Source organism: Pseudophryne corroboree, chromosome 1, assembly GCF_028390025.1.
Source record: "Pseudophryne corroboree isolate aPseCor3 chromosome 1, aPseCor3.hap2, whole genome shotgun sequence".
NCBI lineage: Eukaryota > Metazoa > Chordata > Amphibia > Anura > Myobatrachidae > Pseudophryne > Pseudophryne corroboree.
This window is the reverse complement of record NC_086444.1, coordinates 473,019,581-473,091,669: the sequence shown is the minus strand read 5'-3', so window position 1 is coordinate 473,091,669 and position 72,089 is coordinate 473,019,581. Positions and strand designations below refer to the sequence as shown.

The window sequence follows — 72,089 nt, the reverse complement described above, 5'->3', positions numbered from 1 at the left end:
GCGCTGTTATATGTTTATAATTGTAATCTCCACTCACTGCGTCGACAAAGTGCCCCCCTCCTCCTTTTTCCAACCTGTGAAGCTCAGCAGGGGAGAGAACAGGGAGCCAGCGTTTTCTCATGCAGCCTCTGTGGAGAAAATGGCGCTGGTTAGTGCTGAGGATCAAGCCCCGCCCACTCGACGGCGGGCTTCGGTCCCATCATCATATACTAATAAAATGGCGGGGGTCCGCGGATTTACTGTTCCACAGCCTAATCCATCGTATTTATGGCCAAATTGAGGTTTATTGCTGCCCAGGGCGCCCCCCCCCCTGCGCCCTGCACCCTTCAGTGCCTGCTTGTGTGTGTGTGTGACTGGGAGCAATGGCGCGCAGCTTACCACTGTGCGCTTATCTCATGAAGATCCGATGTCTTCTGCCGCCTGAAGTCTTTTCCTCAATACTCACCCGGCTTCTATCTTCTGCATCTGTGAGGAGGACGGCGGCACGGCTTCGGGACGAACCCCAGGTGAGACCTGTGTTCCGACTCCCTCTGGAGCTAATGGTGTCCAGTAGCCTAGAAGCAGTGCCCAACTTTACAAGCCAGCTCTGCTTCTCTCTCCTCGGTCCCACGATGCAGGGAGCCTGTTGCCAACAGGACTCCCTGAAAATAAAAAACCTAACAAAATTATTTTTCCACAGAAAACTCTGGAGAGCTCTCTGCAGTGCACCCATTCTCCTCTGGGCACAAGATCTAACTGAGGTCTGGAGGAGGGGCATAGAGGGAGGAGCCAGTGCACACCCATAGTCAAAGTTCTTTTTAGGTGCCCTATCTCCTGCGGAGCCCGTCTATACCCCATGGTCCTTACGGAGTCCCCAGCATCCTCTAGGACGTAAGAAAAAATGGTATCCAACCAGTCAAAAGGACTGCATCCCACAAAAAATGCGTCACCAACCGTTGTGATGGAACATAGCACAAGAAGGTAGACTTAGCAGTGGTATCTGCCGAGATCAACTTAACCAAGCCATCCCCAAACCAGATTATCCCTTCATAGGGAAGATACTCCAGGATTTCTCGGAGTCAGTGCATACCTCTTGTAGTCGCACGGCAGCAAGCTGCAATGTTCTAGATAAGACCCAAGGAATATCTCCTTTCTCCCCAGGGTAATTATATCGGATAACAAAGTAACCGACCATTTCTGAATACAAGCACTCCCCCATACGTATGTAATGCAAATATCATCAAAGCATATAATTAAAATATCACTTAGCTTCCTGTATACGATCCTTTGTGACAGGGCCCCGTGCAGACCAGAGGTTGACTTTCACTTTATTCTATCCACGGCGGGAAAAGAATAAAACACTCGGACTCCTCGTGAGGATTCGAGACCATCTTGTCACGGCTGACCTAGAGCTTCATTAACAGAGCGACCAGCACAAAAGAAGGAATAACTTTACTTCAGCATTCATAATAAATTGTAATACAAATATACACATTTAAATACACATATATCTATATATACACATTATATGTATATATATATATATATATATATATATATATATAATCTGTCAGGAACAGCAGGGTCCCTAGTGACATTAATGTGTTCTGAATGTGTATGGACATTTACTGAATGCCAAAGTTGTGGATCTACACAGGAAACATTATGGCCGACATAAAACATAGTATTCGTGTCGACAACAGGGAGTAGTAACTGGGCAAAATAAAATTTTTGTGACCCCGAGGGGTCTGAGGGAAATATATACCTAATTTCACTAGGACGTCCCCACAAATACTACCATGTCTGTGCTCAAGCTACAGCTCAATACAAACGTACCATACATATAATAAGATTTTAAACCTACCGGTAAATGTTTTTCTCCTAGTCCGTAGAGGATGCTGGGGACTCCGTAAGGACCATGGGGTATAGACTGGCTCCGCAGGAGACATGGGCACTATAAAGAATTTAAGAATGGGTGTGCACTGGCTCCTCCCTCTATGCCCCTCCTCCAGACCTCAGTTAGAGAAACTGTGCCCAGAGGAGATGGACAATACGAGGAAAGGATTTTGTTAATCTAAGGGCAAGATTTATACCATCCCACACCGTATAACCTGGAATATACGCAACCAGTAACAGTATGAACAAAACAGTATCAGCTAAAGACTGATCTCAACTGTAACATAACCCTTATGTAAGCAACAACTATGTGCAAGCCTTGCAGATTTTGTCCGCACTGGGACGGGCGCCCAGCATCCTCTACGGACTAGGAGAAAAAGATTTACCGGTAGGTTTAAAATCTTATTTTCTCTTACGTCCTAGAGGATGCTGGGGACTCCGTAAGGACCATGGGGTTTATACCAAAGCATCAGACCGGGCAGGAGAGTGCGGACGACTCTGCAGCACCGACTGAGCAAACGCAAGGTCCTCATCAGCCAGGGTATCAAACTTATAGAACTTTGCAAAAATAGGATTTTGGTACTTACCAGGTAAATCCTTTTCTTTGAATCCATAGGGAGCATTGGAGTACTCTTGGGATATGGACGGCTTCCGCAGGAAACAGGGCACTGAATATTTAAATTTAGAACTCTCCACCCCTCCATATCCCCGAGTACCTCAGTGTTTTTTACTGAGCCGAACAGGAACTATAGAGAGGTTGACAATGGAGAATTACATATAACATAACGGACAACAACAAAGTTGACATATAACGTTACTGACAACTAAACAGTTGACACCATAACCGATAGAACCTTATAATTTGAACAAGTCGGTGAAAATGTGTTACCATAAGATCCCCTGAGCTTAATACAAACCAGGTAAAACTGCTCTGGGTGGGCGTCCAGTGCCCCCTATGGATTCAAAGAAAAGGATTTACCTGGTAAGTACCAATATCCTATTTTCTTTTTCATCCACTAGGGGTCACTGGAGTACTCTTGGGACGTACCAAAGCTTCCCCCGTGGGCGGGAGAGCTGTTTGACACCTGTAACACTAGGCGGCCAAAGCTAGATGCTGACGACGCAAACGTATCAAACTTGTAAAAGCGCACAAACGTGTGCACTGAAGACCATGTAGCCGCACGGCAAAGCTGCATCGTAGAAGCTCCCCGACCAGCTGGCCATGAAGTTCCCACAGAACCTGTGGGATGAGCTATTACTGATGTAGGCGACTGTAACCTAGCCTTAAGGTAAGCCTGACTTATAGTCAGTTTTATCCATCTGGATAAGGTCTGCTGAGAAGCTGGCCAACCCCACTTGGCAGCATCATAGAGAACAAACAACGTATCCGTATTACAAACTGTAGACGTTCGGGACACATAAACGCGTAATGCGCGTACCACATTCAGAGTTCCAGAATGTGCTGTCAACACAGGAACTACTATTGGTTGATTGATGTGAAAAGATGACACTACCTTTGGTAAGAAAGCGGGATTCGTCCGAAGTTCCGCTCTGTCATCAGGAAACACCAAATACGGTGGCTTGCATGACAAGGCACCCAAATCTGAAACACGCCTTGCCGAAGTTAAGGCTAGAAGAAAAAATTGTCTTCCAAGTGAGAAACTTTATATCCACTTGCTGTAAGGGTTCAAAATATGAAGACTGTAATAAATGTAAAACCAGATTCAAGTCCCATGGCGCTGTAGGTGGAATGACTGGAGGCTGTACTCTGAGGACACCTTGTAGAAAAGCGTGTACCGACGGCAATAGAGCCAGTCGTCTTTGAAAATAAATTGACAACGCAGATACCTGCACCTTTAGTATAGATAAACGCAGTCCTCCATCTAACCCCGTCTGCAAAAATAACAAAAGACGGGATAACTTGAAAGATGATGTCGGAAAACTTCCGAGCTTCACACCAACCTATATAGGCACACCAAATTCTGTAATAATGAGCTGCCGTAACCGGCTTCCTAGCTCGTAACATGGTTGGTATAACCGATACTGTAATGCCCTCTCTTCTTAAGAGGGCGGTCTCAACAGTCACCCCGTCAGACGCAGCCGCGCTAAATCGGGGTAAAAGAACGGACCCTGTTGTAACAGGTCTGGACGTAGTAGGAGCGGCCAAGCATCGTCTGCGAGTAGTCCGGGGAGATCCGAGAACCAAGCTCTCCGAGACCAATGAGGCATCACTAGTATGACTGTGACAGACTCTCTTTTGATCCGTTTTAGCAACTGAGAGAGCAGCGGAAAACGGTGGAAACAGATACACGAGGCTGTACGGCCACGCGATTGTGAGAGCATCCACCGCCACTGCCCTTGGATCTCTCGTTCTGGACACATACTGGGGCGTTTGTAAATGTGGCGAGATGCCATCAGGTCCACCTGAGGGCAACCCCACCTGTGGACCAACATGTGAAACACCTCTGGATTCAATGCCCAGTCTCCTGGATGAAAATCCCGACGGTTGAGATCATCCGCCTCGCAGTTGTCCACTCCCGGAATGAACCCAGTCGACAATATCACCTGGTGGTATTCTGGGCAATTGAGGATTCGAGCTACTTCCCGCATTGCCATGAGGCTTCTCGTTCCTCCCAGGTTGTTGATGTATGCGACTGCCGTCGCGTTGTCTGACTGCACTTGGACAGTCTGAGAGCGAAGCATGTAGTGCATTGTAAATTGCCCAGAGTTCCAGGACATTTACAGACAGCAATCTGTCGTGATCCGCCTAGAGACTCTGTCGCTGACCATTTTAAACTACAACTCCCCAACTTCTGAGACTCTCGCCCAGAGTAGAGACACCGTCGCCCCTGGCGACAACCTCACCCTGTGGGGAATCTGCCTATGCGAGGGCGACCACTGCTGTTGAAATATTCAACTAAGTGTGGGAACTCCACACAAGCCTTGTTAGTGCGGTGAGCACAGAAAAAACACTGAGGTACTCGGGGATATGGAGGGGTGGAGAGTTCTAAATTTAAATATTCAGTGCCCTGTTTCCTGCGGAAGCCGTCCATATCCCAAGAGTACTTCAGTGACCCCTAGTGGATGAAAAAGAAAGTGTTTGAACCCGACCAGGTAGCTGCTCGGCAAAGCTGTAAAGCCGAGACGCCTCGGGCAGCCGCCCAAGAAGAGACCACCTTCCTAGTGGAATGGGCCTTTGCCGACTTTGGTAACGGCAATCCTGCCGTACAATGAGCCTGCTGAATTGTGTTACAGATCCAGCGAGCAATAGTCTGCTTCGAAGCAGGAGCGCCAATTTTGTTGGCTGCATACAGGACAAACAGTGCTTCTGTTTTCCTAACCCGGGCCGTCCTGGCTACATAGATTTTTAAGGCCCAGATTACATCCAGGGACGTGGAATTCTCCAAGTCATCCGTAGCCACAGGCACCACAATAGGTTGGTTCATATGAAATGAAGAAACCACCTTAGGTAAAAATTGAGGACGAGTCCTCAACTCTGCCCTATCCACATGGAAAATCAAATAGGAGCTCTTGTGAGACAAGGCCGCCAATTCAGACACCCGCCTTGCAGATGCCAAGGCCAACAACATGACCACCTTCCAAGTGAGAAATTTTAATTCAACCGTTTGAAGAGGTTCAAACCAGTGAAACTTCAGGAACCGTAATACCACGTTAAGGTCCCATGGTGCCACTGGGGGCACAAAAGGAGGCTGGATGTGCAGCACTCCCTTTACAAAAGTCTTGACTTCCGGGAGAGAAGCCAGTTCCTTCTGAAAGAAGAGACAGGGCCGAAATCTGTACCTTAATGGAGCCTAATTTTAGGCCCATATCCACGCCTGTCTGTAGAAAGTGGAGAAAACGGCCCAGATGGAAATCTTCCGTAGGAGCCTTCACACCAAGACACATACTTCCTCCAGATACGGTGATAATGTTTCACCGTCACCTCCTTCCTAGCCTTTAGCAGAGTAGGGATGACTTCCTCCGGAATACCTTTCCCAGCTAGGATTCGGCGTTCAACCGCCATGCCATCAAACGTAACCGCGGTAAGTCTTGGAACACGCAGGGCCCCTGTTGCAACAGGTCCTCCCTGAGAGGAAGAGGCCACGGATCTTCTGTGAGCATCTCCTGAAGATCTGAATACCAGGCCCTTCGAGGCCAATCTGGAACAATGAGTATGGTTTTCACGCTTTGTTGTCTTATGATTCTCAATATTTTTGAGATGAGAGGAAGAGGGGGGAATACATAGACCGACTGAAACACCCATGGTGTCATCAGGGCGTCCACCGCTACTGCCTGAGGGTCCCTTGACCTGGCACAATACCTCCGAAGCTTCTTGTTGAGACGGGACGCCATCATGTCTATGTGAGGAATTCCCCAAAGACTTGTTATCTCTGTAAAAAACTTCTTGATGAAGTCCCCACTCTCCTGGATGGAGATCATGTCTGCTGAGGAAGTCTGCTTCCCAGTTGTCCATTCCCGGAATGAAGACCGCTGACAGAGCGCTTACGTGATTTTCCGTCCAGCAAAGAATCCTGGTGGCTTCCGCCATTGCCACTCTGCTCCTTGTCCCACCTTGGCAGTTTACATGAGCCACGGCTGTGACGTTGTCTGATTGAATCAGAACCGGTAGGTCGCGAAGAAGATTCTCCGCTTGTCTTAGGCCGTTGTATATGGCCCTCAACTCCAGTATGTTGATGTGTAGACAAGCCTCCTGGCTTGACCATAGCCCCTGAAAATTTCTTCCTTGTGTGACTGCTCTCCATCCTCGGAGGCTCGCGTCCGTGGTCACCAGAACCCAGACTTGAATGCCGAACCTGCGACCCTCTAGAAGGTGAGCACTTTGCAGCCACCACAGGAGAGACACCCTGGCCCGGGGGGACAGGCTTATCTTCTGATGTATTTGTAGATGGGACCCGGACCACTTGTCCAGGAGGTCCCACTGAAAAGTCCTCGCATGAAACCTGCCGAAGGGGATGGCCTCGTAGGCTGCCACCATTTTCCCCAGAACACGAGTGCATTGATGAACAGACACTCTTTTTGGTTTTAGCAGGTCTCTGACCATGTTCTGGAGGTCCCGGGCTTTTTCCATCGGGAGAAAAACCCTCTGCTGATCCGTGTCTAGAATCATGCCCAGGAATGATAGTGGAGTCGTTGGAATCAATTGTGACTTTGGCAGATTGAGAATCCAACCGTGTTGTTGTAGCACTCTCAGGGAGAGCGACATGCTCCTCTGCAAATGATCTCTCGATCTCGCTTTTATCAGGAGATCGTCCAAGTACGGGATAATTGTGACTCCGTGCCTGCGCAGGAGTACCATCATCTCCGCCATCACCTTGGTGAAAATCCTTGGGGCCGTGGAAAGCCCAAATGGCAACATCTGAAACTGGTAATGACAGTCCTGTACAGCGAATCTCAGGTACGCCTGATGAGGAGGATATATGGGGACATGAAGGTATGCATCCTTTATGTCTAGTGACACCATAAAATCCCCCCCTTCCAGACTGGAGATCACAGCCCGGAGCGATTCCATCTTGAATTTGAACTTTTTCAAGTACAGGTTTAGGGATTTTAGATTTAAAATGGGTCTGACCGAACCATCCGGCTTCGGGACCACAAACAGGGTTGAATAGTACCCTTTTCCCTGTTGGACTAGGGTAACCCTGACAACCACTTGCTGTTGACACAGCTTTTGAATTGCAGCTAACACTACTTCCCTCTCTGGAGAGAAACTGGCAAGGCCAACTTGAAAAATCGGCGAGGGGGCACCTCTTCGAATTCCAGTTTGTAACCCTGGGATACAATATCAATCGCCCAAGGATCCACGTCTGACAGAAGCCAGACCTGGCTGAAGAGTTGAAGACGTGCCCCCACCGGCGCGGACTACCTCATTGGAGCCCCAGCATCATGCGGTGGATTTAGTAGAAGCCGGGGAGGACTTCTGCTCCTGGGAACTAGCCGGAGCAGGTGCTCTCTTCCCTCTACCCTTACCTCTGGCGAGGAAAGATGAGCCCCGACCTCTTCTGGACTTATGCGACCGAAAGGACTGCATCTGATATTGTGGAGTTTTCTTTTGCTGTGGGGGAACAAAAGGCAAAAAGGTAATTTACCCGCGGTAGCTGTGGCAACCAGGTCCGTGAGACCTTCCCCAAATAAAACTTCACCTTTGTATGGCAAAACCTCCATATGATTCTTTGAGTCGGCATCACCCGTCCATTGGTGGGTCCACAGGGCTCGCCCAGCAGAAATCGCCATGGCATTGGCTCTCGAACCGCAGCCCAACGTCTCTTTGAGCGTCCCGCATATATAAGACTGCATCTTTAATGTGCCCTAAGGTTAATAATAAGAATTTACTCACCGGTAATTCTATTTCTCGTAGTCCGTAGTGGATGCTGGGTACTCCGTAAGGACCATGGGGTATAGACGGGCTCCGCAGGAGACTGGGCACTCTTAAAAGAAAGATTAGGTACTATATCTGGTGTGCACTGGCTCCTCCCTCTATGCCCCTCCTCCAGACCTCAGTTAGGGAAACTGTGCCCGGAAGAGCTGACATTACTAGGAAAGGATTTGGAATCCAGGGTAAGACTCATACCAGCCACACCAATCACACCGTACAACTCGTGATAACTATACCCAGTTAACAGTATGAACAACAACTGAGCCTCTCTCAACAGATGGCTCATACAATAACCCTTTAGTTAAGCAATAACTATATACATGTATTGCAGAGAGTCCGCACTTGGGACGGGCTCCCAGCATCCACTACGGACTACGAGAAATAGAATTACCGGTGAGTAAATTCTTATTTTCTCTGACGTCCTAGTGGATGCTGGGTACTCCGTAAGGACCATGGGGATTATACCAAAGCTCCCAAACGGGCGGGAGAGTGCGGATGACTCTGCAGCACCGAATGAGCAAACTCAAGGTCCTCCTCAGCCAGGGTATCAAATTTGTAGAATTTTGCAAAAGTGTTTGAACCCGACCAAGTAGCAGCTCGGCAAAGTTGTAAAGCCGAGACCCCTAGGGCAGCCGCCCAAGAAGAGCCCACCTTCCTCGTGGAATGGGCTTTTACTAATTTAGGATGCGGCAGTCCAGCCGCAGAATGTGCAAGCTGAATCGTGCTACAGATCCAGCGAGCAATAGTCTGCTTTGAAGCAGGAGCACCCAGCTTGTTGGGTGCATGCAGGATAAATAGCGAGTCAGTTTTTCTGACTCTAGCCGTCCTGGAAACAAAGTTTCAGGGCCCGGACTACGTCCAGCAACTTGGAATCCTCCAAGTCCCTAGTAGCCGCAGGCACCACAATAGGTTGGTTCAAATGAATCGATGATACCACCTTAGGGAGAAATTGGGGACGAGTCCTCCATTCTGCCCTTTCCATATGGAAGATCAGATATGGGCTTTTACATGACAAAGCCGCCAATTCTGACACACGCCTAGTCCAAGCTAAGGCCAAAAGCATGACCACTTTCCACGTGAGATATTTTAGCTCCACGGTCTTAAGTGGCTCAAACCAGTGGGATTTTAGGAATCCAACACACATTAAGATCCCAAGGTGCCACTGGAGGCACAAAAGGGGCTGAATATGCAGCACCCCTGTAACAACGTCCGAACTTCAGGCAGTGAAGCCAGTTCTTTTTGAGAGAAAAAGGGATAGGGCCGAAATCTTGGCCTTTATGGATCCTTATTTTAGGCCCATAGTCACTCCTGACTGTAGGAAGTGCAGGAATCGACCCCCCTGGAATTCCTCAGTAGGGTCTTCCCGGCCACACACCAAGCAACCTATTTTCGCCATATACAGTGAAAAAGTCTTGCTGTCACGTCTTTCCTAGCCTTTATCAGCGTAGGAATAACTGCATCCGGAATGCCCTTTTCCGCTAGGATCCGGCGTTCAACCGTCATGCCGTCCAACGCAGCCGCGGTAAGTCTTGGATCAGACAGGGTCCCTGTTGCAACATGTCCTGACTGAGAGGCAGAGGCCATGGGTCCTCTGAGAGCATTTCTTGCAGTTCCAGATACCGAGTCCTTCTTGGCCAATCCGGAGCAAAGAATATTGTTCACACTCCTCCGTTTATTACAATTCTCAGCCCTTGGGTCTGAGAGGAAGAGGAGGGAATATATAGACCGACTGGAACACCCACGGTGTTACTAGTGCGACCACAGCTATCGCCTGAGAGTCCCTTGACCCAGCGTAAAACCTTTTTTATCTTTTTATTGAGGTGGGACGCCTCGCCACCCTGCTCCTTGTGCCGCCCTGGCGGTTTACATGAGCCCCTGCGGTCTGACTGGATCAGAACCGGTTGGTCGCGAAGCAGGAACTCCGCTTGACTTAGGGCGTTGTATATGGCCCTTAGTTCCAGGATATTGATGTGAAGGCAAGTCTGTTGGCTTGACCACAAACCTTGGAATTTACTTCCCTGTGTAACTGCCCCCCACTCTCGGAGGCTTGCATCCGTGGTCACCAGGACCCAGTCCTGAATGCCGAATCTGCGACCCTCAAGAAGGTGAGCACTCCGCAGCCACCACAGGAGAGACACCCTGGCCCTGGGGTATAGGGTGATTAACCGATGCATCTGAAGATGTGATCCGGACCACTTGTCCAGTAAGTTCCATTGTCCTTGCATGGAACCAGCCGAAGGGGATGGCCTCGTATGATGCCATCATCCTTCCCAGGACTCGAGTGCAGTGATGCACTGACACCTGTTTTGGTTTTCAATGGATTCCTGACCAGTGTCATGAGCTCCTGAGCTCTCTCTATCGGGAGATAAACCCTCTTCTGGTCTGTGTCTAGGATCATGCCTAGGCGAGGCAGATGAGCTGTAGGAACCATCTGCGACTTCGGAATATATAGAATCCAGTCGTGTTGCCGTTTCACTTCCAGAGAAGGTGATACGCTGTCCAGCAACTGCTCTCTTGATCTCGCTTTTATGAGGAGATCATTCAAGTATGTGATAATAGTGACACCTTGCTTCCGCAGGAGCACCATCATATCCGCCATTACCTTGGTGAAATTGGTAATGACAATCCCGTACCGCAATTCTGAGGTACGCCTGATGAGGTGGATAAATGGGGACACGAAGGTATGCATCCCATATGACCCGATTCATTTCAGGCTTGCAATGACCGCTCTTAGCGATTCCATCTTGAACCTGAACCTTTTCAGGTATATGTTCAGGGATTTTAATACAATATGGGTCTAACCGAACCGTCTGGTTTCGGGATTATAACATGGTCGAATAATAACACCCTCTTGTTGAAGGAGGGGACCCTTGACCACCACCTGTTGAAGATACAATTTACGAATTGCAGTTAACACTGGCTCCCTCTCTTGGGGGGAAGCCCGCCGGGTCCTCGGTGAGGGGGCATCTTCTCACAGTCCAGCCTGTATCCCTGCGATACAATTTCTATTGCCCAGGGATCTAACAGAGAGTGAACCCACTTGTGGCTGAACTTACGAAGGCGTGTCCCCACCGGGCCTAGCTCCGCCTGTGGAGCCCCAGCGACATGCGGTGGATTTTTGTAGAGGCCGGGGAGGACTTCTGTTCCTGGGGACTAGCTGTGTTGTACAGCTTCTTTCCTCTGCCCCCGGCTCTGACAAGAAAGGACGCACCTCAGACTTTCTTGTTTCTTTATTCGAAAAGCTGCATTTAATAATGTCGTGCTTTCCTAGGCTGTGCAGGAATATAAGGCAAAATATCAGAATCACCAGCTATAGCTGTGGAGACCAGGCCCGAGAACCTTTCTCCACACAATCCTCAGCCTTCCATATGCCTCTTAAGTCGGCATCATCTGTCCATTGTATATTCTACAGGACACGTCAAGCAGAAATCGACATAGCTTTTGTCTCTAGGACCCAGTATACTCATGTCCCTTTGGGCATGCTTTATAATTATATATCTATCCCTTAAGACAGCATCTTAAAATATTTATATGCATACTAGGGTCTCAATCTCTGCTGATAAGGTACCTGTCCACGCTGCCACAGCGCTAAAAACCCATGCCGATACAATCGCCGGTCTGGGTAGTATACTAGAATGTGCACACTATCTGCAGGATCCCTGAGAATAGCTAGTGCAAACAGGACACCCAAGGGGAAGATTCTCAACACATCCTGGCCCTAGTCGGGAAAGATACAGTCTGAGAGTTCTCTTGTGGGAAGCTGCCGTCTCTTGTCTGGAGATTCCCGCTCTTTTTCCTCATGAGAGGAGGGAAATTTACCTCAGCATTCTTCCCCTTAACATGTGTACTCTCGTGTCAGGGACAGATGAGTCATCAGTGATATGCAAATCATCTTTTATTCCAATAATCATATATTGAATATCTTTTAGCCCTCTTGGCTGTAACTTTGCATTATCGTAGTCGACAGTGGAGTTAAACTCCGTGTCGATGCTTTGTTATTTTGGATAGTGAACATAGAGAGACTCTGAAGGACTCTGTGACATAGGGACAGACCAGGGTAGATTTCCTTTCTGTTCCCTAACCTTTTGTGCAATAATTTTACCTCAGCACTTACACATATCCAAACAGGTGTCGGCATTGTCGACGGAGACACCCTCCCACACACATATCCGCTCTATCACCTCCTTAGAGGAGCCTTTTACCTCAGACATGTCGACACACGCGTACCGACACACCACACAGGGGATGCTCTATTTGAAGACAGTTCCCCCACAAGGCCCTTTGGAGAGACAGAGAGAGAGTATGCCAGCACACTCCACAGCGCTATATAATACAGGGATGTACACTATACTGAGTGATTTTTCCCCTATAGCAGCTTATATACATAGTTTTGCGCCTAAATTTATGTGCCCCCCCCCCCTCTCTTTTTTACCCTTTGTGTACCAGGATACTGCAGGGGAGAGCCTGGGGAGCTTTCTTCCTTCCTTCCAGCTGAGCTGTGAAGAGAAAATGGCGCCGGTGTGCTGAGGAAGAAGGCCCGGCCCCTCAGCGGCGGGCTTCTGTCCTTTTATGTACTTTAATGGCAGGGGTTAATGCACATATACAGTTTATCAGACTGTATTATGTGCTTTTCGCCAAGTAAGGTAATCTAATAGCTGCCCAGGGCGCCCCCCCAGCGCCCTGCACCCATCAGTGACCGGAGTGTGTGGTGTGCTAAGGGAGCAATGGCGCACAGCTGCAGTGCTGTGCGCTACCTTAATGAAGACCGGAGTCTTCAGCCGCCGATTTTCAACTTCTCTTCGTTCTTCTGGCTCTGCAAGGGGGACGGCGGCGCGGCTCCGGGACGGACGACCGAGGACTGGGCCTGTGTTCGATCCCTCTGGAGCTAATGGTGTCCAGTAGCCTTAGAAGCCCAAGCTAGCTGCAAGCAGGTAGGTTCGCTTCTCTCCCCTCAGTCCCACGTAGCAGTGAGTCTGTTGCCAGCAGATCTCACTGAAAATAAAAAATCTTTACAAATACTTTCTTTTCTAGGAAGCTCAGGAGAGCCCCTAGGGTGCATCCAGCTCTGGCCGGGCACAGATACTAACTGAGGTCTGGAGGAGGGGCATAGAGGGAGGAGCCAGTGCACACCAGATATAGTACCTGATCTTTCTTTTAAGAGTGCCCAGTCTCCTGCGGAGCCCGTCTATACCCCATGGTCCTTACGGAGTACCCAGCATCCACTAGGACGTCAGAGAAAAAATGGTATCCCTGTCTAGGGTAACAAGATCAGCTGACAAGGCATCTGTCCAAGCTGCAACTGCACTACATACCCATGCCGATGCTATTGCCGGTCTGAGTAAAGTACCCGTATGCGCATAAATAGATTTTAAAGTAGTCTACTGTCTGCGATCAGCAGGATCCTTGAGGGCTGCCGTGTCCGGAGACGGTAGCGCCACCTTCTTGGACAGGTGCGTTAAAGCCTTGTCCACCCTGGGTGAGGATTCCCAACGTACCCTGTCCTGTGCAGGGAAAGGATACGCCATAACAATCCTCTTGGGAATCTGCAGTTTTTTGTCTGGAGTTTCCCAAGCTTTTTCAAATAACTCGTTCAGCTCATGAGATGGGGGAAAGGTTACCTCCGATTTCTTTTCCTTATACATGCGCACCTTCGTGTCAGGGACCGAGGGGTCATCTGTAATATGAAAAACATCTTTTATTGCAATAATCATATAATGAATACTTTTGGCCACCCTTGGGTGTAACCTCGCATCATCGTAGTCGACACTGGAGTCAGAATCCGTGTCGGTATGTGTCTGCTATTTGTGACCCAGTCGAAGCCGTGGATTGACTCCCTGCTCTTTCCCTGGACTCTGCTTTGTCCATTCTCTTATGTAATAAGGTCACATTTGCATTTAAAACATTCCACATGTCCATCCAATCATGAGTCGGCGTTGCCGACGGAGACACCACAATCATCTGCTCCACCTCCTCCTTAGCTGAGCCTTCCGCATCAGACATGCCGACACACTTGTACCGACACCCCCACACAGACACACACCGGGATATAGTTTTAAGGGGACAGTTCCCCAATAAGGCCCTTTGGAGAGACAGAGAGAGTATGCCAGCACACACCCAGTGCCAACTGACACTGGAAACCATTTCCCAGATAATATAGCGCTTTTGTATATAAAATTTACTGTGTAATACACTCACTGCGCCTTACAAGTGTCCCCCCCCCCCCCCCTCCCTTTCAGCCCTGTGTTACAGTGTTCAGCAGGGGAGAGATTGGGGAGCCAGCTTCTCTGCAGATCTCTGTGGAGAAAATGGCGCTGGTTAGTGCTGAGGGACCAAGCTCCGCCCCCTCCAGCGGCGGGCTTCGGTCCCGCTCAAAGTATAAAAAACGGGCGGGGGATTTATATAATTACTGCCTCCGCAGCCCATAAACTTAAAAATGCCAGATTTACAGGTTTTTATTGCTGCCCAGTGCGCCCCCCCTGCACCCTGCACCCATCAGTGCCTTCTAGTGTGTGTTGTGTGTGGGAGCAACGGCGCGCAGCGTTACCGCTGCGCGCTTACCTCAGGGAAGATCTGAAGTCTTCTGCCGCCTAAGAAGTCTTCTTTTCTTTTTATACTCACTCGGCTTCTATCTTCCGGCTCTGTGAGGACGGCGGCGCGGCTCTGGGAAGAACAGCGAGGGGAGACCTGCGTTCCGACTCCCTCTGGAGCTAATGGTGTCCAGTAGCCTAAGAAGCAGAGCCTATCACTTAAGTAGGTCTGCTTCTCTCTCCTCAGTCCCACGATGCAGGGAGCCTGGTGCCAGCAGTGCTCCCTGAAAATAAGAAACCTAACAAAATTCTTTTTCAGAGAAACTCAGGAGAGCTCCCCTGTAATGCACCCAATCTCCTCTGGGCACAGGATCGGAGGTCTGGAGGAGGGGCATAGAGGGAGGAGCCAGTGCACACCCATTCTAAAATTCTTTATAGTGCCCATGTCTCCTGCGGAGCCCGTCTATACCCCATGGTCCTTACCCATCTATACCCCATGGCTGGGAGTCCCCAGCATCCTCTAGGACGCAAGAGAAATATATATACATACAGGTATGTTTTTTATATTATTTGACACCGTCATAATAGTTGGTGCCGACAGGGTCACCCACATACGTCTGTGTCCCCCAAACAGTGTTTACTTTGGAAAAAGCTTACAACTACTGACATGCTGACACTTAATCTCATGAATCAAGTACCATCTGGAGTCGGCAATGCAGACAGAGGGATTCCCATATGTTTGTGGTAGAGCACTCACACGTCAGCACACATGTACTAAACACCCAACATTGCTAAAATGGGCAGATTTCTGACAGGGAAAACACAGAAACTTTAATCAACTCATTGTACACACGCTCATTTATTATAATATATATATATATATATATATATATATATATATATATATATATATATACACACACACATACATTTTATATATATATATATATATATATATATATATATAAAATCAGTGATCGCGCGCTGAGCCCAAAAAAAAGTGGGTCCCAGGGACCCCTCACTTTTGAAAATTGGGGTCCTACCGGTCTTTTTCTGGGTCCCATCGGAATGAAGGTTCTTTTAAACTTAATCTTGTTTGGACACTACAAAAGTGTTGCAAGGTGGGGAGGATGGCGTGACAATGCTGCTGGGCTGTGTAGCATGCAGGACACCCTACACCAGAGGTGTAACTAGACATTTTGGTGCCCTTAGACAGGAAGTGAATTGGTGTCCCACCTCCCAGACCGCAAAGTATAGGCAATGCGCGGCGAAGGCGCGCCACAAAATGTTAGGGGCGTGGCTTCTTGGGGAAGGGGCGTGACCACATAATAGTGCCAATTCACATTACACCACACAGTATTGCTGCTTATACACATTGCACCAGGTAGAACCTCCTATGCACACTGCGCCAGGTAGAGCACTTTATACATATTGCGCCAGGTACAGCACGTTATACACAATGCACCAGGTACAGCACGTTATACACTTTGCACCAGGTAAAGCACGTTATACACTTTGCACCAGGTACAGCACGTTCTACACTTTGCACCAGGTACAGCACGTTCTACACTTTGCACCAGGTACAGCACGTTCTACACTTTGCACCAGGTACAGCACGTTCTACACTTTGCACCAGGTACAGCACGTTCTACACTTTGCACCAGGTACAGCACGTTCTACACTTTGCACCAGGTACAGCACGTTCTACACTTTGCACCAGGTACAGCACGTTCTACACTTTGCACCAGGTACAGCACGTTCTACACTTTGCACCAGGTACAGCACGTTCTACACTTTGCACCAGGTACAGCACGTTCTACACTTTGCACCAGGTACAGCACGTTCTACACTTGGCACCAGGTAAGAGCACTGAGGCACAAGGCACCAGGTAAGAGCACTGAGGCACAAGGCACCAGGTAAGAGCACTGAGGCACACTGCACCAAGTAAGAGCACTGAGGCACACTGCACCAGTTAAGAGCACTGAGGCACACTGCACCAGGTAAGAGCACTGAGGCACACTGCACCAGGTAAGAGCACTGAGGCACACTGCACCAGGTAAGAGCACTGAGGCACACTGCACCAGGTAAGAGCACTGAGGCACACTGCACCAGGTAATAGCACTGGTGCAGTGTGCCCCCTGGGCCATAGCGGACACAGTACAGGGAACGCACCACACGTGCAGGGATCGGCATCCTCCGTGATCTAGTGGGTAAAATAAGATTTTACTCACCGGTAAATCTATTTCTCGTAGTCCGTAGTGGATGCTGGGAACTCCGTAAGGACCATGGGGAATAGCGGCTCCGCAGGAGACTGGGCACAACTAAAAGAAAGCTTTTAGACTACCTGGTGTGCACTGGCTCCTCCCACTATGACCCTCCTCCAAGCCTCAGTTAGGATACTGTGCCCGGAAGAGCTGACACAATAAGGAAGGATTTTGAATCCTGGGTAAGACTCATACCGGCCACACCAATCACACCGTATAACTTGTGATACTATACCCAGTTAACAGTATGAAATATAACTGAGCCTCTCAACAGATGGCTCAACAATAACCCTTAGTTAGGCAATAACTACATACAAGTATTGCAGACAATCCGTACTTGGGATGGGCGCCCAGCATCCACTACGGACTACGAGAAATAGATTTACCGGTGAGTAAACTCTTATTTTCTCTGACGTCCTAGTGGATGCTGGGAACTCCGTAAGGACCATGGGGATTATACCAAAGCTCCCAAACGGGCGGGAGAGTGCGGATGACTCTGCAGCACCGAATGAGAGAACTCAAGGTCCTCCTCAGCCAGGGTATCAAATTTGTAGAATTTTGCAAACGTGTTTGCCCCTGACCAAGTTGCAGCTCGGCAAAGTTGTAAAGCCGAGACCCCCTCGGGCAGCCGCCCAAGATGAGCCCACTTTCCTCGTGGAATGGGCTTTTACTGATTTAGGATGCGGCAATCCAGCCGCAGAATGCTCCAGCTGAATTGTGCTACAAATTCAGCGAGCAATAGTCTGCTTAGAAGCAGGAGCACCTATTTTGTTGGGTGCCTACAGGATAAAAAGCGAGTCAGTTTTCCTGACTCCAGCCGTCCTGGAAATATACATTTTTAAGGCCCTGACTACGTCCAGTAACTTGGAATCTTCCAAGTCCCTAGTAGCCGCAGGCACTACAATAGGTTGGTTCAAATGAAAAGCTGATACCACCTTAGGGAGAAACTGGGGACGAGTCCTCAATTCTGCCCTATCCATATGGAAAATCAGATAAGGGCTTTTACATGACAAAGCCGCCAATTCTGACACACGCCTGGCCGAAGCCAAGGCCAATAACATGACCACTTTCCACGTGAGATATTTCAAATCCACAGTTTTAAGTGGCTCAAACCAATGTGATTTTAGGAAACTCAACACCACGTTGAGATCCCAAAGTGCCACAGGAGGCACAAAAGGGGGCTGAATATGTAGCACTCCCTTTACAAATGTCTGAACTCCAGGCAGTGAAGCCAGTTCTTTCTGGAAGAAAATCGACAGAACCGAAATCTGGACCTTAATGGAACCCAAGTTCAGGCCCATAGTCACTCCTGACTGTAGGAAGTGCAGAAAACGACCCAGCTGAAATTCCTCTGTTGGGGCCTTCCTGGCCTCACACCACGCAACATATTTTCGCCAAATACGGTGATAATGGTTTGCAGTTACTTCTTTCCTGGCTTTTATCAGCGTAGGAATGACTTCCTCCGGAATGCCCTTTTCCTTTAGGATCCGGAATTCAACCGCCATGCCGTCAAACGCAGCCGCGGTAAGTCTTGGAACAGACAGGGCCCCTGCTGTAGCAGATCCTGTCTGAGCGGTAGAGGCCATGGGTCCTCAGATATCATTTCTTGAAGTTCTGGGTACCAAGCTCTTCTTGGCCCATCCTGAACCACGAGTATCGTTCTTACTCCTCGTTTTCTTATTATTCTCAGTACCTTTGGTATGAGAGGCAGAGGAGGGAATACATAAACCGACTGGTACACCCACGGTGTCACTAGAGCGTCCACAGCTATTGCCTGAGGGTCCCTTGACCTGGCGCAATATCTATTTTTATTTTTTTTAGGCGGGACGCCATCATGTCCACCTGTGGCCTTTCCCAACAGTTTACCAACAGTTGGAAGACTTCTGGATGAAGTCCCCACTCTCCCGGGTGTAGGTCGTGTCTGCTGAGGAAGTCTGCTTCCCAGTTGTCCACTCCCGGAATGAACACTGCTGACAGTGCTAAGACGTGATTTTCCGCCCATCGGAGAATCCTTGTGGCTTCTGCCATCGCCATCCTGCTTCTTGTGCCGCCCTGACGGTTTACATGGGCGACCGCCGTGATGTTGTCTGATCGGATCAGTACCGGCTGGTTTTGAAGCAGAGGCCTTGCCAGACTTAGGGCATTGTAAATGGCCCTCAGTTCCAGAACATTTATGTGTAGGGACGACTCTTGACTTGACCAAAGTCCTTGGAAATTTCTTCCGTGTGACTGCCCCCCAGCCTCGAAGGCTGGCATCCGTGGTTACCAGGACCCAGTCCTGTATGCCGAATCTGCGGCCCTCTTGAAGATGAGCACTCTGCAGCCACCACAGTAGAGATACCCTGGTCCTTGGAGACAGGGTTATCAGCCGATGCATCTGAAGATGCGATCCCGACCACTTGTCCAAGAGGTCCCACTGAAAGGTTCTTGCATGGAACCTGCCGAATGGAATTCTGCTTCGTAAGAAGCTATCATTTTTCCCAGGACTCGTGTGCAGTGATGCACCGATACCTGTTTTGGTTTCAGGAGGTCTCTGACTAGAGATGACAGCTCCTTGGCTTTCTCCTGCGGGAGAAATACTTTTTTCTGTTCTGTGTCCAGAACCATCCCCAGGAACAGTAGGCGTGTGGTAGGAACCAGCTGTGACTTTGGAATGGATAGAATCCATCCGTGCTGTTGTAGCACTTCCCTAGATAGTGCTACTCCGACCAACAACTGCTCCTTGGACCTCGCCTTTATAAGGAGATCGTCCAAGTACGGGATAATTAAAACTCCCTTTTTTCGAAGGAGTATCATCATTTCTGCCATTACCTTGGTAAAGACCCTCGGTGCCGTGGACAGTCCAAACGGCAGTGTTTGGAATTGGTAATGGCAATCCTGTACCACAAATCTGAGGTACTCCTGGTGAGGATGGTAAATGGGGACATGTAGGTAAGCATCCTTGATGTCCAGGGATACCATGTAATCCCCCTCCTCCAGGCTTGCAATAACCGCCCTGAGCGATTCCATCTTGAACTTGAATTTTTTTATGTATGTGTTCAAGGATTTCAAATTTAACATGGGTCTCACCGAACCGTCCGGTTTCGGTACCACAAACAGTGTGGAATAGTAACCCCGTCCTTGTTGAAGTAGGGGCACCTTGACTATCACCTGCTGGGAATACAGCTTGTGAATTGCCTCTAGCACAGCCTCCCTGCCTGAGGGAGTTGTCGGCAAGGCAGATGTGAGGAAACGGCGGGGGGGAGACGCCTCGAATTCCAGCTTGTACCCCTGAGATACTACTTGAAGGATCCAGGGATCCACCTGTGAGCGAGCCCACTGATGGCTGAAATTTTTGAGGCGGCCCCCCACCGTAACTGGCTACGCCTGTGGAGCCCCAGCGTCATGCGGTGGACTCAGAGGAAGCGGGGGAAGAATTTTGATTCTGGGAACTGGCTGACTGGTGCAGCTTTTTCCCTCTTCCCTGTGCAGAAAAGCAGCGCCTTTGACCCGCTTGCTTTTCTGAAGCCGAAAGGACTGTACCTGATAATACAGTGCTTTCTTAGGCTGTGAGGAAACCTGAGGTAAAAAATTTTCTTCCCAGCTGTTGCTGTGGATACGAGGTCCCAGAGACCATCCCCAAACAATTCCTCACCCTTATAAGGCTCTATGTGCCTTTTAAAGTCAGCATCACCTGTCCAGTGTCGGGTCTCTAATCCCCTCCTGACAGAATGGACATTGCATTAATTCTGGATGCCAGCCGGCAAAATATCCCTCTGTGCATCCCTCATATATAAGACGACGTCTTTAATATGCTCTTATGTTCGCAAAATAGTATCCCTGTTTGACAGGGTCACAGACCACGCTGCAGCAGCACTATCTGTAGGTCTCAGTCTAGTACCTGAGTGTGTAAATACAGACTTCAGGATAGCCTCCTGCTTTTTATCAGCAGGTACCTTCAAAGTGGCCGTATCCTAAGACGGCAGTGCCACCTTTTTTGACAAACGTGTGAGCGCCTTATCCACCCTAGGGGATATCTCCCAGCGTAACTTATCCTCTGGCGGGAAAGGGTACGCCATCAGTAACTTTTTAGAAATTACCAGTTTCTTATCGGGGGAACCCACGCTTTTTCACACTTCATTCACTCATTTGATGGGGAACAAAACACTGCCTGCTTTTTCTCCCCACACATAAAACCCTTTTTTAGTGGTACTTGGGTTAATGTCAGAAATGTGTAACACATTTTTTATTGCCGGGATCATGTCACGGATGTTCCTAGTGGATTGTGTATATGTCTCAACCTCGTCGACACTGGAGTCAGACTCCGTGTCGACATCTGTGTCTGCCATCTGATGGAGCGGGCGTTTTTGAGCCCCTGATGGCCTTTGAGACGCATGGGCAGGCGCGGCTGAGAAGCCGGCTATCCCACAGCTGTTATGTCATCCAGCCTTTTATGTAAGGAGTTGACACTGTCGGTTTATACCTTCCACCTATCCATCCACTCTGGTGTCGGCCCCACAGGGGGCGACATCACATTTATCGGCATCTGCTCTGCCACCACATAAGCCTCCTCATCAAACGTGTCGACACAGCTGTACCGACACACCGCACACACACAGGGAATGCTCTGACTGAGGACAGGACCCCACACAGCCCTTTGGGGAGACAGAGAGAGAGAGTATGCCAGCACACACCAGAGCGCTATATAATTTAGGGATTAACACTATATTGAGTGAATTTTTCCCAATAGCTGCTTGTATATACAATATTGCGCCTAAATTTAGTGCCCCCCGCTCTCTTTTTAACCCTTTGAGCCTGCAAACTACAGGGGAGAGCCTGGGGAGCTGTCTTCCAGCTGCATTGTGAAGAGAAAATGGCGCCAGTGTGCTGAGGGAGATAGCTCCGCCCCTTTTTCACTGACTTTTCTCCCGCTTTTTTTATGGATTCTGGCAGGGGTATTTATCACATATATAGCCTCTGGGGCTATATATTGTGATATATTTGCCAGCCAAGGTGTTTTTATTGCTGCTCAGGGTGCCCCCCCCCCAGCGCCCTGCACCCTCAGTGACCGGAGTGTGAAGTGTGTATGAGGAGCAATGGCGCACAGCTACAGTGCTGTGCGCTACCTTGGTGAAGACTGATGTCTTCTGCCGCCGATTTTCCGGACCTTCTTGCTTCTGGCTCTGTAAGGGGGACGGCGGCGCGGCTCCGGGAACGAACACCAAGGCCAGTTCCATGCGGTCGATCCCTCTGGAGCTAATGGTGTCCAGTAGCCTAAGAAGCCCAAGCTAGCTGCAAGCAGGTAGGTTCGCTTCTTCTCCCCTTAGTCCCTCGATGCAGTGAGCCTGTTGCCAGCAGGTCTCACTGTAAAATAAAAAACCTAAAATAAACTTTCTTTCTAGGAGCTCAGGAGAGCCCCTAGTGTGCATCCAGCTCGGCCGGGCACAGAAATCTAACTGAGGCTTGGAGGAGGGTCATAGTGGGAGGAGCCAGTGCACACCAGGTAGTCTAAAAGCTCTTTTAGTTGTGCCCAGTCTCCTGCGGAGCCGCTATTCCCCATGGTCCTTACGGAGTTCCCAGCATCCACTAGGACGTCAGAGAAAGCTAGGCTTTGTGACTGGGGCTTCCCGCGGTGCCGTCTGAGGCAGTGACCGCGCTGCTGCTCTTGCTTCCAGGGGTTGAACACCTCAGAGCAAGAGCGGCAGCGCGGCCACTGCCTCGGACGGCACCGCGGGAAGCCAGTCACAAAGCCCAGCTTTACCCACTAGATCATGGAGGACGCCGATCCCTGCACATTGCCAGCACCCCCCAGAGACGCTGTGGCAACCCCCCCCCCCCCCCGTAACCCATCCACCAGCCGCACTATTCACTCACCGACACCAAGTCACGCGGCCTCCACAAGCAGCCAGGCGCCAAAGAGGAGGGGAAACTGGCTCCACCTCCTCTTTATATCATTCAGCCCGAGGCCAGCGTGTCAGTTAAAACAAATCCCCCTTACGGATTGGCTAATGAGGAGCGCTTCCCCGGGGACCCTCCCACTTTGTAAACTGGAGTCCCATGTCTTCAAAAACGGGTAAAAAACGCGCCATAGCGCGTTTTTGCGATCACTATATATATATATATATATATATATATATATATATATATATATATAGTGCTTCATGGTTGAACCTATACTGCACTAAACAACTCTGCCCCCACCCCCCCTATTTTACACTGTTAGATGTTTAACAGTGTTTTGGCGGGCCCTGTATAGAGTTGTGAGGGCTAAGCCACGCCCCCTTCTCGGCGCGCTTCAGTCCCGCTATTGTTTTACATTTTTATACTGGCGGGGGTCCGTATAGTGCCTATGCACTGTATACAACTTTGCCAGGCTTTATTTATGAGGTAAATTGCTGCCCAGGGCGCCCCCCTGCGCCCTTGTAGTGCCGCTTGTGTGTGGGAGCAATGGCGCGCAGCGCGACCGCTGCGCGGTACCGCCAAGACTCTGAAGTCTTCTGTTCTTCCTATACTCACCCGGGTTCTTTCTTCTGGCTCTGTGAGGGGGGTGATGGCGCGGCTCCGGGAACGAGCAGCTAGGCTAACCAAGTGATCAGACCCTCTGGAGCTAATGGTGTCCAGTAGCCTAAGAAGCAGAGCCCTTGAACTCAGAAGAAGTAGGTCTGCTTCTCTCCCCTCACTCCCACGATGCAGGGAGCCTGTAGCCAGCAGGCCTCCCTGAAAATAATAAACCTAAGTAAGTCTTTTCAGAGAAACTCAGGAGAGCTCCCCTAGTGTGTGTGTCCAGTCTCTCTGGGCACAGAGTCTAACTGAAGTCTGGAGGAGGGGCATAGAGGGAGGAGCCAGTTCACACCCATTCAAAGTCTTATAGTGTGCCCATGTCTCCTGCGTATCCAGTCTATACCCCACGGTCCTTTTGGAGTCCCCAGCATCCTCTAGGACGTATGAGAAATCACTAAAAGCTAGACCAAATAGGTCTGTAAGTCCTTCTAAACAGTGTATGTGTCCAAAATGTTCTTTTATATACTGGGACACTGATATAACAGAATGAATTGCAGTAAGAAGCACAGAGAAAGTACGAGTCATACTGAATATTAATTAAATTACATATATTTTATTCAAAGCATGGAATACACTTATGTTAAAAACTCATGCCAAACTACCAACAGCTATAAGCGGGATGACACTGAAAAACAAACCACATTTTTTAGAACAAAAAGCAGTTTTTAAAAAGGCCAAATAAACCAAACACAAGTTCCCAAAATAAAAAAAAGCCATCATATTTGTATGGGAATATTATATATATATATATATATATATATATATATATATATATATATATATATATATATATATATATATATATATATATATATATATATATATATATATATATACACACATACATACACACACACATACACACACTTACACATACATTCTAGTAGCTCTTTAGTATAAGCCAACTTGTGTTTTAGGTGTCCTTTTAAGTAGAGAATTAATATGACTCCCTTTTTGGAAATAAGTGCATAATGAAATTATTTTATCATTGCTTCCAGCTTGAATATACATCAGTTCTTTGTGCAAAACATGGAGTAAGAGCAATACACTCATGTGACCACAAAAAGAGGAAGGACTGCCATAACTAAAAGACAAGATACTTAAATATTGGTACAAGTGCTTTAGCTTAACTCATAATACTTATAATATTAAAACAAATCTGATATAGATTACTATCAAGTTCTGGAAGTTTAGTGACCGGTGTTTTACCCAAAATTCATGTGTGGTTTGCCAAATAGTGTAGAAGTATAGTCATATCAGATATAAAGAATTGACAGAAAAAAAATAAAAAAAAAAGTACTCCATGTTTGAGTAAAAGTGAGAACATAAATTTTAAATGAAAAACCCTGCCTGTAGAGAATACAAATCCGTCTACCTGGTGACAATAGTTTAATGTCAACTGGAGAAAGAAACAAGAACTTTATCTTTCAAGTATAATAGCCAATTATTGCTAAAATACAAGTCACTATTTTAAAACTAGTTTTTGTTTTAAGTAGGTAACAAATGTAATTTGTCTGTTATGCCTATTTAAAAGTAAAATCATTCTTAGCACACAGCTTGGCATGTAGAAGCAATAAAGTGGCGTTTAGGCAGTTGAAAACAAGTTGTAGCCTGGCAGTTAGCAAAAAATATATAATTAAAAATCCTAAGCGCTGAATATTAAAAATTTAGTGTTTGCAGATAATCTAAAAACAGTTTATTACAAATCAATACCACCATGTAAAATACCCGCCCCTTTAATAAAAGAAGTGCCTTCGTACATCAGGGACCATTTCATGGGCAACTTTCTATGCGGCCTTCCTTTTACAAGCTTAACTTGTATACTTGTGTCTGTAACTAGTTATTAAGGCCAAATTGCTTTGCTTATGAACTTTAGGCATGGTACCTGGAAATATTAAGACGGGTTAAAAAAATAGTAGTGCTTCTAGTAACTAATATTACTAGATTTTTGCTACTGAGAGGGGAAAATACACAATATAATGTACCAACCCAAAAATGTTAGCAGTAAAGTTCAACAAAATTAACATGTTAAGCTTGTAAAATCCAGCATTGTTTTTTCCAGATGCAGAAACAATCCTTGCATTTCTGTTCCATATTTACAAAATATTATAATATATATAGATATAAAACACTTTACAACAATCTTTACCATAAAAAGTGCAATTCTCTTACTTCCAATTAGGAAGCAATGACATTCTTCATAAAAAAAATTCTACAGGATAGCAGCCTATGTCAAGCAAATAAGGTGCTTAGCTTATAACCCAAAGCTGTATTTTGTAACTTTCTTTTCCCGCTAACAGAAGTACACGCTCCACAGTATTCCTCTGACAGAAAGAAATAAGGCAAATATACTGCAAGGGGAGGACATTTCGTACATCTCGGGTTACTGGCGTAACTGTGCACTAGCCAAGTTAGCTAGTTCAATCAGAGCCAAAGCGCCATGCATACGCTCTCTCTGCTCTTGCAAACAACGGCGGGCGGCAGAGTGAGGACCATTTTTTTCATCTTCCTCATCTTCATCTGACTGAAGATATTCTAATGGGTCCTGTTGCTCCTGGTCTGCTTTCTGAAGGGATTTCATCTTTAATGTGGATGGCAGCTGCTCTTGCCTCTCCCAGTGTCTGTAGAGAATATTCACAATTTAATACAGCATATACATGTATATTTGTAAATAACATTTCGAAAACTTTAATTCATGCCAGTATTTTTCAATTTGTAAGACTCCCATTCCAAATGGGAAATGGCTTAAGGAAAAAAAAAAAAAAAAAAACCCACATACACACTGACATTTAGTAATCAAACGACCATTCACATGAAGAGATTATGTGAAACTGCTACCTAGATCTATCCGAGTGTTGTACTGCACACACTAATGTTTATTGCAGAAGTTAGTCCTGATTGGGAGTCTTGTTACCACGTTTTAAGTATTTTCGTTCAGTATATAATCCCCTCTGTAGCCCCCTTCCACATAGCAGAATGTATGTTTTATCTGAACTCTAGCATTTAAAACCAGGAGAAAAAAAATATTTTACTTACCGGTAAATCTATTTCTCGTAGTCCGTAGAGGATGCTGGGGACTCCGTAAGGACTATGGGGAGAGACTGGCTCCGCAGGAGACATGGGCACTTTAAGAAAGAATTTAGTTCCTGGTGTGCACTGGCTCCTCCCTCTCTGCCCCTCCTCCAGCCCTCTGTTAGAGAACTGTGCCCAGAGGAGACAGACAGTACGAGGAAAGGATTTTTGTTAATCCAAGGGCAAGATTCATACCAGCCACACCAATCACACCGTATAACTGGTGATAACAATCCAGTAAACAGTATGACAATAACATAGCATCAGTTCATGCCCGATGCAACAATAACGTAACCCTTATTGAAGCAATAACTATATACAAGTATTGCAGAAGAAGTCCGCACTTGGGACGGGCGCCCAGCATCCACTACGGACTACGAGAAATAGATTTACCGGTAAGTAAAATCTTATTTTCTCTAACGTCCTAGAGGATGCTGGGGACTCCGTAAGGACCATGGGGATTATACCAAAGCTCCCAAACGGGCGGGAGAGTGCGGATGATTCTGCAGCACCGATTGAGCAAACATGAGGTCCTCCTCAGCCAGGGTATCAAACTTATAGAATTTTGCAAAGGTGTATGTACCCGACCAAGTAGCAGCTCGACACAGCTGTAGTGCCGAGACCCCTCGGGCAGCCGCCCAAGAAGAGCCCACTTTCCTAGTGGAATGGGCCTTGATCGATTTAGGTAACGGAAATCCTGCCGTAGAATGCGCCTGCTGAATCGTGATACAGATCCAGCGAGCAAGAGTCTGCTTTGAAGCAGGGCCGCCAAGCTTGTTGGCTGCATAGAGAACAAACAGTGCTTCTGTTTTTCGGACTCTAGCCGTCCTGGCTACATAAATTTTCAAAGCCCTGACCACATCAAGGGACTCGGAATCCTCTAAGTCCCGTGTAGCCAGAGGCACCACAATAGGTTGGTTCATATGAAAGGATGAAACCACTTTTGGCAGGAACTGAGGACGTGTCCGCAATTCCGCTCTATCCATATGGAAAACCAGATAGGGGCTTTTATGTGATAAAGCCGCTAATTCAGACACTCGCCTAGCCGAAGCCAGGGCTAATAACATGACCACCTTCCAAGTGAGATACTCCAACTCCACCGTTTTCAGTGGTTCAAACCAGTGTGACTTTAGGAAGTCCAAGACCACATTAAGGTCCCAAGGCGCCACCGGAGGCACAAACTGAGGCTGAATATGCAGTACTCCCTTAACAAAAGTCTGAACTTCTGGGAGAGAAGCCAATTCTTTTTGAAAGAAAATGGATAGGGCCGATATCTGGAACTTAATGGAGCCTAATTTAAGGCCCAAATCCACTCCAGTTTGTAGGAAGTGAAGTAAACGGCCCAGATGGAATTCTTCCGTAGGAGCATTCCTGACCTCACACCAAGAAACATATCTTCGCCATATACGGTGATAATGTTTTGCTGTTACTTCCTTCCTAGCCTTTATCAGCGTAGGGATAACCTCAACCGGAATACCTTTTTCCGCTAGGATCCGGCGTTCAACCGCCATGCCGTCAAACGGAGCCGCGGTAAGTCTTGGAACAGACAGGGTCCCTGTTGCAACAGGTCCTGCCTTAGAGGAAGAGGCCACGGATCTTCCATGAGCATTTCCTGCAGATCTGGATACCAGGTCCGTCGTGGCCAATCTGGAACAACGAGGATTGTTCTCACTCCTTTTCTTCTTACTATTCTCAACACCTTGGGTATGAGAGGAAGAGGAGGAAATACATAGACGGACCGGAACACCCACGGTGTCACGAGGGCGTCTACCGCTACTGCCTGAGGGTCTCTGGACCTGGCGCAATACCTCTGTAGCTTTTTGTTGAGGCGCGACGCCATCATGTCTATCTGTGGCGGTTCCCACCGACTCACAATCTGTGCGAAGACTTCTGGATGAAGTCCCCACTCTCCCGGGTGTAGGTCGTGTCTGCTGAGGAAGTCTGTTTCCCAGTTGTCCACTCCCGGAATGAACACTGCTGACAGTGCGCTTACATGATTCTCCGCCCAGCGAAGAATCCTGGTGGCTTCCGCCATTGCCGCTCTGCTCCTTGTGCCGCCTTGGCGGTTTACATGAGCCACTGCGGTGATGTTGTCTGACTGGATCAGAACTGGTTGGTCGCGAAGTAAGGCCTCCGCTTGACGTAGGGCGTTGTATATGGCCCTTAGTTCCAGGATGTTGATGTGCAGACAAGTCTCTTGACTCGACCAAAGACCCTGGAAATTTCTTCCGTGTGTGACTGCTCCCCAACCTTGGAGGCTTGCGTCCGTGGTCACTAGGATCCAATCCTGAATGCCAAATCTGCGGCCCTCGAGAAGGTGAGCACTCTGCAGCCACCACAGGAGCGACACCCTGGCCCTGGGGGACAGGGTGATCAACCGATGCATCTGTAGATGTGATCCGGACCACTTGTCCAACAGATCCCATTGGAAAGTCCTCGCATGGAACCTGCCAAAGGGAATGGCCTCGTATGAGGCCACCATCTTTCCCAGGACTCGAGTGCAATGATGCACGGACACCTGTCTTGATTTCAAAAGGTTCCTGACCAGAGTCATAAGTTCCTGGGCTTTTTCTATCGGAAGATAAACCCTTTTCTGGGTCGTGTCCAGAATCATGACCAAGAAAGGCAGACGAGTCGTAGGAACCAACTGCGACTTTGGGATATTGAGAATCCAGCCGTGTTGTTGTAACACTTTCATGAAAGAGATGCGCTGTTCAGCAACTGCTCTCTTGATCTCGCTTTTCTGAGGAGATCGTCCAAGTACAGGATAATTGTGACACCCTGCTTGCGCAGGAGCACCATCATTTCCGCCATTACCTTGGTGAAAATCCTCGGAGCCGTTGAGACCAAACGGCAACGTCTGAAATTGGTACCGCAAATCTTAGGTACGCCTGATGAGGTGGATAAATGGGGACATGAAGGTACGCAGCCTTTATGTCCAGTGACACCATAAAATCCCCCCCTTCCAGGCTGGCGATGACCGCTCTTAGCGATTCCATCTTGAACTTGAACCTCTTCAAGTATAGGTTCAGAGATTTAAATTCAATATAGGTCTGACCGAACCGTCCGGTTTCGGAACCACAAACATGGTTGAATAATAACCCCTTCCCTGTTGAAGGAGGGGAACCTCGACCACCACCTGCTGAAGATACAATTTTTGTATTGCATTTAACACTATCTCCCTGTCTAGGGGGGAAGACGGTAGGGCCGATTTGAAAAACCGGCGAGGAGGCACCTCTTCGAATTCCAGCTTGTAACCCTGAGACACAATTTCTATTGCCCAGGGATCCACCTGGGAGTGACCCCACATGTGGCTGAAATTCCGAAGACGCGCCCCCACTGGCCCCGACTCCGCCAGTGGAGCCCCAGCGTCATGCGGTGGATTTTGCAGAGGCCGGGGAGGACTTCTGTTCCTGGGAACTAGCTGTATTGTGCAGCTTCTTTCCTCTGCCCCTCCCTCTGGCAAGAAAAGATGCACCTCGGACTTTGTTTCTTTGTGAACGAAAGGACTGCACTTTATAATGCGGTGCTCTCTTAGGCTGTGAGGGAACATAAGGCAAAAAATTTGACTTTCCAGCCGTAGCTGTGGAGACCAGGTCCGAGAGACCTTCACCGAACAATTCCTCACCCCTGTAAGGTAAAACCTCCATATGCCGTTTTGAGTCGGCATCACATGTCCATTGCCGAGTCCACAGGACCCTTCTGGCAGAAATCGACATAGCGTTTATTCTAGAACCCAGCAGACTAATGTCTCTTTGAGCATCTCTCATATAAAGGACAGCGTCTTTAATATGCCCCAGGGTCAATAAAACAGTATCCCTATCTAGGGTATCAAACTCCTCTGATAAGGTATCAGTCCATGCCGCTACTGCACTACAGACCCAGGCCAACGCGATTGCCGGTCTGAGCAAGGCACCTGAATGTGTATAAATGGACTTCAGGGTACCCTCCTGTTTGCGATCAGCAGCATCCTTGAGGGTAGCCGTATCCTGGGACGGCAGGGCTACCTTTTTGGATAAGCGTGTTAAAGCTTTGTCCACCCTAGGGGAGGATTCCCATCGTAACCTGTCCGTTGGCGGGAAAGTATACGTCATAAGAATCCGTTGGGAAATCTGCAGTTTTTTATCTGGAGATTCCCAAGCTTTTTCACATAACTCATTCAGTTCGTGTGAGGGGGGAAAAGTTACCTCAGGTTTCTTTCCCTTATACATATAAACCCTTGTGTCAGGGACAGGGGTTTCCTCTGTGATGTGCAAAACCTCCTTAATTGCTATAATCATATATCGGAGTGATTTAGCCAACTTTGGCTGTAACTTTGCATCATCGTAATCGACACTGGAGTCAGAATCCATGTCGGTATCTGTGTCAACAATTTGGGATAGTGGGCGCTTATGAGACCCCGACGGTCCCTGCGACACAGGATCAGGCACGGATTGAGACCCTGACTGTCCCAATGCATCAGCCTTGTCTAATCTTTTATGCAAGGAATTTACATTATCATTTAAAACCTTCCACATATCCATCCAATCAGGTGTCGTCGCCGGAGACACCACATTCATTTGCTCCCTCTCCTCTCCCACATCAGACATGTCGACACAAGCGTACCGACACACCACACACACAGGGAATGTCCTTTCTGAAGACAGTTCCCCCACGAGGCTCTTTGGAGAGACAGAGAGAGAGTATGCCAGCACACACCCCAGCGCTATATAACCCAGGAATAAGAAGATTTTACTTACCGATAAATCTATTTCTCGTAGTCCGTAGTGGATGCTGGGACTCCGTAAGGACCATGGGGAATAGCGGCTCCGCAGGAGACAGGGCACAAAATAAAAGCTTGAGATATCAGGTGGTGTGCACTGGCTCCTCCCCCTATGACCCTCCTCCAAGCCAGTTAGGATACTGTGCCCGGACGAGCGTACATAATAAGGAAGGATATTGAATCCCGGGTAAGACTCATACCAGCCACACCAATCACACCGTACAACTCGTGATCTGAACCCAGTTAACAGTATGATAAATTTAAAGGAGCCTCTGAAAAGATGGCTCAACAATAATAACCCGAATTTTTTGTAACAATAACTATATACAAGTATTGCAGACAATCCGCACTAGGGATGGGCGCCCAGCATCCACTACGGACTACGAGAAATAGATTTATCGGTAAGCAAAATCTTATTTTCTCTAACGTCCTAAGTGGATGCTGGGACTCCGTAAGGACCATGGGGATTATACCAAAGCTCCCAAACGGGCGGGAGAGTGCGGATGACTCTGCAGCACCGAATGAGAGAACTCCAGGTCCTCCTCAGCCAGGGTATCAAATTTGTAGAATTTAGCAAACGTGTTTGCCCCTGACCAAGTAGCTGCTCGGCAAAGTTGTAAAGCCGAGACCCCTCGGGCAGCCGCCCAAGATGAGCCCACTTTCCTTGTGGAATGGGCTTTTACTGATTTTGGCTGTGGCAATCCTGCCACGGAATGTGCAAGCTGAATTGTACTACAAATCCAACGAGCAATCGTCTGCTTTGAAGCAGGAGCACCCAGCTTGTTGGGTGCATACAGGATAAACAGCGAGTCAGTTTTCCTGACTCCAGCCGTCCTGGAAACATATATTTTCAAGGCCCTGACAACGTCCAGCAACTTAGAGTCCTCTAAGTCCCTAGTAGCCGCAGGTACCACAATAGGTTGGTTCATGTGAAATGCAGAAACCACCTTAGGTAGAAATTGAGGACGAGTCCTCAATTCCGCCCTGTCAGAATGAAAATTTAGGTAAGGGCTTTTACATGATAAAGCCGCCAATTCTGACACACGCCTAGCTGAAGCCAAGGCCAACAGCATCGACACCTTCCACGTGAGATATTTTAAATCTACCGTAGACAATGGTTCAAACCAGTGTGATTTTAGAAATCTCAACACAACATTGAGATCCCAAGGTGCCACTGGAGGCACAAAAGGAGGCTGTATGTGCAGCACCCCTTTCACAAATGTCTGAACTTCAGGTACTGAAGCCAGTTCTTTCTGGAAGAATATCGACAGGGCCGAAATTTGAACCTTAATGGACCCTAATTTTAGGCCCATAGACAGTCCTGTTTGCAGGAAATGCAAGAAACGACCCAGTTGAAATTCCTGTGTAGGGGCCTTCTTGGCCTCACACCACGCAACATATTTACGCCAAATGCGGTGATAATGTTTTGCGGTTACTTCCTTTCTGGCTTTTACCAGAGTAGGGATGACTTCTTCTGGAATGCCCTTGTCCTTCAGGATCCGGCGTTCAACCGCCATGCCGTCAAACGCAGCCGCGGTAAGTCTTGGAACAGACAAGGCCCCTGCAGTAGCAGGTCCTGTCTTAGAGGTAGAGGCCACGGTTCGTCCGTGAGCATCTCTTGAAGTTCCGGGTACCAAGACCTTCTTGGCCAATCCGGAACCACGAGTATAGTTCTTACTCCTCTCCTTCTTATGATTCTCAATACTTTCGGTATGAGGGGCAGAGGAGGGAATACATACACTGACTGGTACACCCACGGCGTTACCAGAGCGTCCACTGCTATTGCCTGAGGGTCCCTTGACCTGGCGCAATATCTGTCCAGTTTCTTGTTTAGACGTGACGCCATCATGTCCACCTTTGGTCTTTCCCAACGGTTTACAATTTGGTGGAAGACTTCTGGGTGAAGTCCCCACTCTCCCGGGTGAAGGTCGTGTCTGCTGAGGAAGTCTGCTTCCCAGTTGTCCACTCCCGGAATGAACACTGCTGACCGTGCTATCACATGATTTTCCGCCCAGCGAAGAATCCTTGCAGTTTCTGCCATTGCCCTCCTGCTTCTCGTGCCGCCCTGTCTGTTTATGTGGGCGACTGACGTGATGTTGTCCGACTGGATCAACACCGCCTGACCCTGAAGCAGAGGTTTTGCTTGAATTAAGGCATTGTAAATGGCCCTTAGTTCTAGAATGTTTATATGAAGAGATGTTTCCATGCTTGACCACAAGCCCTGGAAATTCCTTCCCTGTGTGACTGCTCCCCAGCCTCTCAGGCTGGCATCCGTGGTTACCAGGATCCAATCCTGAATGCCAAATCTGCGGCCCTCTAGTAGATGAGCCCTCTGAAGCCACCACAGGAGAGACACCCTTGTCCTTGGCGACAGGGTTATCCGTTGATGCATCTGAAGATGCGATCCGGACCATTTTCCCAGTAGATCCCACTGAAAAGTTCTTGCATGGAATCTTCCGAATGGAATCGCTTCGTAAGAAGCCACCATTTTTCCCAGGACCCTTGTGCACTGATGCACTGAGACCTGTCCTGGTTTTAGGAGGTTCCTGACTAGCTCGGATAACTCCCTGGCCTTCTCCTCCGGGAGAAACACCTTCTTCTGGACTGTGTCCAGAATCATTCCTAAGAACAGTAGACGTGTCGTTGGAATCAGCTGCGATTTTGGAATATTTAGAATCCATCCGTGCTGACTTAGCACTACCTGAGATAGTGCCACTCCGACTTCTAACTGTTCCTTGGTTCTTGCCCTTATCAGGAGATCGTCCAAGTAAGGGATAATTAAGATGCCTTTTCTTCGTAGAAGAATCATCATTTCGGCCATTACCTTGGTAAAGACCCGAGGCGCCGTGGACAATCCAAACGGCAGCGTCTGAAACTGATAATGACAGTTTTGTACTACAAACCTGAGGTACCCTTGGTGAGAAGGATATATTGGGACGTGGAGATAAGCATCCTTGATGTCCAGCGACACCATATAGTCCCCCTCTTCCAGGTTCAGGTTCGCTATCACCGCTCTGAGTGACTCCATCTTGAATTTGAACCTTTTTATGTAAGTGTTCAAAGATTTTAGATTTAATATTGGTCTCACCGAGCCGTCCGGCTTCGGTACCACAAATAGTGTGGAATAATACCCCTTCCCCTGTTGTAAGAGGGGTACCTTGATTATCACCTGCTGGGAGTACAGCTTGTGAATGGCTTCCAGAACTGCCTCCCTGTCGGAGGGAGACTTTGGTAAAGCAGACTTCAGGAACCGATGAGGAGGAAACGCCTCGAATTCCAGTTTGTACCCCTGTGATACTACCTGTAGAATCCAGGGATCCACTTGCGAGTGAGCCCACTGCGCGTTGAAATTCTTGAGACGGGCCCCCACCGTGTCTGAGTCTGCTTGTAAAGCCCCAGCGTCATGCTGAAGACTTGGCAGAAGCAGGGGAGGGCTTCTGCTCCTGGGAAGCGGCTGCATGGTGCTGCCTTTTTCCTCTTCCTCTGCCCTTGGGCAGAAAAGAGTGACCTTTTGCTCGCTTGTACTTATGGGAACGAAAGGACTGAGTTTGAAAAGACTGTCTTTTTCTGTTGATGTGAAGTAATCTGGGGTAAAAAGGTGGATTTTCCAGCCGTTGCCGTGGCCACCAGGTCTGTTAGACCAGCCCCAAATAACTCCTCCCCCTTATACGGCAATACTTCCATGTGCCGTTTGGAATCTGCGTCCCCTGACCACGGTCTGGTCCATAATGCTCTTCTGGCAGAGATGGACATTGCGCTTACTCTTGATGCCAGGGTACAAATATCCCTCTGCGCATCACGCATATATAGCAATGCATCCTTTAAATGTTCTATAGTTAACAGAATATTGTCCCTATCCAGGGTATCAATATTCTCAGTCAGGGAATCCGCCCATGCGACTCCAGCACTGCACATCCAGGCTGATGCGATTGCTGGTCGCAGTATAACACCAGTATGTGTGTATATACTTTTCAGGATATTTTCCAGCCTCCTATCAGCTGGTTCTTTGAGGGTGGCCGTATCAGGGGACGGTAACGCTACTTGTTTAGATAAACGTGTGAGCGCCTTATCTACCCTAGGGGGTGTTTCCCACCGTGCCCTAACCTCTGGTGGGAAAGGGTATAGTGCTAATAACTTATTAGAAATTAGCTGTTTTTTAATCGGGGGAAACCCACGCTTTATCACACACCTCATTTATTTCCTCAGACTCAGGAAAAACTATTGGCAGTTTTTTCACACCCCACATAATACCCGCCTTTGAGGTATTTGTAGTGTCAGAAAGGTTCAATGCCTCTTTCATTGCCGTGATCATGTAACGTGTGGCCCTACTGGACATTACGTTTGTCTCGTCACCGTCGACACTAGATTCAGTATCTATATCTGGATCCGTGTCGACCCACTGAGGTAGCGGCCGTTTTAGGGCCCCTGAGGGTGTCTGAGACGCCTGAACAGGCACTAATTGATTTGCCGGCTTTCTCATGTCGTCAACAGTTTTTTGTAAATTGCTGACATTATCACTTAATTGCTTAAACACAATCATCCAGTCAGGTGTCGACTCCCTAGGGGGTGACATCACTAACACAGGCAACTGCTCCGCCTCATTTTCCTCCTCATACATGTCGACACACGCGTACCGACACACAGCACACACACCGGGAATGCTCTGATAGAGGACAGGACCCTACTTAGCCCTTTGGAGAGACAGAGGGAGAGTCTGCCAGCACACACCCAGCGCTATATATATATATATATATATATATATACAGGGATAACCTTATATAAGTGTTAATCCCTTATAGCTGCTGTTAATCTAGTTATTTGCTGCCAAAATGCCCCCCCTTCTCTTTTTTACCCTGAATCAGATGCAGTACTGCAGGGGAGAATCAGGGAGCCGTCCTTCCAGCGGAGCTGTGAGGGAATAATGGCGCCAGTGTGCTGAGGAGATAGGCCCCGCCCCTTCACGACGTCCTTAACTCCCGCTTTTTTGTGTAAAATGGCAGGGGAAAAAATACATCCATATAGCCCTGGAGCTATATGTGATGTATTCCTTTTGCCAGCTAAGGTATATGTGTGTTATATTGCGTCTCAGGGCGCTCCCCCCCAGCGCCCTGCACCCTCAGTGACCGGAGTGTGAAGTGTGCTGAGAGCAATGGCGCACAGCTGCGGTGCTGTGCGCTACCTTAGTCTTGAAGACAGGATGTCTTCTGCCGCCGCTTTCACCGGACCTTCGTCTCTTCTGGCTCTGTAAGGGGGACGGCGGCGCGGCTCCGGTGACCCATCCAGGCTGAACCTGTGATCGTCCCTCTGGAGCTAACGTCCAGTAGCCTAAGAAGCCCAATCCACTCTGCACTCAGGTGAGTTCGCTTCTTCTCCCCTTAGTCCCACGATGCAGTGAGCCTGTTGCCAGCAGGACTCACTGAAAATAAAAAAACCTAACTAAACTTTTATTCTAAGCAGCTCTGGAGAGCTACCTAGTTTGCACCCTTCTCGGCCGGGCACAAAAATCTAACTGGCTTGGAGGAGGGTCATAGGGGGAGGAGCCAGTGCACACCACCTGATATCTCAAGCTTTTATTTTGTGCCCTGTCTCCTGCGGAGCCGCTATTCCCCATGGTCCTTACGGAGTCCCAGCATCCACTTAGGACGTTAGAGAAAACACAGTAACTTAATGTTAACCCAGTAGCTGCTGTTTATATACTTTTTTGCGCCTAATTATGTGCCTCCCCACCCCCTCTCTTTTCAACACTCTTCTACCGTGTATCAGCAGGGGAGAGCCTGGGGAGCTTCCTCTCAGCGTGCTGTGGAGAAAAAATGGCGCTGGTAAGTGCTGAGGGAGAAGCTCGGCGGCGGGCTTCTGTCCCGCTTAAATTGTATTTCTTTGGCGGGGGCTCCTACATATATACAGTGCCCAGCTGTATATATGTGTTCATTTGCCAGAATGAGGTCCCAAATGCTGCCCAGGTCACCCCCCCCCCCCCCCCCCCCCTCTGCGCCCTGCACCCTAACAGTGACCGGAGTATGTGTAGGTGTGTGGAGCAATGGCGCACAGCTACAGTGCTGTGCGTTACCTCCAGTGATGATCACGAAGTCTACTGCCGCCTGTGAAGTCTTCTTGCTTCTCATACTCACCCGGCTTCAGTCTTCCGGCTCTGCGAGGGGGACGGCGGCGCGGCTCTGGGACGGACGGCGAGGGTGAGATCCTGCGTACCGATCCCTCTGGAGCTAATGGTGTCCAGTAGCCTAAGAAGCAGGACCTAGCTTCAGAGTAGGGCTGCTTCTCTCCCCTCAGTCCCACGATGCAGGGAGTCTTGCCAGCAGAGCTCCCTGAAAATAAAAAACCTAAAAAAAAAAACTTTCTAGCAGCAAACTCAGGAGAGCTCACTGAAAAGCACCCAGCTCCTCTGGGCACAGAATTAAACTGGGGTCTGGAGGAGGGGCAGAGAGGGAGGAGCCAGTGCACACCAGGAACTAAATTCTTTCTTAAAGTGCCCATGTCTCCTGCGGAGCCCGTCTCTCCCCATGGTCCTTATGGAGTCCCCAGCATCCTCTAGGACGTTAGAGAAATAAATAAAATACTAATAATTTTAAACATGCTTTAAGTGGTACATCAGCTGAAGATAACATAGGTCAGTTGAAGACTACTACGAAGGAAAAAATCCTCACTTTGCCAACCATTCTGCTGAATCTTTGTTATCAGCAACTTGGCTCTTGCTTCCCTTGGTGCCTGGTTCTTCTCGTTTCAGTCTGGCATATGGATGCTTAGAGCAATGACGGTTTGCATGAGTAAATCGACTCAAACACCCTAAACACATAGAAACAAAAAATAAAAAGGTGTCTGCATATTACATGAATAGGAAGTACATTATAGACTAGGGACCTTATTCAGGTTTGTTAGCAAACCAAAAGAGTTAGCAATTAGGAAAAACCATGTTGCAGTGCAGGTGGGGCAGAGAGAGTTAGATTAGGGTGGGGTGTGTTCAAACTGAAATCTAAATTGCAGTGTAAAAATAAAGCAGCCAGTATTTACTCTGCACAGAAACAATATAGCCCACACAAACCTAGATCTCTCTGCACTTTACATTTGTCCCACCTGCAGTACAACATGGTTTTGCTCAATCGCTAACTTTTTTGGTTTACTAATAAACCTGAATAACTCCCTAGGTCCGTTAAGAGTGTTCTTTATGCCCACACACCACCAAGCTACAGTAACATGAGTGAAAAAGCTGACTTCCATAAATACAAGAAGCACATACTGGTATATAATGTTGCTATTAGAATGGTGGTTTCCCCACCAAAATAAGCTCTTAGGTGCAAAATTTCACATCACTGCCTAATAAACCTATGGAAAAATAAACGACTTAAAAAAATTAAATTGCAGGCTTATGGGCCCTAAACACTGGGTGATATTCGTAAAAGATATGAACGATCTCATTCATTAATGAACGAGATACCGTTCATATATTTCAGTGTGTAGGCATCAAAGATTAACGATGCGCGGCCCCTGCGCTCATTCATTGCTGGTTCCCCGTCACTTGTGCATGCAGGCCAATATGGACGATCTCGTCCATATTTGCCTGCACTGCTATGGAGCCGGGTGACGGGGTAAGTGAAGAAACTTCACTCTCTCCACCCCCCCCCCCCCGGGTCGCCCGTCGGCCGTATCCACCGTTGGGCAGCTTGGCAGCGTGTGTAGGGCCCATAACACTTAACATTGCCTGTCCACCAAATGCTCTCTCAGAGCTGTTATATTTCAAACCTCGCTCTCTCTCCCTCCTTATGTTTACACCATTATGCATCGTAGAAGACTGTAGAAATCTGCACACACAGTATGAGCTACACGTCATTTCTTATTTGCCACATGAGGACAAAAGAATATTGTTCCTCTATTGTACAGGTAACAGTACCAGAATCTAATAGGAGGCCATAGCCATAATTGAAGGTACATACCATTTTCTGAGCAAACAAATGGTTTCTCTCCCGTGTGAAGGCGCTGGTGTGTCTTCAATTGTCCACTTTGAACAAAGGCTTTCCCACAATCTGGATAGTCACAGAGATAAGGTCTTTCTCCTTTAAGCAAACATACACATCGTTACTATCAATCTTTTAAACTTTAATCGAAACAGAATATCTTAAACAAGATTGTACTATCTAGGTTATTAAGGGAATTAAGGTTATTAACTAGACACCTAACAGTAAATTTACCAACGTGCAGGTTTAAAAAAAGTGGGAGGTGCATTGTAGGCAATCATAGTAGCTTTACATTTTTAGAACGTACGAGATAAAAGGATAGTTAGAATAGGTTAGGCTACCCCCTGATTTTAGAACTAGGTATAAAGTATCTAGGCCCAAATGATGTAGTATTATTAAAATGGACAGTTGTACTCATTATGTATTCATTATAGGGACTTTTGGTGGCATGGAGGACTTCCAGATTCATTCAACTAATTATTCTAAGATGTATGCACACAGCATTTAATTTACCATTATAAACCAAATCTAAAATATACACTCACCTGTATGAGTTCTTTTATGAGCTTGCAAAGATTTCTCACGAGGAAACACTCTGTTGCAAATATTGCACCGGATTCTGCTGGAAGAGTGCTCCCCCTCATTTATTAAGTCCCGAACCGTTTCTGCCCTTGGGCGGCCACGTCTTATTGCATCCTGTGTTGATAAAAAGACAATGTCTAAAAATTTTATTCTATATAGAGGCTTTCAATGTTCCCATGGTAAAGAGCTAAATTATGTTAATTGAGTAATTTTAGTTACAAAGTGTTCCCTTAACATAAACAAACATTCAAATTCACAGCACTTTCAAAAGAACGATTTGCGGGTACAATGCATAATTAAACACATGAATTTAATTACAATAAAAGAGACATTAAAACAATCTGTATCTGGTCTCAGTAGTACATTTCATTGGGAATAATTTATCTGACAATCCATCATAGGCTACTGAAAATATGAGACAGAACATTAAGTGATCTGTCAATTTATGTGGTTTACCTACAGTACAATGACCGTTTTCCATAACAGCCCACATGTAAAATGTGACAAGTTATTAACTACTCTCCAATATATTTGGCAATATTTATGTTAAGTGGGGATACACATCTTAAAAAAAAAAAAAAAAATGTAAGTGACAAGCTGAAATTCTATCAGCAGAATGTGGGATTACTGGCTTTATTAAATGGAGCGGCACTCCAAATGTGTGTATTTGATATATGGTCCCATAGCTAGTGCCCATGAACGAAAAAAAAAAAAAAAGTGTTTACGGTTTATTTATTTTTTCCATCTAATTCTATTAGAACACTTTTTGTTATGTAAAAATAGCGGAAATGTAGATTAAGGGGGTTATTTATACAAGCTCAGAGACAGTTGTGAGAAAGTTCCAGCCATTCTGCTTTTGCCTTACATGTTACAGGCTGTGTTTGAAATAGGAGTTAGGAACGGATTGATTGATTGATTGATACTTTATCTCTCACCAAGCTTTGATAAATACCGCCCTAATGGATCTATTCATGAAGCAGTGAAAAGAGCGGAGAAGTGCGCCAGTGGAGAAGTTGCCCATGGCAACCAATCAGCATTGAAATAACATTTATAATTTGTACACTATACAATTGAACGGAGCAGCTGATTGGTTGCCATGGGCAACTTGTCCACAGGCTCACTTCTCCACTCTTTTCACTGCTTCATGAATAGACCCCTAAGTCTGAAATAGGAACATGGAAGTTAGCTGGATGAGTTGTAAAAACCTCTATTCAGTATGCCAAACGAAAGGAACAGGTGTGCCAATACATTTACAGTGCCTGACATTAACAGCAGCTAACAAAAGGAAGCGCTGCTGGTTCCCTCACAGAACAAACTAGAAATAACTAGATAAGGGTCTGCGCTATCGAAAACAAATTCAATATCAATGAATTTAATTTACAGTCCAAGTTGTTTTACTTTTATTATACTGCACATATAACCACCAATATTGTGAATAACAGTGTTCATATCACTAATGGCAACAGTTTTGGGACATATTGGGGCCGATTTAATTCATTTAATTACTCTCCGTGCCTGTCGGAGCATTTCAATTGTTGCTTCGATCAGGCACCCACTACTTTTCAAGTGGCCAAATAGGAGAGGGGGTGGGTTGGGGTTTTTTTTAGCCCAAACGAGTCTTTTCGCACATTTCTTCTCGCCACAGCTGGCTGCGAGAAGATATGCATCACCAGCAGTTAATGGGCAGTCAAAACGAAGAACAACTGAATTGCTCCATCTAGTGACCATTTAACAACTGTCATAGAAGCCATTTGATCTTTTTTTGTATTTTTAAATATGGGTTATGGCTGCAGTCAACTTTTACAGTATTTTTAGATCTGTATTACTACATAGGGCTATATTCAATGTTACCCCGCTGCCAGCACCTCCCGCCGGCCGCAGATCAATGCTCCTCCCGCCACAGCACCTCTCTTCCTGCGGCTCCACACGTCCCCCGCAGCCAGCCCCTCCCGCTCACAGCCGCCGCTCTCTGCTCCCCTGGCCGCTGCTGTCAGCGCATCTGCAGCCACTGCCTGACAAGACGGCCAAATCCGACAGTCGGATTTGGCCGTCCATTGAATAAGGGTTGTCGGATCCATTCAGACAACTGCATGTCAGAATGGATCCGACTCCTATTGAATATACCCCATAAAGGGGAATTCAGTGCTTGTCGGATCCTTTCCGACGGACAAAAACCAACAATGCCGTATTCAATGAGCGGCCAAATCAGACAGGATTTGGCCGTTCACGACAATGCCAGACTTTTTTTAAAGTCTGATTGACATTGTCGGAAATGGGGCCAAAACCTTTCTGATTTGGATGCGGAATCAGACAAAACACGTGGATCCGTGGCTAATCTGCTGATCCATGTGTTATCCGACAAGTCGGAACGGTCAGGAAAAAGCAGCCCCATTGAATAAGTCAGCACTGTTTCAGACCTAAAAAAGTCGGAAACTGACGTCTTTCCGACAGCAATTGAATACCCCCCATATATGCCATCAAACACCTGCTGCACAGCTTTTGTCACTCATAATACCCTCCCTGCATAGCAGCCTATTCAAACTACAGTACTTTTATTAAAATTGTTCAGCTGGGGGAGTTGGAAACTTTCCCCCTATTCTGAAACTACAGTAATTGTCCCGTTAATTGTGAGAAACCAAACATGTTGCCTGGTTTGAACGATCTTCTGTGGACAGTTAGCTTTACAGGAAAAAAATAAAATCTGATCCACTGTCACATATCCACTACTAAAAATGCAAAATTGGAATAAGCATTATTCTGAAACATAAACCTCAGTGCATGGAAGTGTAACCTTCTCTGCACCCGTGGTCATATTACACACACCATTACTCTGAAAAAACAGGTAAAGGGGTGCTTGCTACGTAGGAACACAAAATGTCCGTGTGACAGTCTAATAAATTTACTTGCCAACTTGAGCAGAGTGGACGAAAACTAAAAGAACTTAACATGTATAACTTGGAGCAGAGAAGGCAAAGGGGGGACAGAATAGGAACTTTCAAGTATACCAAGGGTTTTAACAAAGTAAAGGAGGGAAACATTCTTCAAAAGGAAGAGACGTATTAGTACTCAAGGACATACACAGAGACTGGAAGAAGGTAGGTTCATATGAAATTTAAGGAAAACTTGCTTCACAGAAAGAGTAGTGGATAAGTGGAATAGCTTCCCGTCAGAGGTGGTAAACACTAAGACAGTAAAGCAATTTAAACATGCTTGGGATAGGCATATGAATATCCTTACAAAGACCTAAGGATCAAAAATGTTTGCAAATACAAAAAGGATACAAAAAACAAAACAAATGGCCAGACTACATGGGCAAAGTGGTTCTAATTATTTTCATGGTAGGCTTGTATATACAAAGAACTCCAATATACAGCATGCCTGCAGTATGGGAAACTGAGCAAATCAAGTGAGAAGTAATCCAATGTAATTTAAACTCCTGTGAATTGCAAAAAAATAAATTGAAATGCAGTACAAAGTTTAAAGAATTATTAAAAAAAAGTTATACACAAAGTTAAACTAAAATGGTATTACCCATTAATAATGCTTGTGTCTTAACCACATCTGTGTTCAGGGCCCTGACCTGGGGGAAACTTGCTTGCTCAGACATGGGCATAGCTATAGTGGGCGCAGGGGATGCCATTGCTATGGGGTCCTAGAACAAGGTCATTTAGTGGTCGATCAAGTTCCCGACAATACCAGCTAAACAATGGAGTAGGGACTGAAAAGGGAAACTCGTAAGCGCTCAGTCCGTCTCTCCCTCTGAGTACAGCTCCCCACTAATGGGATCTCTCTCATTTCCAACTTACAGGTGCATTAATCAGTGAGACTGGCAATGTTGGAAAACTGGCTTGTCCTTGATTAAGGCCTTTGCGAAGTGACCTAGCATGCAGGGCTTGTTCTCAGACATTAGGACTGCCACTAAAAAGGGACAGGATGCCAAAAATAAGAAAATCTCCACTTAAAATTAAATTTTCTTCTTTAGGATTTTCTCCCCCCTCATGTAGGAACTGGTTGGTTCCCACCACTCCTCCCGTCTTTACACTCACTGCAAACTGAAATCTCAGCCTGGGAGGCCCTGCAAACATGCTACAAATTAAGATTCAGAATCAGTCAATAGGGATAGAACACTAGATAAGACAATCTAGTGGCATTCTATTTTCAGAGAGTAGTGAATGTGATGTAGCGGGGTGCATGTAGTGTACTATAATTTGACATAAAGTAAACTGGGGCACTACAATGTAGCGTATGTACTGGAGATACTGGCATGTAAACTGTGGGATGTGTGGCATAATGTGTATTGCCAGCAGTACAATGTGGCATATTGTGAACTAGGGCATTACTGTGGTGCATCAACAGCTGCTGCAGAGAGAAGTATCATTCTAGAACAGGGATGGGGAACCTTCGGCCCTCCAGCTGTTGTTGAACTACACATCCCAGTATGCCCTGCAACAGTTTTTGCATGGCCAAATAGCAAAATTGTTGCAAAGCATGCTGGTATGTGTAGTTCAACAACAGCTGGAGGGCCGAAGGTTCCCCATCCCTGTTCTAGAAACATTCAGGTGGGGACCCCTTCAAAAATATTGCTATGGGGCCCATAAAGTTCTAGCTACTAGTTTCCTGCTTCCCTCAACAGCTTTAAATCCCAAGGCAAGTTCCCAAAATTGCTTATTCTGGTGTTAAGAGGAAGAGAGACCACCAAAGGAACTACAAATCTATATCAACTATCAATTGGGGCATTCCGGAATTTTGCAGATGATGAAGTAAATAAATCTGCACTGTAGCTGTACAGTAAAAATCTCAGAACCTGCAAATTGTTTTGCGATTGCGGATGGATGGGGTCCTTTAAACCAAAACATTTTGATAACCGACAATCCAAAAGACAATGGGGCAAAACTGCATTTTCAGAGATTTTTTATTATTTAATTTTCATTTAAATAAGGATAAAAAAAAAAAGATAATTATATGAGGGCTTAAATCATGCAGTTTGTTGCGATGTTGTCATACACCTATTCACGATTAATTTTTCTCTCAATCGGCTGAGTGATGCCGATTAGCATACTGCAACTAGGGATTGCCATCAACCATTAATGATTTGAAATCAATGGTTTAAGACCGATGTAGAATATTTTCACCACCGATGGCTGAGACCCAAATGGTTTTCCGCTATCAATGAGTAAGGGACGGATAGCAATGTTTTTGTTTTTTACTTGCCCACAATGCAGTCAGTCACTACTGCTGCCCACAACTCCCGCTGACACAGTGAAAGCAGGACCAGCGGCAGCAGACACTGGCTGCTCAGCAACATTGTCATCTGTCATTCACTTAACAGCCCTGCCTCTCACACTGTAACTATCTTCACGGACTCGAAAGGCTACTTGCACCTTGCCCAGCCTTCCAGGGAGGAGTCAATGACTGTCTCCTTCCTGCCTCAGTCAGTGAAATGCGTAGATTCTACACTGCACAGCTAAGTGGCCATAGCCAGTCCCCGGGGAAGCATGCCTAGCTGCTCAGTTTCAGTTGGGTTAGTTGCAAAACACATTGCCCCTTTAGAACACTATATGCTTTTATAAAACACACTGTGTGGGGTGGGGGGGGGGGGGGGGGGTTCAATGTTTTTTTGTGTGTGCCTGATCACTCGTCTGAATCAATGGGAGAACACCAGCCAATATATTTTTTTCCCCCCAAACAGAACGGGTTTAGCCACATAAACCTTGCCACCTCAGGATGCTGCGAGCTGAAATGTGCGTTTATTCACGCATGAACGTAGAAACAACTGAATTGCTATGTTGGGTGTCCCCTAATTAGCGCGACCACAAAAGCAACCAAATCAACTCCTCTGATGTTGGACTTGGGGTCCCTTTTTATTTTTTGGAAAAAAAAAAATACATGAGAGATGTAGCCATGTGGCACGTTGCATGGTGTGCCAGGCGGCAAGCAGTGTTGCAGCATAATGCATTGCAGCAAAGATGACCACGGCCACATCTGTGTATATATAGGAGAGAGAGAGAACCAATTGCAGTCCGTCACTCCACTTACAGATAAAATGCTGCCCCGATGCCTTCTGTTGTAAAGTGATGCATATAGGAACAATGAACAGCATCACTCGAGGGCTTATGAAAATAGCAAAACCCTGTACTAAAGAGAACACATTTATTCCAACGTTTCAGGGCACTTCACCCCCCACATTTACACCTTGACAAAGGGGAAACATGCCCCAAAACGTTGGAATCAATGTGATACATATGTGGTATATTTTGCTGGAGGATGGGTTCATGCACTGTTAGCATATGGGAGATATGTGTAAAAAAAAAAAAAAAAACTACTGTAGGCTGTCCTTGACAGTGGCTGGTCCTGCGTAAAGGCCAAGAACACACCACCCCTGCAGTATCTCAACCTGAATGCTAAACATGAAGGCCCTTGGACCAATCCCAGAAACCTTTCTGACGCCATCACCAGGCATGAAGGGATCTTCATGAAATACAAAATGTCGTGAACATTCGGTCCCCGCTAAAGCAGATGCCTGCATTATAAATGTCAAACCTTCTGCAAGTCCTTACTCTTCATAGTGTAATTAGTCAATATTAGAAACTGCCAACCCCCCCCCCCCCCCCCCCCCCCAAAAAAAAAAAAAAAAAAAAAAAAAAAGGGAGGTACAACACATGCATTCCCCCCCCCAAAAAATGTTCATGCATCTCTATGTATATACACCAGGGATGGCTGTTTTAAACAAAATTATGATTATTTTTAAACACTTTATTGTGCTTTGACTACACACACAGCACTGGCCTCAAAAATAAAAAAAAATTGTGTTTTTATTCATAGGGGCAGATTTAATTGTTGGTTGCCCCTGCTGCCACTCGATGGGGCCAGACATAGCAATTTAACTGTTGCTCCATTTGGGGGGACATTTCAGCTTGCAGCCTCCTGAGGGAAGGAAGTGGAGAGACGGGACACACACGATTAAATGGCTCCAGCGGGCACCCATAACATATTTGATTCGCAACCAAAATGTTTAACGCCTTTAGCATGCCCAGTGCTACTGCTTAACTCCTCCTGTTTGTATGTTTTTCTAAGTAATAAGTAGGACTAATGCTTAACATTAAAGGCCCATACACACTTGACGATGCACACGTCGTTAACAACTTCCCTTGAACAGCTGAGCAAACGACATGAGCATACACACTACCAACGACCAAAGACCATTCATCGTTGAAGCATCCAAGCTGAACAGTTTATTAAAATAATGAGCTGGGAACAGTGGCTTGGTCGTTGGTAGTTCACACCATACACATTCAACGACGTCTCTGGTCGGTAACGACCATAGTGGAAATTGATCATACATGCTCCACAGATAAGCGAGGGTCGTTAACGTCCCGCGGGGCCGCGCATCGGTGGTCGTCGGATGCATACACACTTGACGATATAATGAGCGACGTCGTTGATGAGGGCTGAAATGAACGACGTCGCTCATTTTATCGTCAAGTGTGTATGGGCTTTAACTGTTTGTTATTTCCAATTTCAATTACCCGAGTATACTTTGCATATTTAGTCTACCTACATATATTCAGATATAATAGGAATAATACGCAGTCAAAAATTGGTTTTATTGTTAATGTTAGAAATCATTAAAACATGATCAAGGTTTCGAATACATAGCAATGCTTCACCGTATTCATATAATATACTGGATTTAGTTTTTTTTTTTTAAACAATGTAAAAAATAAAAAAATAAAAAAAACTGTAAAAAAAAATGTATTCCATCCCAATATACACAAACTGAATATGTAATTGTAGTTGCAACCTTCACTATTATAAAAACTGTAGTCTCAAAGTAAAGTTCTGGCCTGCAAATAGTACACAAGTGTGCCACCTACTGGGCTGTAGCCATCAACGTGCAATCTACACCGACAGGTGGAGCATGAGTGGCAAAAGCTGTGTAAGTGTATGATGGCATATGAAACCATTTAATACATTTTGCTGTCACACAGAAATAAGAATTTACTTACCGATAATTCTATTTCTCGGAGTCCGTAGTGGATGCTGGGGTTCCTGAAAAGACCATGGGGAATAGCGGCTCCGCAGGAGACAGGGCACAAAAGTAAAGCTTTTACAGGTCAGGTGGTGTGTACTGGCTCCTCCCCCTATGACCCTCCTCCAGACTCCAGTTAGGTACTGTGCCCGGACGAGCGTACACAATAAGGGAGGATTTTGAATCCCGGGTAAGACTCATACCAGCCACACCAATCACACCGTACAACTTGTGATCTAAACCCAGTTAACAGTATGATAACAGAGGAGCCTCTGAAAGATGGCTTCCTAAACAATAACCCGAATTAGTTAACAATAACTATGTACAAGTATTGCAGATAATCCGCACTTGGGATGGGCGCCCAGCATCCACTACGGACTCCGAGAAATAGAATTATCGGTAAGTAAATTCTTATTTTCTCTATCGTCCTAAGTGGATGCTGGGGTTCCTGAAAAGACCATGGGGATTATACCAAAGCTCCCAAACGGGCGGGAGAGTGCGGATGACTCTGCAGCACCGAATGAGAGAACTCCAGGTCCTCCTATGCCAGGGTATCAAATTTGTAAAAATTTACAAACGTGTTCTCCCCTGACCACGTAGCTGCTCGGCAGAGTTGTAATGCCGAGACCCCTCGGGCAGCCGCCCAAGATGAGCCCACCTTCCTTGTGGAATGGGCCTTAACAGATTTAGGCTGTGGCAGGCCTGCCACAGAATGTACAAGTTGAATTTTGTTACAAATCCAACGAGCAATCGACTGCTTAGAAGCAGGTGCACCCAACTTGTTGGGTGCATACAGTATAAACAGCGAGTCAGATTTTCTGACTCCAGCCGTCCTTTAAATGTATATTTTTAAGGCTCTGACAACGTCCAACAACTTGGAGTCCTTCAAGTCGTCTGTAGCCGCAGGCACTACAATAGGCTGGTTCAGGTGAAACGCTGATACCACCTTAGGGAGAAAATGCGGACGCGTCCGCAGCTCTGCCCTATGTCGAATGGAAAATTAAATAAGGGCTTTTATAAAACAAAGCCGCCAGTTCAGATACTCTCCCGGCCGAAGCCAGGGCCAGTAACATAGTCACTTTCCATGTGAGATATTTCAAATCCACATTCTTTAGTGGTTCAAACCAATTGGATTTGAGGAAATCTAAAACTACATTTAGATCCCACGGTGCCACCTTAGGCACCACAGGAGGCTGTATATGCAGTACTCCTTTGATAAAAATCTGGACCTCAGGGACTGAGGCCAATTCTTTTTGGAAGAATATTGATAGGGCCGAAATTTGAACCTTAATAGATCCCAATTTGAGACCCATAGACAATCCTGATTGCAGGAAATGTAGGAAAACGACCCAGTTGAAATTCCTCCATCGGAGCACTCCGCTGCTCGCACCACGCAACATATTTTCGCCAAATACGGCGATAATGCTTCGCGGTGACTTCCTTCCTTGCCTTTATCAAGGTAGGAATGACTTCTTCTGGAATGCCTTTTCCTTTTAGGATCTGGCATTCAAACGCCATGCCGTCAAACGCAGCCGCGGTAAGTCTTGAAAAAGACAAGGACCCTGCTGAAGCAGGTCCCTTCTCAGAAGTAGAGGCCACGGATCGTCCGTGACCATCTCTTGAAGTTCCGGGTACCAAGTCCTTCTTGGCCAATCCGGAGCCACTAGTCTTACTCCTCTTTGCCGTATAATCCTCAATACCTTTGGTATGAGAGGCAGAGGAGGAAACACATATACCGACTGGTACACCCAAGGTGTTACCAGCGCGTCCACAGCTATTGCCTGCGGATCTCTTGACCTGGCGCAATACCTGTCCAGTGTTTTGTTGAGGCGAGACGCCATCATGTCCACCATTGGTTTTACCCAACGGTTTAATAGCATGTGGAAAACTTCTGGATGAAGTACCCACTCTCCCGGGTGAAGGTCGTGTCTGCTGAGGAAGTCTGCTTCCCAGTTGTCCACGCCCGGGATGAATACTGCTGACAGTGCTATCACGTGATTCTCCGCCCAGCGAAGGATCCTGGCAGCTTCTGCCATTGCCCTCCTGCTTCTTGTGCCGCCCTGTCTGTTTACATGGGCGACTGCCGTGATGTTGTCCGACTGGATCAACACCGGTCTTTCTTGAAGCAGAGGTTCCGCCTGGCTTAGAGCATTGTAGATTGCTCTTAGTTCCAGAATGCTTATGTGAAGAGACTTTTTCAGGCTCGACCACACTCCCTGGAAATTTCTTCCCTGTGTGACTGCTCCCCAGCCTCTCAGGCTGGCATCCGTGGTCACCAGGATCCAATCCTGCATGCCGAATCTGCGGCCCTCCAATAGATGAGCCTCCTGCAACCACCACAGAAGGGATACCCTCCCTTGTCCTCGGCGACAGGGTTATCCGCAGGTGCATCTGAAGATGCGACCCTGACCATTTGTCCAACAGATCCCTTTGCATGGAATCTGCCGAAAGGGATTGCTTCGTAAGAAGCTACCATTTTTTTTTTTTCCAGGACTCTTGTGCATTGATGTACAGACACCTTTCCTGGTTTTAGGAGGTTCCTGACCAGGTCAGATAACTCCTTGGCTTTTTCTTCGGGAAGAAAAACCTTTTTCTGAACTGTGTCCAGAATCATCCCCAGGAACAGCAGACGAGTTGTCGGCATTAATTGGGATTTTGGAATATTCAGAATCCATCCGTGCTGCTTTAGCACCTCTTGAGATAGTGCTAAACCCATCTCTAGCTGTTCTCTGGACCTTGCCCTTATTAGGAGATCGTCCAAGTATGGGATAATTAATACGCCTTTTCTTCGAAGAAGAAATATTATCTCGGCCATTACCTTTGTAAAGACCCGAGGTGCCGTGGACAAACCAAACGGCAGCGTCTGAAACTGATAGTGACAGTTTTGTACAACGAACCTGAGGTACCCCTGGTGTGAGGGGTAATTTGAACGTGGAGATACGCATCCTTGATGTCCAAGGATACCATAAAGTCCCCTTCTTCCAGGTTCGCTATCACTGCTCTGAGTGACTCCATCTTGAACTTGAACTTCTTTATGTACAGGTTCAAGGACTTCAGATTTAGAATAGGCCTTACCGAGCCATCCGGCTTCGGTACCACAAAAAGAGTGGAATAATACCCCTTCCCTTGTTGTAGAAGAGGTACCTTGACTATCACCTGCTGAGAATACAGCTTGTGAATGGCTTCCAAAACCGTCTCCCTTTCTGAGGGGGACGTTGGTAAAGCAGACTTCAGGAAACGGCGAGGTGGCTCTGTCTCTAATTTCAACCTGTACCCCTGAGATATTATCTGCAGGATCCAGGGATTTACCTGCGAGTGAGCCCACTGCGCGCTGTAATTCTTGAGACGACCGCCTACCGCCCCCGAGTCCGCTTGCGAAGCCCCAGCGTCATGCTGAGGCTTTTGTAGAAGCCGGGGAGGGCTTCTGTTCCTGGGAAGGAGCTGCCTGTTGCTGTCTCTTCCCTCGTCCTCTGCCTCGTGGCAGATATGAATAGCCCTTTGCTCTCTTATTTTTAAAGGAACGAAAGGGCTGCGGTTGAAAGGTCGGTGCCTTTTTCTGTTGGGGAGTGACTTGAGGTAGAAAGGTGGATTTCCCGGCCGTAGCCGTGGCCACCAAATCCGATAGACCGACCCCAAATAACTCCTCTACGCATCGCCTGTCCACTGTCGTGTCCATAAAGCTCTTCTGGCCGAAATGGACATAGCACTTACCCGTGATGCCAGTGTGCAGATATCTCTCTGTGCATCACGCATATAAAGAAATGCATCCTTTATTTGTTCTAACGACAGTAAAATATTGTCCCTGTCCAGGGTATCAATATTTTCGATCAGGGACTCTGACCAAACTACCCCAGCACTGCACATCCAGGCAGTCGCAAAAGCTGGTCGTAGTATAACACCTGCATGTGTGTATATACCTTTTTGGATATTTTCCATCCTCCTATCTGATGGATCTTTAAGTGCGGCCGTCTCAGGAGAGGGTAACGCCACTTGTTTTGATAAGCGTGTTAGCGCTTTGTCCACCCTAGGAGGTGTTTCCCAGCGCTCCCTAACCTCTGGCGGGAAAGGGTATAAAGCCAATAACTTCTTTGAAATTAGCAGTTTTTTATCGGGGCACCCCACGCTTCATCACACACGTCATTTAATTCTTCTGATTCGGTAAAAACTACTGGTAGTTTTTTCACACCCCACATAATACCCTGTTTAGTGGTACCTGTAGTATCAGCTAAATGTAACATCTCCTTTATTGCCAAAATCATATAACGTGTGGCCCTACTGGAAAATACGGTTGATTCGTCACCTTCACCACCGGAATCAGTGCCTGTGTCTGGGTCTGTGTCGACCGACTGAGGCAAGGGGCGTTTTACAGCCCCTGACGGTGTTTGAGGCGCCTGGACAGGCACTAATTGAGTGTCCGGCCGCCTCATGTCGGCAAACGACTGCTTAAGCGAGTTGACGCTATCCCGTAATTCCACAAATAAAGGCATCCATTCTGGTGTCGACCCCCTAGGAGGTGACATCCTCATATTTGGCAATTGCTCCGCCTCCACACCAATAACGTCCTCATACATGTCGACACACACGTACCGACACACAGCAGACACACAGGGAATGCTCTATACGAAGACAGGACCCACTAGCCCTTTGGGGAGACAGAGGGAGAGTCTGCCAGCACACACCAAAAAGCGCTATATATGACAGGGATAGCCTTATGATTAAGTGCTCCCTTATAGCTGCTTTTATATTAATATATTGCCATTTATTTTGCCCCCCCTCTCTGTTATACCCTGTTTCTGTAGTGCAGTGCAGGGGAGAGACCTGGGAGCCTTCCTGACCAGCGGAGCTGTGACAGAAAATGGCGCCGTGTGCTGAGGAGATAGGCCCCGCCCCTTTTTCGGCGGGCTCGTCTCCCGCTATTTAGTACATTTAGGCAGGGGTAAATATCTCCATATAGCCTCTGGGGCTATATGTGAGGTATTTTTAGCCTTTTTAAAGGTTTTCATTTGCCTCCCAGGGCGCCCCCCTCCCAGCGCCCTGCACCCTCAGTGACTGCCGTGTGAAGTGTGCTGAGAGGAAAATGGCGCACAGCTGCAGTGCTGTGCGCTACCTTAAGAAGACTGCAGGAGTCTTCCGCCGCCGATTCTGGACCTCTTCTTGCTTCAGCATCTGTGAGGGGGCCGGCGGCGTGGCTCCGGTGACCATCCAGGCTGTACCTGTGATCGTCCCTCTGGAGCTTCATGTCCAGTAGCCAAGAAGCCAATCCATCCTGCACGCAGGTGAGTTCACTTCTTCTCCCCTCTGTCCCTCGTTGCAGTGATCCTGTTGCCAGCAGGAATCACTGTAAAATAAAAAACCTAAGCTAAACTCTCTAAGCAGCTCTTTATGAGAGCCACCTAGAATTGCACCCTTCTCGGCCGGGCACAAAAATCTAACTGGAGTCTGGAGGAGGGTCATAGGGGGAGGAGCCAGTACACACCACCTGACCTGTAAAAGCTTTACTTTTGTGCCCTGTCTCCTGCGGAGCCGCTATTCCCCATGGTCTTTTCAGGAACCCCAGCATCCACTTAGGACGATAGAGAAATAGAGGTTACCACAACCTATCCCTCAACACATAGGTTCTCAAACTGTCCTCCGGCCCCATACAGTCGTTTTCCAGGTAACCCAGCAGGTGCACAGGTGTATTTATTACTCACAGACATTTTAAAAAGGTCCGCAGGGTGAGCTAATTATTTCACTTGTGATTCTTTGAAGAGACCTGCAGAACATGAACTGTATTAGGGTCCCGAGGACAGTTTGAGAACCTGTGCTCTAACATGCATATTTCTTCTTCAGACATAGGGGCCCCATTTATCATTGATTGCATTTACAATACAATCTAGGCACAATATTAGCGTCTAAGATCGCATTGCAGAATGTAATCACATTGCCGCAATGTATCAATATGCATCCACAGGGACAGGGGCTCTACTGAGTGTGGAGCCGGGGCTGCTACGCATGTACGGTCCCGTTGACCACACATGCACAGAGGCTATTTCCAGCAGAGGATCCCTGGACAACCCTGCCAGAACTACAGCCCTGATCTGCAACCCATATGCTAGACGGCAGTAGCCAATATCGGGAATGCTTCGCATTGCGGATAATGGCAAATCTGACAGCATCACATTCCACGTATAAACCTATAGGGGATGCAGCTGCAGACAGTAAAGGAAGGAAAGCTGCAAATATCTGCTGCGTTCCCTGCTCCACATATTCGAGGGATACCTCATATTTGAAGCTAACCCCTGAAAACAGGTGGTTTTGGTAAATTAGCCACACATATTGTTTGAATAATGGGTCCCTAAATCTACCTTTCCAAACTAAGAATTTATATTTGTACTGATGGTGATACACTATGCACTCGGATGATAGAGAAACAAAATACATACACTTTTGTCCATAGCCACTAGCTTTCAGACCTGGTATCAAACATATTTGGAGTGCCACTTCCATATAATCAAGCTATTTAATCTTACAATCAGAATTTGGAATTATCACTTAAAAAAATAAAAAAAATGTTCATCTCCACTTGACCCTTAGGGCTGTAACACATGCGCTGGTTTTTCCCGGATGGCAAAAAGCCGGACAAACTTTGTCCGGCTTTTTGCCATCCAGGAGGGTCTTCCACACACAACGGCTTTGAGCCGTGTGTAATGCTGTGCGCATGTGCATTAGACACGGCTTTAAAAAAAAAAAAAACGTTGTGTGAAAGCTCCCCTTCACACACACGGACCACAGCCTGCAAAGATGGCACAGCCCCAGCCCGGCAGCCGGACCTTCCAGTGGATATTTCCGGCTGCAACCCGGCCGGGGCCGTGTAGTGTGAAAGGACCCTACCCTTCACACTGTTAATTACAATACCGGCACGAGAAAAAGCCGGCGCGTATGTTTCAGCCCTTACCTGTACTTAATAAGGGGCAATTTCAACTACACGCTGGGTTTTCCACACGAGCAAAACTATGGGCTAAATGCATTTTCCACATGCAGTAAACCAGCAGATAATGTACATTAACCCATAGATTTCACATTGAGCACAGGAATCTGTTATTCCACAAGTTAGGCCTTGGAGGGTGCATTAAATGCAGATTTTTCCTTGCAGCCTGAGGAACTGCAAGGAAAAATCCTCATTAAACACTTAACTGGCACAGTCAGATCACATTCGAACACACTGCCCCACTGGGGAAAAAATAAATAAATAATGTTATGAAGTTTTGAAAGGAAAATTATCAGTTAAGCAATGCACCTTCTGGGGTTTAATATGCAGGGATGCAGTTTCTAACTGAACTGCTCAGGTTATCCCCACAGCTGAGGGGGACATGTACTCAGCAGTGATAAAAGTGGAGAAGCTCCCATGGCAACCGATGCTATGTATACTTTTAAAGTAGGCAAATTATAAATGTTACAGCAATGCTGACAACTTCTCCACTTTTATCACTGCTTAGTACATGTCCCCCTTAATCTTTCTAGTGTTCTACAGTCCACATGAGAAGCACTGTACCAACTAGGAGACCCCAGATTTAGATCAGACCGCACACAGGGGTGGTGTTCTGTTTGCCGGCGGCCGGGCTCCCGATGCCCAGCATACCGGCGCCGGAACCCCGACCAACGGCATACAGACATCTTTTCTCCCTCTTGGGGGTCCACAACCAACCCTGGAAGGAGAATAGATAGAGTAGCACGCCACCGTGCCCATTTGCACTCGCCCAGCTGACGGTATGCCGGCGGTCGGGATTCCGGCGCCAGTATGCTGGTCGCCGGCATACCCTACTACACCCCGCACGCAGGGTATGATAGTTACTGTCAGTTCATTCAAAGAAAGTACAGTAACTTAGCAGGCAAGCACACTGAGGGCGGGATGTACTAATGTACATCGCCATCCTGCGCCACGATGCTGATCGCATATGTACTAACATATGCGATCAGCATTACGGAGGACAGCTCTTCCGATAAGAGCTGCCCTCCGCGATGCGCAGCGGCAGCCTGACTTTCCGGGATTCAGCCCCAGGAGTCAGTCAGCGCATGCGCGGGGTGACGGGGGCGGCCGCAGGGCATGCTGGGAGGGATCCGATCGGATCCCTCACACAGCGCCGCGGAGAGAAGCCCATAGGCTTCTATGGACGTACGCCAGCTAAAGCGGTCCTGCCGGCCGGGGGTTAGTACATCAGGAAAATGCGGTAAACAGGGAGTTTACCGCATTTTCCGCTTAGTACTTCCAGCCCTGAAACTGATGGACAGGACATAAAGTGACAGGAGGGGAGGGGTCAGGTACTGTAGCTGTCACTGTTGACACAAGAGATGTATGAAGTCATCTAAAGAGATAAGTGGACAAGTTGCCCATACCAACCCAACTCTACAGAAGGCTCGATATGTCTCTCCCATGATTTTCCCAAACCTTTAGCTACTGCTTTAATCAGGGGAATATCTGCGGTATAAGGGATCAGTGTGACACCGACACATGCACAGGTGTAGCCAGTGACAGCACAGGATATAACAGCAGTTGATAGAAGAGACATGACATAGCCAGTGCAACCCACACACCCCCCGGCACACGCAGTGCCCCTCTTCCCCCGGCACTAGCGCTCACCCGCACCAAGCTGTCCTCGCCAGCCGCCGCACTGGTCCCGATGACGTCATGGCCAGGGTCCCTGTTGGGGTGGACGGGCTCCGCAGCCGGCGGTTGGTGCCTGGCGGGCGGCCCGGGGCTCAGGGTGACGTTATGCGCGTTCTCCCCCCAGCGCCACGGGTACACCATGAAATCGCTGAAGCCGGGACTGTTCGGGACGGGGCTGAGCTGGGACGGGGTCCCGGCGCTAACGGGCGGGCGGCGGGGCTTGAGCGGAGTATGGGCGGAGGTGGGAGATACCGCCTTGATCACGGACACCAGCACCCGGCGAGGGGGAGACGCGTCCTGAGATAAGGGAGACTGCAGGACGGGAGAGCGGCACACATCAGACATCATGCCAAGGAGACAACGCGGCTTCTTCTCTGGCCTTGCTAGACTGGCTCCTACATCCCGCCAGGCGAGCCCATCGCGGCGCAAGCAGGTGATGTATGAGAGGAGTGCTGCTCCGCTTCTTTCTTTCCCGCGTTACATTTCGCGCCTGGCACGGACCAATCAGCTGTCTCTCTCTGGGCGCTAGCCGCAGTGCGAGAGACGGGCAGGCCTGGCAGCCAGTAGGAATTTATGAAAGAACGCCCTCTCAGAGCAACGGTCCCAGTGATTGGGTAAGCATAACGTCAGGCTAGTCCTCTATTTGTGAAGCGATGATCCCGGGGCGCTGATAGGCGGTGACGCTGACAGTTTTTTTTTCTTATTTTGACACATTCTCATCCTTCAATGAGAGGAATACGTCACCCGCAAACGTCACCGCTGTCCCCGTGCTTTGACCGTGACGTCAGCCGGTGTAGTAGAATAGGACAGGCGGTGATGTAAGGGGTGGAAGACACGCCTGAAAACCAATCAGGAGAAGCGCCCGGGGGGGTGTTAGTGGCGGCAGCCGGGGCAGCTAGATTAGAGACACTTTCCCGCGCGCAGAGTGTAATCCGATGCTGCTGTTAGTTAGCCGGGCAGCAATCAGCCATGTTACACACGGTGACACAGTGAGCCCATTGTGCAGCCCGGCTGCTGTGTGTGTGTGTGCGTGGGATGGAAGCTGTGTTTTTTCTAACTGCAAAATATTTTACAGCAGGTCCCGCACAAATAAATAACGCTGCAGAGTGCAGGCGCGTCAGTGTGGCACGTCACGCTGTGTAATCCCAGTGTCGGGGCACAGGGCATGCCATGGACATTCTGGAGCTAGCTTGTGTGTATTTTTTGCAGTTGTCAATAGTGCTCATTTTAAAGTTTTCATACGAAGCCACTCTGCTTTATGTGAACGTCTTTAATTTCTGCAGCGGGGTGCACTGTTCCACAGGGAATACATCGGGGTGTACAGATGGATCTTTAGCCAGGCACCAACAGGTTAAGGCTTTAGCTGTCCCAGGATGCATTGGGGCCTCTTCTATAACCCCTCCTCCAGGCATTGTGAGCTCCGTTAAGAGTTGGTGCCCTGCAGAGCAGGCTAGTCAACAGGAGGGCTGTGCTGGGGAGCCCTGAAAAAAAGCGTCCTAAGAAGAAGGGCCGCAGCACTGTTACATGTCAGAGTGACATTCAGGGCTGCGGCTCCATCACCTCCCAAGCGGCGTCGCATACTCAGTTCCCAGGTACTTGCGGCGGAGACACTCCGGCTCTAGGCACACGGTTGCAGATGCTCTCCTGGTTCGTGTGGCTGCTATGGAGAGTAGGTAAGAGGGTCCCCCAGGCAGGACCCGCTACTAAATCGCGTTCCGTTCGCAGTCTAGCGAGATGGACTGCGATGCGGGAGTGGACACTGTTGCGAACTGGGACCACACTATATCTGCCACGGCATAGGAGTACAGGTTGGGTGTACTAACACCCAGTTTACTCAGACTTGGAGGACCAGCATAGGGCAGCCGGCACTTGACCTCTAGCCCCAGCCCAGGGCGCCATCTCGGAGCAGATTTTCCCGCCCTGGAGCTGCCTTCCACTCTCCCTCACTCCCTGAATGAGATGCTGGGCACCATCTTAAGTATAGCTGTGGCTGTTCTCTGGGACTGCAGGACAAGGTCTCCCTTGTAAGGACTGCAGGGAAAGGTCTCCCTTGTAAAGCCGCCTGTCTAAAGCGCTGTGACTTTACAAACACTTAACTGTTCTAAATGTTTTTATACAGACCGCGTTAGTTAAGAACAAGTACACCTGTTACAGACTATATTGTATGAGTATTCTGATATATACAGTAACAGTCAAAAGTTTGTTCACAACTTCTCATTCAATGGTTTTTATTTATTTTAATTATTTTCAACATTGTAGATTAATACTGAAGACATCAAAAACTATGAAAGAACACTGGTGTCCCCAAAACGAGACTCTCACCACTACAATACATTCTGAATGCAGCGGCGAGGCTGATCTTCCGCGCTAGACGTTCATCGTCTGCAGATCCACTCTGTCAGTCCCCCCATTGGTTACCTTTACCGCATTCAATATAAAATACTTTTACTCACACACAAGGCCATTAACCAAAGTACATCACTTCGCTTATCTCAAAATATCTCCCAACCCGACCTCTACGCTCTTCACAAGACCTGCGTCTCTCATCCACACTCATTACTCGCTCCCACTCGCGATTGCAGGACTTTCATCGGGCTGCACCCACTCTGTGGAATGCCCTACCACGCACAATAAGACTCTCCTCTAGTCTCCAAACCTTCAAGCGTTCCCTGAAAACTCACCTCTGTAGGCAAGCATATCAAATTCCAGAACCGCCCACATAACTTTCATAAACCTTCCGATCAAATTGCATCCACTCTGTACAGTCCACAAATATCCTCACGTCTTCTCATTCTATGCAATAGATAGCACTTTCCTTGTGTATACATGCCTATTTCCCTATAGATTGTAAGCTTGCGAGCAGGGCCTTCCTACCTCTATGACTGTTTGTTATCACCCAGTTTGTTATTGTTATTTCAAATTGTCAAGCGCATCGGAATTTGCTGCGCTATATAAGAAACTGTTAATAAATAAATAAGAACACATGGAATTATGGCCCTCATTCCGAGTTGTTCGCTCGCTAGCTACTTTTAGCAGAAATGCAAACACAAAGCCGCCGCCCTCTGGGAGTGTATCTTAGCATAGCAGAATTGCTAACGAAAGAGTAGCAATTGCTAACGAAAGATTAGCAATTCTGCTAATATTAGCAGAATTGCTAACGAAAGCAATTTCCTTGCAGTTTCTGAGTAGCTCCAGACCTACTCCTAGATTGCGATCACCTCAGTCCGTATAGTTCCTGGTTTGACGTCACAAACACGCCCAGCGTCCGACCAGCCACTCCTCTGTTTCTCCAGCCACTCCTGCGTTTTTACCTGGCACGCCTGCGTTTTTTAGCACACTCCCTGAAAACGGCCAGTTTCCGCCCAGAAACACCCACTTCCTGTCAATCAGCAGAGCGATTGAAAAGCTTCGTTAGTCTGTGAGTAAAATAGCATAGTTTTGTGTAAATTTGCTTAGCGCGTGCGCCCTGCTGTGCATACGCATGCGCAGAACTGCCGGATTTTAGCCTATTAGCAATTCTGCTAAAATTAGCAGCGAGCGAACAACTCGGAATGAGGGCCTATGTTGTAAACAAAAAAGTGTTAAATCAAAATCTGTTTCTCTTACGTCCTAGAGGATGCTGGGGTCCACATTAGTACCATGGGGTATAGACGGGTCCCCTAGGAGCCACTGGCACTTTAAGAGTGTGGGCTGGCTACTCCCTCTATGCCCCTCCTACCATGCTCTGTTTAGTAAATGTGCCCGGAGGAGCCGGTCTCAGCTAGGGGAGCTCCATATGAGTTATTTTAGTTTTATTATATTTTTTAGAGTTTAGGCACAGGGAGGCTGCTGGCGCCTACACCCTACACTGTCCAGCAAGCCTGTCAGGGTCCCAGGACCGCTGCCAGCACATTTCCTCAGGCCAGTATAATCATCTACAGGAGAGCGGGAGGCAGCGCCATGAAAGGGGACGGAGCTTCTCAGAGCGGACCCAGCAGAGTTCAGCGCCATTTTCCTGCCTGCCGAAGCACTGACAGGGAGAGCTGTCCCTCCAAATCAACTTCAGCTATCTTGTACGGTAGAAGGGGGGGGGGGGGGGGCTAATATATATATATATATATATATTACTGTATATCCTATTAAGGTGCACAGTAGGCGCTGGTAGGGACTTCCCTATATCTTGTAGTGCTGTGTGTGGGTTGGCTCCAATCTCTGTCTCTCTTGGCATTCTTAGGGGGGAAACTATAACTGCCCTTTCCCTGTGTGTGTGTATGTGGAGTGTCGTTTCTCTCCATAAAACCATGTCCATGGACTCTGTGCCATATGCTGCAGAGGATAATTCCTCTCAGGATGATCCCATTCCATGTAATCAGGATTGCACTGTTTTATCGCAGGTTCCTGCAAGGGAGCCTGAGTGGTTAGCCTCTCTTAAAGGTATGATTTCTCAGATTTCTATTAGGGTTTGTGAATTTCAAATTATTTCTAAATAAACATTTCAATGCCAGCATTAATATATGCTGTGGACGCAAGGCGCATCTTATAACCATATACGATAAAAGTGCGCTGAACGTCGCAACACTATATTCCTTAAGAGAAAGCAAGCAGTCGCACACATTGTAAGCTGAGGTCCAACGCTCATAGATATATATATTTGATATTAAAAGGGTATGCATACAAAATAACATATGTACAGTATATCATTAAGTATAACGTGTGTATGTATATATATATATATATATATATATAGTTACAGAGTTACAATTACACAAGAAGCAGTTGTGCTTACATGTGAATCAGTTACAGCCAATATACATACATTTAGTTTCACTGGTCCCAGGCAGCCAGTCATCAGGTAGGAGACTTCTGATAAGGGTGTGTGTGTGAATGAGAATGTATCAGAGACTTCCTGCTTCTGGGTCCCAATTTTTTTACAGTAAAATAATGGGTGTATACAACAGTGGATTTCATCTTCCATTGGTCCAGAGGCTAGACCTCTCAAAAACTCGACAGTTCATAGGTCAGTGTGAGGGCTTTTGTCCTATGTTGCCAACACATGTGTCTGCCCCCAGGACCATGACTGTGAATCCAGTTTCAAGTCTTCAGGAAGTCCTTTGTATTCATACATTTGGTCATAACTAATCGTTGCAATGTGCTACAATCTACCCATAGCTATGAAATTAATACATTCTCCTGATCATTTTGACACTAAGCATGATATATTTAACTTGTTCCGTTCCAATAATACATATATTTCTCTGATGTCCTAAGTGGATGCTGGGACTCCGTAAGGACCATGGGGAATAGCGGCTCCGCAGGAGACTGGGCACAGCTAAGAAAGATTTAGGACTACCTGGTGTGCACTGGCTCCTCCCACTATGACCCTCCTCCAGACCTCAGTTAGAATCCTGTGCCCGGCTGAGCTGGATGCACACTAGGGGCTCTCCTGAGCTCCTAGAGAGAAAGTATATTTTAGGTTTTTTATTTTACAGTGAGATCTGCTGGCAACAGACTCACTGCAGCGAGGGACTAAGGGGAGAAGAAGCGAACCTACCTAACTGGTGGTAGCTTGGGCTTCTTAGGCTACTGGACACCATTAGCTCCAGAGGGATCGACCGCATGGAACCGGCCATTGATGTTCGGTCCCAGAGCCGCGCCGCCGGCCCCCTTACAGAGCCAGAAGCAAGAAGAGTCCGGAAAATCGGCGGCAGAAGACATCAGTCTTCACCAAGGTAGCGCACAGCACTGCAGCTGTGCGCCATTGCTCCTCATATACACTTCACACTCCGGTCACTGAGGGTGCAGGGCACTGGGGGGGGGCGCCCTGAGCAGCAATAAAAACACCTTGGCTGGCAAATATATCACAATATACAGCCCCAGAGGCTATATATGTGATAAATACCCCTGCCAGAATCCATAAAAAAGCGGGAGAAAAGTCCGCGAAAAAGGGGCGGAGCTATCTCCCTCAGCACACTGGCGCCATTTTCTCTTCACAGTGCAGCTGGAAGACAGCTCCCCAGGCTCTCCCCTGTAGTTTTCAGGCTCAAAGGGTTAAAAAGAGAGGGGGGGCACTAAATTTAGGCGCAATATTGTTTATACAAGCAGCTATTGGGGGAAAAATCACTCAGTTATAGTGTTAATCCCTGCATTATATAGCGCTCTGGTGTGTGCTGGCATACTCTCTCTCTGTCTCCCCAAAGGACTTTGTGGGGTCCTGTCCTCAGTCAGAGCATTCCCTGTGTGTGTGCTGTGTGTCGGTACGGCTGTGTCGACATGTGGGATGAGGAAGGTTACGTGGAGGTGGAGCAGAGGCCGATAAATGGGATGTCGTCCCCTGTGGGGCCGACACCAGAGTGGATGGATAGGTGGAAGGTATTAACCGACAATGTCAACTCCTTACATAGAAGGCTGGATGACGTAAAACAGCTGTGGGACAGCCGGCTTCTCAGCCCGCGCCTGCCCAGGCGTCTCAAAGGCCATCAGGGGCTCAAAAAAGCGCCCGTTACCTCAGATGGCAGACACAGATGTCGACACGGAGTCTGACTCCAGTGTCGACGAGGTTGAGACATATACACAATCCACTAGGAACATCCGTTACATGATCTCGACAATGAAAAATGTGTTACGCATTTCTGACATGAACCCAAGTACCACATAAAAGGGGTTTTATTTTTGGGGAGAAAAAGCAGCCAGTGTTTTGTTCCCCCATCAGATGAATGAATGAAGTGTGTAAAGTAGCGTGGGTTCCACCTATAAGAAACTGGTAATTTCTAAAAAGTTACTGATGGCGTACCCTTTCCCGCCAGAGGATAGGTCACGTTGGGAGATATCCCTTAGGGTGGATAAGGCGCTCACACGTTTGTCAAAAAAGGTGGCACTGCCGTCTTAGGATACGGCCACCTTGAAGGAGCCTGCTGATAAAAAGCAGGAGGCTATCCTGAAGTCTGTATATACACACTCAGGTTATATACTAAAAATAGTGCTGATGCAGCGTGGTCTGATACCCTGTCAGATAATATTAATAATATTAAAGACGTCGTCTTATATATAAAGGATGCACAGAGGGATATTTGCCGGCTGGCATCCAGAATTAATGCAATGTCCATTCTGCCAGGAGGGTATTAGAAACCCGGCAGTGGACAGGTGATGCTGCCTATAAAAGGCACATGGAGATTCTGCCTTATAAGGGTGAGGAATTGTTTGGGGATGGTCTCTGGGACCTCGTATCCACAGCAACAGCTGGGAAGAATTTTTTTTACCTCAGGTTTCCTCACAGCCTAAGAAAGCACCGTATTTTCAGGTACAGTCCTTTCGGCTTCAGAAAAGCAAGCGGGTCAAAGGCGCTTCCTTTCTGCACAGAGACAAGGGAAGAAGGAAAAAGCTGCACCAGCAGCCAGTTCCCAGGATCAAAAATCTTCCCCCGCTTCCTCTGAGTCCGCCGCATGACGTTGGGGCTCCACAGGTGGAGACAGGTGCGGTAGGGGCGCATCTCGGGAACTTCAGGGACCAGTGGGTTTGCCCACAGGTGGATCCCTAGGTTCTGCAAATAGTATCACAGGGATACAGGCTGGAGTTCGAGGCGACTCCCCCTCGCCGTTACCTCACATCAGCCTTGCCTGCTGCCCTCGGAGAAAGGTAGTACTGGCGGCAATTCACAAGCTGTACTTCCAGCAGGTGAAATCAAGGTACCCCTCCTTCAACAAGGCCGGGGTTACTATTCCAAAATGTTGTGGTACCGAAACCAGACGGTTCGGTGAGACCCATTCTAAAATTAAAACCCTTGAACACTTATATACGAAGGTTCAAGTTCAAAATGGAATCGCTCAGGGCGATTATTGCAAGCCTGGAGAATTTCATGGTATCACTGGACATCAAGGATGCTTACCTGCATGTCCCTATTTACCCTCTTCACCAGGAGTACCTCAAAATTGTGGTACAGGATTGTCATTACCAATTCCAGACGTTGCCGTTGGTCTGTCCCCGGCACCGAGGTATTTACCAAGGTAATGGCCGAAATAATTATCCCGTACTTGGACGATCTCCTTATAAAGGCGAGGTCCAGGGAGCAGTTGTTGGTCGGAGTAGCACTATCTCGGGAAGTGCTACAACAGCACGGCTGGATTCTGAATATTCCAAAGTCTCAGCTGGTTTCTTTGACGCATCTACTGTTCCTGAGTATGGTTCTGTACACAGAACAGGATAAAAAGGGTTTCTCCCGGAGGAGAAGTCCAAGGAGTTGTCGTCTCTAGACAGAGACCTCCTAATATGTATACAGGTGTCGGTGCATCAATGCACGCGAGCCCTGGGAAGGATGGTAGCTTCTTACGAAGAAATTCCATTTGCCAGGTCCCATGCAAGGATTTTCCAGTGGGATCTGTTGGACATGTGGTCGGGGTCGCATCTTCAGATGCATCGGCGGATAACCCTGTCTCCAAGGGCCAGGGTGTCGCTGTTGTGGTGGCTGCAGAGGGCTCATCTTCTAGGGGGCCGCAGATTCGGCATACAGGACTGGGTCCTGGTGACCACGGATGCCAGCCTTCGAGGCTGGGGGGCAGTCACACAGGGAAGAAACTTCCAAGGCTATGGAAAAGTCAGGAGACTTCCCTACACTTAAATATTCTGGAACTAAGGGCCATTTACAATGCCCTAAGTCAGGCTAGACCCCTGCTTCAACACCGGCCGGTGCTGATCCAGTCAGACAACATCACGGCGGTCGCTCATGTAAACGACAGGGTGGCACAAGAAGCAGGATAGCGATGGCAGAAGCCACAAGGATTCTCCGATGGGCGGAAAATCATGTGTTAGCACTGTCAGCAGTGTTCATTCCCGGAGTGGACAACTGAGAAACAGACTTTCTCAGAAGACACGACCTCCACCCGGGAGAGTGGGGACTTCATCCAGAAGTCTTCAAAATAATTGTACACCGTTGTGAAAGGCCACAGGTGGACATGATGGCGTCTCGCCTCAACTAATAGTTACAAAGATATTGCGCCAGGTCAAGGACCCTCAGGCGATAGCTGTGGACACTCTGGTAACAACGTGGGTGTACCAGTCGGTGTATGTGTTCCCTTCTCTGCCTCTCTTACCCAGGGTAATGAGAATAATAAGAAGGAGAGGAGTAAGAACTATACTCATTGTTCCGGGTTGGCCAAGAAGAGCTTGGTAACCAGAACTCCAAGAAATGATCTCAGGGGACCCATGGCCTCTGCCGCTCAGACAGGACCTGCTGCAGCAGGGGGCCTGTCTGTTCCAAGACGTACCGCGGCTGCGTTGGACGGCATGGCGGTTGAACGCCGGATCCTGAAGGAAAAGGGAATTCCGGAGGAAGTTATCCCTACGCTATTTAAAGCTAGGAAAGAAGTGAACGCTAACCATTATCACCGCATATGGCGGAAATATGTTGCGTACTGTGAGGCCAGGAAGGCCCCAAAGGAGAAATTTCAGCTAGGTCGATTTCTGCACTTCCTACAGTCAGAGGTGACTATGGGCCTAAAATTGGGTTCCATTAAGGTCCAGATTTCGGCTCTATCGATTTTCTTCCAAAATGGAACTGGCTTCACTGCCTGAAGTTCAGACTTTTGTTAAGGGAGTGCTGCATAGTCAGCCCCCGTTTGTGCCTCCAGTGGCACCGTGGGATCTCAACGTGGTGTTGGATTTCCTGAAGTCGCATTGGGTTGAGCCACTTAAATCCGTGGAGCTATAATACCTCACGTGAAAAGTGGTCATTCTGTGGGCCTTGGCGTCGGCCAGGCGTGTATCAGAATTGGCGGTTTTGTCATACAAAAGCCCTTATCTGTATTTTATATGGGAAAGGCGGAATTGAGGACTCGTTCCCAATTCCTTCCTAAGGTGGTATCAGTTTTTCATGTGAACCAACCTATTGTGGTGCCTGCGGCTACTGGGGACTTGGAGGATTCCAAGGTACTGGACGTAGTCAGGGCCCTGAAAAATATATGTTTCCAGGACGGCTGGAGTCAGGAAAACTGACTCGCTATTTATCCGGTATGCACCCAACAAGCTGGTGCTCCTGCTTCTAAGCAGACTATTGCTCGCTGGATCTGTAGCACGATTCAACTTGCACATGCTGCGGCTGGACTGCCGCACCCTAAATCTGTAAAAGCCCATTCCACGAGGAAAGTGGGCTCTTCTTGGGCGGCTGCCCGAGGGGTCTCGGCTTTACAACTTTGCCGAGCTGTTACTTGGTCGGGTTCAAACATTTTTGCAACAGTCTACAAGTTTGATACCCTGGCTGAGGAGGACCTAGAGTTTGCTCATTCGGTGCTGCAGAGTCATCCGCACTCTCCCGCCCGTTTGGGAGCTTTGGTATAATCCCCATGGTCCTTACGGAGTCCCAGCATCCACTTAGGACGTCAGAGAAAATAAGATTTTACTCACCGGTAAATCTATTTCTCGTAGTCCGTAGTGGATGCTGGGCGCCCATCCCAAGTGCGGATTGTCTGCAATACTTGTTATAGTTATTGCCTAACTAAAGGGTTATTGTTGAGCCATCTGTTGAGAGGCTCAGTTATATTTCATACTGTTAACTGGGTATAGTATCACGAGTTATACGGTGTGATTGGTGTGGCTGGTATGAGTCTTACCCGGGATTCAAAATCCTTCCTTATTGTGTCAGCTCTTCCGGGCACAGTATCCTAACTGAGGTCTGGAGGAGGGTCATAGTGGGAGGAGCCAGTGCACACCAGGTAGTCCTAAATCTTTCTTAGCTGTGCCCAGTCTCCTGCGGAGCCGCTATTCCCCATGGTCCTTACGGAGTCCCAGCATCCACTACGGACTACGAGAAATAGATTTACTGGTGAGTAAAATCTTATTATCTGATGTTACACTCTATTATATAAATACATTATAATGTCTGGTGCTTGTCATGTTTTGTTTATGTGTAATTTATGTGCTGTATGAAATTTGTGTTGAATATATCTTTGTGGCTTGTCTGTGTGGATGCATATGCTACCGTATATCCTGTGCACGCTGCGTTTATGCGCACAAACAGAGACCTCTCTGTTTGGAGTTTGTATTTGTGTGTATGTAATATTTTTTTGACTTCGACAGTCCACCCTTTGACAGTAAACAATAACTCACACTAAATATAATTACAAAAAAAAATATTTCAAACAATAATTGGTGACCTAGACATACGTATGTATTAATTTTGCAAATCAGACATTGACCATAGTTGGGGAAGACAGGGAGGAGGACGGGACATCCTCTATATGCGCTCGGTGGTCACGGGACCACTGGTTGGGTGTGGGACGACATTCAACCTATAGAGTATGCTGGGACAGTGCTATGGCCTATGATGTCTGATTTGAACGAAGATTGCATACATACATACATGTACCTACGTCTTTGTACACTGATGTTCGGATTCGATAGAGGTTTTGCTGGGTAAAGGGAGAAAACACAAATCGTGAAAGAGGTAAAATTTTCATGGTATATATTCCTATCATTCCCTGAACATTGTTTCCATTTCTGGAACGTATGCTGGATCTGTTTCATCATTGAACAAGGGTTATTATTTCAGGTAGTGTCCTTCCTAGATAACATAAACCTTTGGAGTTCGGGGAGCACTCTTTATCTGCTATGTGTGAATAAGCCATTGTCTGATTGTACCTGATTACCTCCCCATTTCCTGAAATTGGTGAGATTTAAACATACCAGGGACTTAGTGTATCTATGGTACTGGTGGATCTTAAGACTAAGGGTCTAGTTATATTATATTCCTTGTCCACCGGTCCTCCCCCCCCCCCATGTAATTCAAGTACCTCAGCTAACTCTAAAGAAGGTGGCACTAATCCTGCATTATTTTGTCTTTGAGGTACATATGAGCTGTCAAAGTCAGAAAAATATCACGCTACACACTGCCATATTTGCACCTCATGCGAGTGCCTGTTGCACGTTCATGAGCCCTGCCGTGCGTGCGCATACTCGCCGCTGCGGGCACCCACAGGCGCACGATGTGCGCATTTACGGTAAAGTTTATGTGCGTCTAGCGGGCGACTCGTTCGTTACATATTTAACTGTATAATGTATTTTGTAGATCATGGTCCCCTTGATAGATTCTGAAAGTTTAGTTAATATAGCATGTTCATGGACAAAGAGATCCCTCTTTGTTTGATACGAAGGGTCAGACATGGGTCATACAGTGGTGTTTAGTATCCATCGGAAGAGTATTTAATTAGCAATATTCCGGTGTTGGTTTGAAGCAGATTAATCGCTCGTGCGAATAGTTATGGACATAAGAAGTTTATGTCCATTTACTATTATTTGCACTTACTTATCCATGCGGCGGGAAACCTAGTTTCCCACCCACCTGAGCAGTTGGAAATGGTCTCAGCCCACCTGTATGAATCAACCTATGACCTTTTGTTATAATACGAAGACGAATTCCTGTGTCCAATGAACAATGAGATTGTAGGGACCATTGAATTGTATTGTGTGTGGGGCATAAATAGACAAGCCGACCATATCCAGCTCACTCTCTTCAACGGTTCTCATTGCTGATAATCGGGAGCTGGATATCGAGGCGCATGCGATCGTTCCCCTTGTGCGTAAGTTTTTCTCCGCAATCATATTGTCTTTATTGTTATTGTGAGCTATCTCTCTCTCTCTCTCTCCTCCTCTTTCTCTCTCATTTTCCCTTAAACGTAATTGTATTGTATTGTATTTCCTGTGTAGTTATCTGGTTAGGTAGTCTATGTTATATTGGTAGTGTATGACTTGTATTGTATTATTCTTTTGAACGTTCATTCATTTCCTTAAAAGGCGTTAGACCCTTAGACCGGTATTGTGTGTTCATTATATTGCAGTGGGTAATAGGAGCGTCTCTATCGCTCAAACAGCTTTAGTGTAAACCCGCTTACACAGTGTTGCATTCTCATCTTATCACTACACTAAGGTTTTACTGCATATTACATTGTTTATGGTTTAGACAGAAAGGTTTTACACTGTGAGCGTCTGCGCCGCTGGTGATCTCCTCGTGGTCCCGAGCGTTCGCTACGCTATAGCGAACCATTACGTTAGTCGGCAGCCAATAGCGTGCCTGTCTGTGATCTCTTGGCCGTGAGCGAACGTGGCGCTTGAGCGTCTCGACTACGGCTAAGCGATTGTTACGCAACGTGCGTACCCTTACGGTATTCCGTACGCCAATAGCGTACAGTGTTCTTAGACCTCTTAAAGGGTTTTAAGTAAGACAAATATTTAGCTTTGTCAATTGGCGGCTCGTCCGTCCTTCACATATCTGCACTAGGTAATTTCAGCAGACATTATCCATCAGCAAAGGGCGGGAGATCATATTCCTCGTAGTGCTGTCTGGATAAGCGTCTGCTTCGCTTAGTAAAGGGTGCTGAGGGAATCCGGAACCGGAGGTAAGAACAACACGCTAGTGTCTTTTAAAACTGTTTATTTCTGTCTTGCGTACGCACACACGCATATCTGCATTTCTTTTATTCGTGTATTTTCATATATCACTCTCCTGTTTGCCATTTTATAATTGATAAACGTGCTAAGAGAGATTTGTCGCTATTTCATAGTTAAAGTGTAAAAGTAATACATTAAGGGATAAAGTGCAAAGCACGCACGCAGCTCTACCTAAAGATACAAGGAGAGATTGGTGTGGTGTTCGGTAGATGATCGAGGATCATCTACATTGATAAACGTGTGAATTGTGTTACGGTGGATATTTGCTTTGCGTACACGTGTCTCTAACAAAGTGTGAGACTCGCGTACGCAACTCAAAGGCCGGCGCACGCAGCGTATATTACGCAACGGAACGTCTGGGTACGCCCACGTAACTCAAATCACACTAGTGTTATTGTAACAGGCGAAAAGGTGGCAACGCGATAAATAGCGCAAGTCTATTTTAGTGTCCGAAATTTAGACTAACAGATCCTTCTCCAAATTTACAACACATCTGGTCTAAAGGAAAGAAAATTTCTGCGCAGAAATAGAAATAGAAACAAAAGTGTACATGTGATGAGTGAGTGTTTTGTATATATAAGTTTATACAATTTTTGAGGTTGAACCACAAGAAGTCGAGTTCTCGCCGGGTACATACATGTAAGTGACGTGCATGGTGACTAGGGAGGCATCCCTTGTTAAACATAAAATCTGAGCATTAGAGTATAGCAGACCAGGAGGTCATACCGTAGCACAGACCAGGAGGTCCAGAACAGACCAGGAGGTCCAGGTACAGCAGACAAGGAAGTCCGCTATAAATAAAATAAAGAGCACAACCCAGGGGGTTGGTGCAGAACCCATATAGGCCGATAAAGCTCATGCTGAAGGAATTCGCAGCCGTAATTTTCGATTCCACTGGTCACTCTGCACATAAGATTAGTTGCTTATGTGCAGACTGATTGTACCGCACGTAATTGTGTGCATTAGTTAATCTGACCAGTACCATTTGTGTACGAAACGGGTCATAAACACTATTTGTACATTCTGACGTGATTTGTGTCATTTTTTATTTTCTAAAGGGAGGTTCGCTGGTCACTCAGGAACTATCCAACAACCGATACTTGCTGGGAAACACGCCCCAGTAAATAAAGGTTCACAGGGGCCCTAGGTTGGGTACAACAGCTCTGGATACAGTGATTGCAGTACTGGCCAACGTGGGCGAGGAGTGAGTGGAGTACTCGGTAAACTTCGCCGCCGGCCTGCCCCGGACATCTTGGTTTTTGTAAGGGTTCGCTGAAGAAAAGCAACACCTGCAAGTTATGGGGGCCAGTTGTTCAGGTAGGGGGCGATCAACCTTGGTTCGGGTTGATTTAGTAAACCGACCAATCGGGTCGGCAAGGTATGTAATGTGTGAAAAATACGGTTCACACACAGAGGTTTTATGTGATGAATGGGAGAGAATGACGGTACATGACGGGGAGAAGTTCCCAAGAGTAGGCAGCTTTAGCCCAGAAGTGTTACTAAATCTAAGGAGAAGGATAGGTCTTATTAAACCAGCAAAGAGACGGATCAAACATTATGATTGTTTAAAATTATGGCAACAGGAAAGTGAAATGCAAAGAGAGTTAACTGACATATCTGACTCTCATCTTGGGAGGAGAGATATGGCAATGGAGAGGATTATGGTTGCGGAGAAAGGCACAATGGTGTACGATAAAAATGCACTTAGTAACTGTATTAAGAATGAAAGTGTAAAATGTAATAATGTTTATGAAAATGAAAGTGTAAAAATTACAAATGTTAACCCGTGCAAGTCGCACCCCATGTCAAACTTCCCTCAGGAATACAAACAAGAAAGTGAGCCCAGCACGATGTCGGCACCTCTTCCAGCAGCCATCACACAAGACATCCAGGTGGACGCGACCAAATCGGTAAAGGCAATAATCAAACCCCCTAACGGAGGGTCAGGTGAGGTCGTGTCCACAGGTACGTACAATGTTTTATATCACGCACAAACAAATGTACCCCATATTGAAAGACC

The 72,089-nt window shown here is 47.3% G+C and overlaps 1 protein-coding gene across 2 annotated transcripts; it reads right to left on the bottom strand.

Moving 5' to 3' along the window:
- Nucleotides 1–24,133: 24,133 nt before the first annotated feature.
- On the bottom strand, nucleotides 24,134–57,224 carry ZNF367 (zinc finger protein 367). 2 transcript variants are annotated; one of them, XM_063913742.1, is made up of 5 exons: nucleotides 56,639–57,224; nucleotides 39,947–40,097; nucleotides 39,381–39,500; nucleotides 38,097–38,235; nucleotides 24,134–26,221 (listed from the first exon to the last, which is right to left on the bottom strand). In XM_063913742.1, exons 1-5 carry the CDS (start codon nucleotides 57,005–57,007, stop codon nucleotides 25,984–25,986), a joined length of 1,017 nt encoding a protein of 338 aa, XP_063769812.1. In that variant the 5' UTR covers nucleotides 57,008–57,224; the 3' UTR covers nucleotides 24,134–25,983. The 2 variants fall into 2 exon arrangements, with proteins under 2 accessions (XP_063769812.1, XP_063769811.1); XM_063913741.1 differs by having other exon boundaries at nucleotides 56,633–57,218.
- Between the last annotated feature and the right edge of the window lie 14,865 nt (nucleotides 57,225–72,089).

Coding starts and splice junctions, on each gene's coding strand:
- ZNF367 (XM_063913741.1), bottom strand. CDS start 57,007: ATGATGTCTGATGTGTGCCGCTCTCCCGTCCTGCAGTCTCCCTTATCT. Junction 38,236..39,380: donor ATTTGTTTGCTCAGAAAATG/GTATGTACCTTC, acceptor CTATGTGTTTAG/GGTGTTTGAGTCGATTTACT. Junction 26,222..38,096: donor TCAGCAGAATGGTTGGCAAA/GTGAGGATTTTT, acceptor TATTCTCTACAG/ACACTGGGAGAGGCAAGAGC.